Genomic DNA, 71,558 nt, shown 5'->3' on the forward strand with positions numbered 1-71,558 from the left:
TGAAATATACATATTGGTTGATTTTGGTTTTCATCTTATAGACGTTCACTATCTATATGCAAATTACCAGGAACACTGGGGATTTTTCTTATTTACCATAACTCCAAAATGCATCATAACAAAGGAATTACTACTGTTGCTAATAGAAACATGTCTTCAAATACACAAAAATGAAAAGTTGCAAATGAAGGTTTAAGTCACTCTCTGGTAAGCTATATTAATGGGTATAATCATTCACTGTAAAATAACATTTTTATCCCTGTGCTTAGCTGCACAGTGGCTCTACGGACTTAGTAATTTTCGTTATATCTTAGTCAATCCTCAGAGAGAACAGTATATGTTTTCTTTTAGTTAATTAAAGCTGGTAATGTAACATCCATGACTTCATCTACACATTTGTGCCAGCACGCTTTGAAAATAATTGTATCAAATCCAATATAGGGCTTAACTTCTCGAGTGCCTGATGCCCAAAATGAAATGCCAACGTCTATGTTAGGTATATAAGTTTCTTCTGCAGTGTCTGAGGAGGGACAGCCTCAGGGTGGGACCTGAGAGCAATGAAGCTTCCTTCAACTAGCCAGTATAATACTCTGTGTTATACTTGAAACTACTTTCTGGAACTGGGATATGCCTACTATTTTTGGGGTTCATTCCTAGAGATGGGCACTTCTTTTCTTTCAAAGATCTCAGTGGAGCTCTGTTTTTGTTGAAAGGGCAATTATATCATGGGCATTTTATAGAAAAATGCTAGCATTTTTAATACTTGCTACGGACAGTGATCCTTACCCTTAGAGAGCTGATCTTCAGCTGCCTCTTGATAAAGCACCAAATTACAAAAGTCTTCTGACTTGGTGGTGGAATGGTTTCCCTTTCTGCTCTTGAAGTAATGCTCTTTTATGGGAGAAAAACATTTGAGATCTGTGGGCTAAACAGAATCTTTAGAGGCTCGCTTCTGTAGGATGGGGTGATGAAGCTTATCTGGGAAACAGTAAACTTGAGTCCCAGTTTCTGCTCCCAGAATTTTATCCACAACTTTGACTGTACTTTTACAATACACCCACTCGATAAAAACTCCTTAAATGTAAATTAACATTTTAAGTACTAGGTTATGGAGTCATATACCCCTTCAGTTCCATTTTGGCCCAATTAACATTGGATTGCTTTCTGCAACGGGCCCTCACCAGAAGGAGCAGACAATGCTTCTGCCGCTCTGAGTAGCCTGCTGCCTGGAGCGCCTTGGGAGTAAGGAGGGTGTAGATTTGATGTGAGCCTTGATGCCAAATTTTCCACATGCTGAGTAAGTGCTCTGACCATTCGATCAGAGACATAGACACTACTGCTGTCACAGCCACCTCTAAAAGGAGGTGACCAGATCCGTGATACGCAGAGCTCTGGTTCTAGGGGCTGCGCAAGTCCACGTTCTCGGTCTGTGCTCGCTGGATTGGCAACTCGGGCAGAGGGTCTCCTGTTCATATGGGCTGGCTCTGGCTCCCCAGCCCTCTGGCTCAGGAGCAGACCTCCGTGCCTTGCAGGACCGCACAGTCAAACAAAGTGGCTGTTTAGAGACGTCCATGCTGCGGTGGCAGCAAGGTGGGTTTTTTTCTGAATCACAATTCTAGACATATTCCATCCAGTCCCACAAAACTTTTCCTTTAGGGTAAGTTTTTTATTAGATATACTGTATTCCTGTTCAAAAAATTACTATTTGTTGGTCATATGTGTGGCTCGGTTTCGCTTTGCTGTCATGCTCAAATTCAAAAGTAAGCTTTTCCAGTGTGGGGGGTCTTAGTGATTTGAAACAGGCAGCAGCTTTTCTACTGTTTTTCTCTTTGATTTCTTCTTGTCCTTGCTGCTTTTTTCAAGAAAGTGATCACTCGCCATGTCTTAATCTTCATAATATTTTAGATGAGAGATAAGATTGCAGTTGTGCATTTTTCTCCAACGATTCATCTATAAATCATGGTAGAGGAAAATATTTTTATTTAGCTAATTGCTATTGAGATGTAAGTTGCTATTAAAATTTCATTTCCTACCAGTAATTACCCCTCAGAAATCATATTTTATTCAATCCGTAAATCTACTGCACTATTCATAGTGTTATTATACCTGCGATATTATAATAGCAAGAGTGAAAATCAAATCAACATTCTGCTGACAGAATAAGAGCAGTAAATGTCAAACTAATGAATATAGAGTGGGCATATGTAAATGGCCTAGGAGAGCAGAGAGGTTCTAGGCATTTCTTATTTTAAGAATATATCAACCTAAGTTTTACCATGTGAAATAAGATTACACAGTTCATCTGCCCTGGCAGTAATTTCATCAGAAATTGTTTAAGAAGAGCTTCATATTCACAGAATCCCAGAATCCCAAGTTGGGAGGGACCTCGGGGATCATCTAGGCCAACCTTTCTGGGAAGAGCCCAGCCTAGACAAGATGGCCCAGCACCCTGTCCAGACGACTCTTGAAAGTGCCCAACGTGGCCGAGTCAGCCCCTTCCCTGGGGAGATTATTCCAGTGGTGACTGTCCTCACTGTGAAAAATTTCCCTCTCGTGTCCAGTCGGAATCTCCCCAAGAGCAACTTGTGTCCATTCTTGCTAAAAATTAAGTAATGGTTAATAGATGTCCAGCTTGTCAAGAATAAATTAAGACCTGGGTTAGCACAAAGATTCCTTTCCATTCCAAGAAACAACAGCTAGACTCAGAAAGATCGGAACTGGAAAGGTGAGGCTTTTTGGCTCTGCTCCGTTCCCGCTACCTACCTTCTCAGGCTGTGACCTTCCACAGGGGACACGTCTCCAAGAAGAGAGGGTTAGTTGTGACCTGGTGTGCCCTGGGAAGAAGTCTGGCGACCTGACTGTGGGCGTGGGTCTGTAGGGCTCACCAAGCTCTCCTTCCTCGGCAGTTTGCGCTCTGTGGGGCAGGTGTGCCCTGTGGCGCGCCCCAGAGCCGACCGGAGCAGGAGGCGCGCTGGCGTGTGCCCCCCCCCCTCAGCCCCACGCGCCCCGTCCCCTCCCCATGGGCACAGCAGGGGGAATGTTGCTGGAGAGGAAGCGCGCTCCCAAGTCTTGTGGTGCAGACCCTGGAGGTACACCTGCCTTCAGGCACTGGAAGTAACCCCAGACCAAGAACGCGGGTATATCCTGCTTGTTTAGTTTCCGTTTGTTCTGGAGATCTCCGTATACATGTTTACTGTCTCGAATACTTTGTTCACTGGCCTTTCTCTGATGTGATTTGCCATCAATGTTTGTGTTGCTGTTTGTGTCTTTCACTTTTTCTGAATCGGATAATTGAAACCATAAGGGATGCGGTTTGCTCAGAACAACTCAAATGGCTACACGTCAAACCGATTTTTTGAGAGTAGTTTCAAAATGACCTGTCTTCTAAAAATCTCTTTTATGATAGGCTGAAAAAAGTAATCAAATGCTTATATGTGGCTGCCGCATTTATTGGTTTATTTTGATTCAGCTGGAAATCATCTCTGCGCATTTGAGTAAATACCCAACTTATATATATGGTATTTTCAACAAAGGAATCCAGGTAGGTAGTCAACTGTAGGAGATGATGTTGGCTAAAGAAATAAGCATTGATACAACAGAGGAGAAAGGAAGAAAACACTTGCATAAACAAAACCCTTTATAAAATGTCTGGATATTGTTTTCTGTGGATGTCCCAAGATGGATCCCCTCTGTGCATTGAATAGGCCATCAAAGGCATAATATAGATGTCAAGTATAGACTCTAAAGGTCTGGTTTATCTAAAGCGTGTTTGGGTTGACAGGTTGTAGATCAGTGTGTCCTAGCCTGTGGCCTTTGAATTAATACTATCAATAAAATCTCTGAAAGTGCTCTGCAAATTATGGGAAAAAATGTTTGAAGGAAAAGAACGACACTATAAAGTATTCGTATATGCAGCCCTGCAAGGAAACAAATAAAATGGATGTGAATGAAAGTAAGGTACAGGCATTTAATGTTATTTGTTTATAAATAAAAATGGTTTTGGCCAAGGTCTTTGGGGTTTCTTTAGAAGAAGTGTTAGGTCATCCATTTTTAATGAACAAGGATGTTTACTGTCAGAGGATTTCCTAGCCAATATGCTAAAGTTCAGAGAGAACTAGAAGAATATCCAAATCCATATTTAGATTACTTTATTCAAGAAATTTGACAAAATACCCTTTCTAGTCTGAGCAATCTCATCTGGACTGAAATGCAGCTAAACTTTTTGAGCATTTGCCCTTCCCTTAAAAGGCTCAAATAGATGAAATCAGCTTTTGCCTAGAAGCGATCGGTCTCGACCTGCTCAGAGGGCCTGAGCCGGTGTTCCTTGTAGCAGTGCTTGTGCTGAAAGGAGCAAACCACCCTTTCGTCAGGAGAGGCATTAGAATTTCCCATCTCTTGTTCTTTCAGTTCAGTGCTACCCAACAAGTGTAGGTACCTTTCTTTAAGGTTAATTTTGATACGGTAAGGATTTTAAATGAGTTAAGCTGAAAGAAATCAGACGTTTTTTGTAGATGAGAATGTCTTCCGTGAATCTAAATTAAAATCACTTAAACAAATGGATTCTCTATTTTCTGTAGCAGTAGTTCAAAGAAAGCACATGACACAGGGATTAACATTCAGTAGGCCTCTTATTTTATTGTATAAAAGTAATTACCTTTTAAATACTATTCACATTAACATTTTAATATCCCTCTGGGTTTATACATTTTTAAAGCATAATATAACTCCGTACCTAATACAGAAACCCCCTATTTTCTTTTCTACTAAATTAGTCTGCTGTATAAATTTGAATCATTTGCAATGCAAGTGGCAGCGATTCTTTTTATAAAAAAATAAGACTCATATTTCAACCAAAGACACTCAACATTTTCACCACAGGCCACTTACAACGTGAAGAGCTTAATTTCCTTGTATTTGTATTTCTTGGTAAGATACTTGAAGGAAATAGTCTCTTATGTTAACTCTCTGTATATTTTACTAGATCTCATCAAGGAAAAGTATATTACTTAAAATATATAGAGTTCCAGCTCAGTCCTCCGGTGACTTTTACATATTAAAAGTCCTGCCTGACTTATAAATATATAAAATTCACTTTTATCTGTTAAAATGATCAAGAACTTCTGACTGTTTTCATATTATAGATAGATGTGGTTTTTCGTGCTTTCACGTAACTTTTTCAACAGTGCATCTTGTGATAATAAGAAAAACTTTCCTTTATAATTGTATTTAATATTTATTATATTATATAATAATATATGATTATATGTTATTATATAATATTAATATTATTCTTTGCTCAGGTCTGAAGAAAATTAATCACTTTGTCATATGAATAAAACTAGCTGATTTAGCAAGAACTTTTCACTTGAATCAAGGAGGCAGCTAGGAAAAGACTTTAAGTTTGTGAAGAACAGGTCAACCTGGATAAGTAAAAGATGAGGGAAGGACAGGAGGGATAGAATAAGGGTGTAGTAGGCTGGTCCAACAGGTCTCTCAGCTGTCTGTTGACCCCAAGAATGTATATGGAGTTTGCTGACGTGCACAGCGAAAGGCCAAGGGTTTTGCCAGACTTTTGGGAATTGCATTTCATTTATTAAAATTGACAAATGCGGTGAGAACTGCCATAAGGCAGCCCTGTGAAAACGCAAACTGCTCGCTGTCACATCCCTGAACAGGTTTTGGTGGCAGTGCTAGAAAGGCACCTTCTATAGATCCGGAACTGTGAGTCTGAGCCTTGTTGCTGGCATTATTCACACTGCTGGACTTACAGCTACAGCCCGGGGACTTGGATTATCTCAGCGTAAGGCAGGTCCACGGGCTGGTTTTGTACTACTGCCTACAGAAACTGCCCAAAGCTCAACTCGTTATCCCAGTAGGCCATCAAATCTCTTGCCTTCTTTTGATCAGCCCTACTTTTTCTCTAATCCTCTAAAATACAGTATGCATTATTTCCTAGTCTTGAATACGTACTTAGCCTTGAGTGACCCTTCTAGGTACTGCCTGGGTTTGTGCGTTGGTTTGAGAGAGGTGATAGACCTGACTGGTGCAGCCGGAAAAAACTGAGCTGCCTTTTGTATGACAAAGCATCAGGAATGTGTAGTTCCCACTGTTCTTTGTGTTATTTACGTGTCTGAAAACTCCTGGGTGAAAAAATCAGGCAGAACTGCAACTTTACAGGTCTACGATGCCACAACTTATTCTAAAATATTCTCATAATATCTGCAAGATTCTGGGAATTTAGTAGGTATTAAAAAAAACAAAAGTTTATTAGGTAATAATATATTTGTTGCCTTCTCTTCATGAGGCAGTACCGTTCTAAAATACGATGGATGGATGTGTGTGTTATATACATGTATACATATATCTGTCTAGAATTGTAGATCCCTAAGAACAAAACACTTTTTCTGACTCTCTTGTCCTCTGTTACGTTTCTCCTAAAATATAAATTTTCACTTAAGTGTAAAATAACAGCATTCAAAAAAAACCTCATTAATTTTCACAGAAAGGTGTCACTGGTAGGGTTTGGTTTTTTGGATTTTTTAAATCATTTATATTATTCTTATGACGTATACTTTTTCCATTTCACTTGAAGTTCAGGTTTTGACACGACATCATGAACAAGGAAAGTGACAGTCTAATTCGTCTAAGCAAAATTGTTTCATTGCCTTTGTGAAACGGACATGCAAGTGAGACCATAAAGCTTTACAAAAGAGTTCCGGAGTATCACCGCTGCCCTTTATTTTAAGGTTTGGTTTTTTTAAAAGAAGAAACAGCCTTTTTTCTTTTTAACTTTTATATTTATGGATCTATCAGCTCCCTTTCTCACTAGGTCCGGTTATAACATTATTTGTCAGTGGGATTTTGACTTCAGCTGAGTTTCTCTAAATGTATTCTCTCACGTAATTTATTCAGAACTGGTCCATTGGCCGTTGACAATAACTGTCCCATTTCCTGTTAAATACTTAAGGCTAACCAAGTAAAAAGCATTGCTGTGTCATTCCCTTTGGGGAATAAAGCAGATTATAAGACTCATTTTGTTTCAAACGCAGAGTTCACAGTGATTAGTTTTATCTGCGAAGTACCGAGAAGAGGCTTGCTGACCTAGTACAATGAAAGTGAGCTCCTCCGGTGCTCTCTTGTGTAACTGCAGGAGCTAGCTTAGAGCGTCGGGAGAGCGAGCAGAAGATGGGTTAGGCTGTCTGTCCTAGGTTTTACCCAGGTTTAACATGGATTGATTTGCATCCCATATTTATCTCTTGCTGATAAGTAACGAATTGGCCTGTGCTGATATGCCTGGCTTCTGTAGATAACAGTTGTGAACTTGTATATTAATTTAAACAAAGGAAATCAAAGCTGTACTGGCATGTGTAGTCACGGGATGATTTACCAGCAGCGGTTTGTTTAAACTGCAAGCAGGACACTAAGTTATCACGAATTATACAGCTGTGGAAATAAGGCAAGTGCTCATCGAGATGTACCTTTAAAGAAGATATCCTTTGGAAATGGTGTATCCCACTGTACAGTGGGTTGTATAATCATGCAGAATTTAGAAACTCTGAGGGGAAATTAATATGAGAAGCTTAAAAAAAAATATGTTGAAAGGCATATATAAAGAGTGATCCCTTGAATCAGTTTTCCCTGGGACAAATTATCGTGAACATTTGCCTATTTAATTTTTGTCAAGTCAAAGGGGTTTATTTTAATTATAACCAATCATTGGCAGAAATAACACTTCTTAAAGACATTTAAAAAAAAATAATGTTCTAATTCTCAATCCAGTCTGGCAGGCCAGTAAGACAAAAAGTAAAGCGCTATGGAAATTCCCTAGCTTTTCAGAGTTGAGTGAAAATGAGAGAAAATTGTTTTTTACAAACTGGCAGATCATGAACGTTACATTAAAGCAAAGCAATCATATCTGTAAATTAACGGTGGCATAATATGTGTGCATTCTAATTCTGCCCCTTAACTTTTCTCAGAGCGTAACCGAAGGCGGCTTTTTTAAAAGCTTAGGGAGAGCAAAGCATGTGTATGTTAACAGGGAAACAGACATTTACTTAGTACGACAGAACGCTCTTACAGAACTCGGTCTTTTATGGTAGCCTTTCTCGGTCCCATTCCAGGTGCACAGCATCTCTTTAACACAAGTCCTGAAAGCGCCCGCAGAGCTGCTTCTGCTTGGAAAGCTCTTTTTGTAGCACAACAAAACACATTCAGCATCACTGACGGTCCCTGAATATACATACCGATGTCACGATCCACAAGCACGGTAAACATAAATGAATGCTCTTCTACATTGCTTAATGTGGTGGAAATCTATATGGTGGAAATCTCTGAGTTTTAGTTGCATTTTTTTCCCCACCCCGTGTGCCGAACTCTTATTGCTGAAATGATTTGGCTTTCTCAGGCAGAAAACTATTTTCATTTGTATACAGCAGTACTTTCCTCCATAACAAACAAGATGTGACTGCTTCCAATAGAAAAGTATTTAACGTAATGTATTGAGCTCATTGAGTCTTTTTAGTACATTCCTACCAAAAGAAGATGAAGTACGTGTCATAAATTTATCCAGTTCTTCAGAAGCCAACTCTTCATTTTTCTCCTTCCAGTTCTGGCTCGGCTTTTTCTGGCTGCTTTGATGCACATTTGGTCATGACTCTTTTTCTCTGGAGAAATCAGAACTTCTCCTGTTTTTAAAAAAGTGGATGAATTAGAAGAGAAATGTCCCGGAGCAACTAAAAGTCCTGATCCAGATACCACTGAAATAAATGGAAACATTTCTTAAGAGGCAATTAGATCCTATCTAATGAGATAATTCTCAGAGGTCCCATATGAAGGAGGAAGCCTGGGGAGAGTGGAAGATTCTGGTGGGTTTTGAGTCCTTTGTACTCATAGCATTTTGAGTTGCTGTGAGAACTGAGGAAGTTCCCAGTTCATTTTACACAATTCAGTGGCAGAAACCCAAAATGACTTTAGAAAATGTAGCTGGTTTTACTGAGAGCCCCACATCTGGCCCAGCCTCCCAGCCTCCGGTGGCAGCACACGCCTACACGTGTCACTGCTCGTGGAGACCTTCTGCGCGCAGGAGAGAGGGAAAGGAGCCAGAGCAATAACGAAGACTTCTCCCTCAATTTCATTTCATAAAATCATCTATAGAAAAATAGTTACTGCAGAAGCTTTGCATGGAATATACATCCTAGCTGCAATTATGTTGCATTTTATCCTACCTATAACACCATCACCCATCATGAGGGCAAATTCCTGCCCCTCTTCTCAAGTCTGGTGAAGGGAAGGAACAATCCTCTACAGTGACCAGGCTGAAATGTTGTACAGAGACATCTGTGAGATTACAAGACAGGTTTTCAGGACATCCCAACCCCAGTTCTGCCTGGCTGTAGCATGCAGGGAGGTACCCCTTGTTATAGCCTCCCTATTGAAATCATCGAATTATTCCCATCAGAAAATGTATCAGGAGCAGGCATTTTTACAGATAAACCTGCATCTCACTCAGTTCAACTATTTAATTAAACAAAAAATACCTCTTGGCAAAAATGGATCCAAATTAAAGGAAGGCAGGTAGGTAGAAACTTCTGAGAACTGACTAGGTAATTATATCCAAGTTCAAAACTAGATATAAAGGAAAGCAAAGATTGTTTTAAATGTTAAATTTTAGCTATTAGTAGGTGTTTTTTAAAGCCAGAATAAAATTCTGGATTTTATATAATTTGCCTTAGGAAATGTTATTTTCTCTTCACGTATTGCATTCATCGGAGGAACAACTTTGTAATTACAAACCATTTTGCTGCTGATGATCTTTGTTGTTTTCTGGGATTATTTTGGAAAGAGAAGACTAATTTTTTTAAAAAATGGTTATTTTACAGCATTAACTCTGTCTGATTTTTATTTTTTTAAATAATTGTAAGTTAAAGGTCCTTAGCACGAGTTTCACAGCACTTGCTGTATTTACTGCCTTGTTTGAAGAGAGAAATATAATTTATGGGTTTGTCAAAAATACTTGCTGTCCACAAGCTATGAAAAATTATAAGTATTTTGTAAGGAACAGATAAGGTTCTCTGCATATCCGCTATTAAATATCCAAAAGGTTTCAAGTTCTCTGTGCTTGCTTGGCCCCCATATTACTTTTTATTAGACTGTAAAACCACAGCAACTTGTTCCAACATTCCTTAGTGAAAATCTCCATTAATTAAATATGCAAGGAAAACAGTTTCTAAAATTTTGGGTAAGTAGCTCTTACTCAGTTTGGAGTCACATACCACGAAGACATTGATTTTTGTGTTTCTATGAAGCAGCTGTAATATTTTGTCATTGTGTTGTTTAAAGGGCCGAGATCACTAAAATGTCATGATTGTTTTTTCTTATTGGGTGGGGTTGTTTTTCTTTTGCAACTATTGTTGTGGAGTAAATTTTCATCTCATTTGTCTAATTTTATCTTTTCCTTGCAACCATTTTCAGGATAGTAGATTTGACTGATGAATCTCTGCTGTTTTATCAGAGACCTGCAGAAATCCTGGCAGAATCCAAAGATGTAAAGTTTTCTGAGACATTAAGAGTTTATCCAGATGCATTCTGCTATATTCTCCCATGCTTTAAAACACAGATTCTCCAGAAGGGCTGAACAAGTATATTCAGTGGCTTGCTTTCTCTTCTCTCACAGAAAGTAAAAGTAAGCAAACCCTAAACACAGTTTTCTGGAACTAGCAAAGACCACACAACTGCTGAATTAATTAAATATTGTTGTTTTTGACCGAGTAGATAGAAAACTAAAAGTAAAATATTTATTCAGTCTGGAATGTTGTTTATAAAATTGCATTGGTCTCTTCTGGAAATATTGATACATCTCTGCATTCTTTTGCTCAAGTGACTTGACTAGTTCAGTGTGAAACATCACAAAAGTCAGAAATAATTTCCATCAGTAAAGTCACAAAGTTACAAATCATCAAAATATTATCCCCTACAGTAATTGTATATGAATATCTTTAAGAAAACACAGTATCTCAATCATCAATAGATTTTTGCTTGCAGCAGAGAAAACTTATTCTGGGAATGAGAAGCATCTTTCAGTTTTCGGTGAGTAAAAGCCATTGTGCCCTATTGGAAATATTGCTGTATGAGACGGGGTTTGGCAAAGCAGCCGGGCAGCTCAAAGGGGTGCCAGAATAGAGTGTGGGCAATGACAGGCCTGTTTGGCAAAGGGTTTAACAAGCAGCCTTGGAAAACAGTATTCATTGACTTCAAATTCATGCTGAACCCACTCTTCAGTGGCAGTAACTACTACAGAGCTTAAAATCGGCGTGGATGGATATAAGTTTGTATCTCTTGCACATTGCAAAGATTGATCTTCTAATGCAGTTTCTTAGACTTCTTTTTTTCTTTAATTTGCTTGAGCCTTCCTCTTAAAAAAATCCAGTCCTCACCATTCCTGCCTCCTCACACTTCGAAATAAGGAGTATCTTCTATTTTTGGATAGGAATACATTAACTTATTAAAACATCAAGACTATTGCCCATGTCTCAGAATTTTCTCCCTTCTCTCACCCCACATCTTCCTGAGAGAGATTGTTTTAAAAGATGAGAACCGATTCTTAAGCAAACTGTGAACAGGATTTGATGATACCTTGATCTTGCACATTTTCTGAGAATATTCTACTTTGAATAGTTTTTCCTGAAAGATAAGAAAAATAACGTGGAAAGCTAAGTTGATAGCTAGAGGAGAGCACCAGAGCAAATGGCGTTGCTTCCAAACACCTCCCAGTCCTGTACCTACAGCATCTTGGTCAGTGATCCCAAAACTTACCTCAATAATGCTCTTCTAATGATGTTGCGCCGACCCCAGCGTTTGGAGCAGGGGCTGCCTGGAAATTCATCTTCCTGCCACAAAGCGGGGTGGGGGAAGGGAGTGAATGGACCCTGCCTGCATTATTTATAGCACTAATTTGATAAATAATTCCCTTCGCTATGTCAGTTTAGTAGATTTATTTCCCACTGTTTGACTATCTTTCTGCAGGTGGTGCTAGCTAGTAAATCATCTGAATAGAGCATGAAAAACATTGCTTTTCTGTTCCTGAAACTGAAGTGCAAAGCAATAGACATATAATAATGATATATTATCATAAATTCACGTTTTACTACTCTGCGGTTTCTATTATTACACAGTAAGACTCTTTGTTTAACAGAGACGTTTGGTAAATGCCGATACCATGCTACAGTGTTAAACCTACAGACTGGGAGGCTGCGGGAGCTGGGAGAAAAGGTTAGAAATGAGGTTTCTGCCACAGTCAGTCTCCCTCATAAAAGCAGTACCAAGTGAGCAAGGGGACTACAGTTTTCACAATGTATTGATACTGCAACAAAACCTTGAGTTTTATTTGAACGAGGAGGAAAAATACCATGGGGAATTCTGTGTGTGTTACTGCCTGGCTCTACTGCAGTTTAACCACGACCGAGAAATGGGAGAGTGGGTTACAGTAGGCTAGAAGTGCATTGACAAAGGCAGCTGTCAGCAGGAATGGCAATGAAGAAATATCGTCATACGTGACACTTGAGAACCTCTAGCAACAGTTACTGATTTGACACCAGGTAATGAACTCAACAGAAAGAAACAGATGGGAGGGTGTGGGATGGGCAGGGTGGGCTACAAAACCAGCCAAACAAAATTCTTCACAAACCCGTTACCTCAAATTCTGTTCCAAGGGCATTGCTTACACTGAGAAGTTTTCAGTCTACATCTATTCACCCAAAGCCCTTACTGGAAGCTGCTCCGTGCCCTGTTTATTGAGGAAAAATGACAAAAGAACGGGGCATCTGAGCAGGACGAGACTAGAAGGATGCAAGGGAGTTCCCGGTAAAGTAACACCTGAACATTGGCTGCTGTATTACTGGCATGAGGCATGCTACGGAGAGGCTGTTTCAAATAAAGGAGTCTCATCCAGGACCCCCTCACCTGGGATCCACTGACAGCAACTGTTACCTTTATGGATAAATTATAGTGTATTGGAAATACCATATAATAAGCTGTGTAAAGGTTTGGGGTTTTTATGCCCCTTTCAGAGCTTTGCTCTTTGGCTTTTATTTTGGCCACAGGTGATGTTCGTCTTGGGTAAAATGTGTCCGTGATCCTGAAAGGTGGGGTCAGGGAGGGATCTCTGCCACAGCTGCGACTAAAACTCCTTTTAGGAAACTGACTCACTCAATGGCTGCTCTCAAGGATCTTTACAAACACTTCAGAGGTGAAAAGAGACATATTAAGTAAAGAAGGTCTGACTGGCATCTCCCTCTGTTGATGTCTAGATAATTCTGGCAGCAATTGAAGATCTCAGGCTGCAGCTGCAGGCTGAGTGGCTGCTTGTGCTGGGTGATGAGGCCGTCTAGATGCTGTTGGCAGCTGCACAGCTGCTTTCTGATTTCCTCAGCATCTAGCACAGGCTGTGGTAATCACTCTGAAATCACTGCCTGAGCATTCCCCAGTGTCTCCCTGTTTGTCCCAGTATCACCAGCGTTTAGGCATGGTACAGCTGGAGTGATCATCCCCTGAGCCAGTATAGCTGGCTCCATTTCCCCAGAAACACCAACCAGAAAAGCAAAAAAAGCCCTAGCCTAAAAATGCATTGGTGACTCCTTCCATCCCTGAATAAGAAGAGGTAAATTCCCACTTGAGAGATACAGAGGAAGTAAAAGGGCTGAGCAGCCTTGTGAGATCCTGGAAAGCAAACACAACGAGTACAACGTGTGAACTAAGCGCAACTGTTTTTAAAAAAAAACCTGTCAGTCTAGGAAACAGAAGGAAAACTTAGTCCCATTTTCCTGCCGTCATCACCATCCAGAAATCACATAGTGGCTAGAAACCAATCTGAGAAATACCGGCTGGTGGAAAGACGGTCTAGGACGTGTAGTGATAAGGTTAAGCTTTCCAATGGGAAATGCCACACGTGCGTCCTGTCACGAACAACAAATGCTGTGTTGAGTTTCCTCAGACAAAAAAAGCCCAGCTGGGGTAAGGCCAGTTCTGCGCTATAGTTAATGGGCAAACCTGCTTTTTCCAGGCTTTCTTGCTTTCCAGACTCTGCTGCCCTGTGCACCTTAGGACTCACTCCAACCTTTCCAGCCAAACACTTGAACGTTACACAAAGTGACAGCTACCTTAACAGAAAACCTGAGATTGTCCAATATTTCAGGTACTTCACACTCTAGTTAATGTGGGACTTCTCACACCTTAAGGATGAAATAGCTGAAACTTTCCAAACTTCCCAGGAGTTGGGATTACAGAGTTCGCCGTCACATCATCCACATCCTTCTGTGCCTTCAGTTCGTGGATTTAGACAATGTGCACTATTTCTTAAAAAGAAAGATTGGCCTAGATTTCGTTGCTTTTACATCTCAACAGGTCTTACCTAAAGTCAAGATTAATTTCATGCTGCTATGAAAAAAGTTTTTTTTTCTAAAAATAGTTTTGCTAAATCCAGAGCAGCGCTGACCTGCAGAGCCCAGCTCCCTTCAAGCAATGAGGTTGCAGCAGTCTTTTCACCGGGATTGTACAAGCATATTTTAGAAAGGTTTCTGTCTTTACCCTCAAAATCTTGGATAGGCACCCTTGCTTCCTCTACCATTTTCCATGTTTTCCCAAAAGTAACTATCCGGTCACAAGTCTGAAACGTAGAACTGCTTGTGTCTTGCTTCCCGTATCTTGCCTTTCTCTTTATCCGAGTTCATTCAGTTGGCGTTATGCTGGCCTCCGTATGCTCCGGCTTGTTCTGGGTGTTTCATATTACCATCTTCTTCACAAACCCATCTACCTGATTCACCTCCCTCACCTTCTCCCAGAATCTCTTTTAGGGTTTGGTACCAGCACATAGAGGGCTGCACACATGGCGATGTAGAGGTCTCATTTACCCATTGATATGTTTCCTCTTTGTCAGATAAGTAGTGATTATTTATTTTAAAAAATAAAAAAAAAAAAAGCAAACAAGCAAAACTCTGCTGCAGGTAGGTATTTTGATGCAGTTCTATTTATTTATCTTTTGAAAGTAAGCAGTAAAAAGTCCTGTTCTTAAACGCAAGCAATTATTTCCTTATGCTTCTTATTGAAGCCTCTTTCAGTCAGAATTCTGTCTGAAAGCTTTCTCCTCTTCTCAACACCATTGTTACCCACGTATCTGGATAACGGGACATTCTTCTAATCTCAGCTTCTTTACTTTTTCCCCTCAAATACAGCTCCATCCAACAACAGCTTCCATTCGCCACATAGCTGTGTTTTGGTTTGGCTGTATGAAGAAAGTCGGGGTTTTTTCTTTGCTTTTGCTTTTCTTTTCTTTCCAAACATACCCAGAAATGAAAGGTGGCTGTTTAAAATCTTCAAGGATCGAGACACACAGCCTGTAACAACTCTTGCTCTTTCCTGGGCTTTCATTACCTGAAACAGATGGCAGAGGAGAGGTAGAGTCCTGCAGGATGCTTTCCCTGAGGAAAGCAATTGCCTTTAGTGACAGTTGGGCAAATGTCAATTTCTGACTCACAAGACACTTCTATATTTAATTTTTAAAATATACTAATTCTTTTTTGGAGGAAACACAATTCCTCGCACTTTCTTGCAGAATAAAAATGGCTGAAACTTCAGCCAGAATTCTGAAATCAACTTCAGGGTTTTATAATCCCACTTGGAATCTTCACAGATACATGGATTTGTATATTCTCATACATATCCTCACATAGGGAAAAAAATTATAGAAGGCCTGTGGAAACTCCTTACTTTTGCTAGGAACTCAAAAAATCCTACTCTGATAGGTAATGGTCAAAAACATCATTAATTTCACATCAAATATGGAAAATATGCTTGAATTAACATTAACTACTCCATACTATAGAGCTTGTGGATATTCTGGGCCAAAATCTCGCCTTGTCCTTCTGCACATAACGCTTTTGGAATACTTAAAAGAAATGGGACTGTTCCAAATCAATTCGAAACGTCTTTAGAAAGCTCTTTTGAGGATGGGATACAGCCTATCTCTTACTATTACAAGACTACGATCCTTCTCTAAAAATGAGGCTAAAACGTTCTCCCTACTGTATGTATCGCCGTGTATAAATCCATCTAAAACGGCTTAAGCTTGTTGCAGTACACATAGCTGAGCACATCGAACCAGAACTCATGGATCTGCCACTTAGAAGCTCAAGTGTTTGCAGTGATGTTTGTATGCTTTGAACAAGGGATCTGGCACAAGCTTCTCACCACTTAGTCCAAATTAACATCACTGAATTAATTTAAGTAATTTTGGCTTCATCCTTGAGAAAGTGGGGAGAGAAGCTAGCCTAAAGCGTGATTTGCCACTGAGGCAATTTAGTAGTAAACACATGGTCTCCTCAGCAGTGCCCCGTTGTCTGAAAAGCAGATTGAGCTCTGAAACACTCTTAGTTCACCCAGTACCCCGTGTTTCATCTGAAACATGGCGTGCAGTGCAAACTCCGTCCAGAGAAAGCATCTTGTTCTTATGGGTTGTTATAAGTTTATTGGGTTTTGTCATTATAGTAATGTATTTTATATTAATGGATTACTACTAATTTATTAATATCATTAATGTATGCATTAAGTGATAAAGAAATATATTATTATAATACTTGACCCTGCTCCACTGAGGGAAGAGCTTTGCTACCAAAGCCAGGAAAAGTAGAATCTTGTACTTGGGTGAGCCACAGTGGTGGAGGGAAACAACTAGAACCAGAAACAGTAAATGATCTTGATTCTTACACAAGGCAAGGCTTTATATCATTTTAAGCAGAAGCGATGACCAAAATCAGTTTGTAAGCATAAAGTCCAGATGTCTCTGAAAGTCATCGAGTCCTCAGTTTATTTTTTCCTTACTGACTTCAGAAAGGAAAGAAATCCCAAGAAGCTAGAAAAGCTTTCAGATAGACAATGAATTAACTACTGAAGTGGAAGAAGCACTAGCCGTACATCAACAGCAACTAAAACTTGAGCATAGGCAGAGTCTTCATCTAGATTAGAGAAGGGCTCAACTGATAAAGCCAAGAGAATTAAAGAAAGAAAAGGTGGGTAAAGACCAGATAGCTCCTGAAATAAACTGTAAGCAGACGTATTTGTTGTGTTAGCAGTACAGGATAAGACCTTCACCTGGTGTAACCGGCAGAGCAGCACTGTAGCTAACTGTGCTGCATGACCGTATGCAGCAGTAGATGTTGGTCCATGTGACTTTACTCAAACTCTTATATTCATATTGGAATTGTAACATATTCTTTCAGTGCCATAGTTGCTGTGCAAAGGCAAAGTTCAATTTCACAAAGAAGTTTATTTCCAGGTATCTAGGAAAATAACATGTAATGGACATATATTTTCTTTATAATAAAGAGTATTTCTAAGCAATATAAGTTCTTTGATCCAGCTTCATCTTAAATGGTTTAATTTTTATAATAAAAAAGTGGAAATAAATGAATTATACTGAACTTTTCACCATTCTCAGGCCTTTATTACAGAAAAAAACTCTAGGATACAAGACGCATCCAACATTCAGACCTACTAAAAGTCGTCTGGGGCCAAGGGCCAAACAACTGGGTTAGGCCAACTTTGCTCTTTCCTCACTAGCAACTCAAACATCCTGCACCGCCTTTTACCCTCCCCCTTCCTAAGTTCTTTAGATGGTCATCTTGTTTCTCCAGGCTCGCTAGCACGCGTGGGCTGTGCAGGAATTAGCCCCGCTACCTTCCAGTTTCTTGGTGACTTCAATAACAGTGCTCAAGAAGCCTGGATCTTCCCATAACTCTTCTTTCAAAGCTGTGGGGAAGAAGCTAATGTGATAAATCAATAAATTATTGTAGTAAAGGATGAATGACCTTACAGAACAAATTCTGGCTTTTCTGCAAGCTTCAGAGCCTCATGCATCCCTGCAGCTGATAGTTTCCGATTGATATTCCTATATTTGCACTGCAGTAGGTTGCGGTAAGTTGTCCTCAGGTCCCGATTGAAGAAGGCATATATAAAAGGGTTAATGAGAGAGTTTGCGTACCCCAACCACAGAAATGTTCTCTCAACCCACAGCGGGATACAGCTGCATGCTGTACCGCAGATGAAGGGCCTGGCGGTCGAGAGGAGGAAGAAGGGCAGCCAGCAGACAGTGAAAGCCCCAACAATAATCCCAAGCGTAGTGGCAGCTTTCTGTTCCCTTTTAAAGATGGAAATGTTTTTCTTGTCATGCTTTAGGAGTCGTGAAAAATTAGTACATTCTTCAGATTCCTTGTGCAGTTTTACAATTCCATTCATAGAAATCCCTTCTGTTTCTTCTGGCTGGGGAAAACCAGCAAACTTGTGTTTAGCAGCACTCCTCTTCGCAGCTTTGTAAATCTGGTAGTACATGAAAAGCATCACTGACATTGGAATATAAAATGCGACTGCCGTGGAGTAAATGGTGTAGCCGAAGTCTTGACTGATCAAACAAACCTTTTCATCATTTACGTTTTGGGCCCAACCAAAAAGCGGGGGTATAGTGATAGAGGCAGATAAGAGCCACACGCAGAGGATCATTTTGGCCATGCACTTCCCGTTCTGCCTCACAGGGTACGTAAGAGGTCTCGTTATTCCCAGGTACCTAGAATGATAACGTACAATTACTATACAGTGCAGCGGTTCACCAATAAAAGTCATTTCACGTAGTCTGCCCCGGACAAAAACATCTTTGGCAAAATTTCTATTTTACATCTTTCAGTCCTCTCTTTGCACGTATTTCAAACCTGTAAATTCATAAGTCTTTCACGTGAAAATTTATAGTGCTGATGTTCTGTATAAAAGGTGGTTTATTCTAGAAGTAAGCCTCCCATTGGCCATAATGGACTGTGATTTTAATGACTGAATTTGTACAATCTTCATGCAGATCACACTCTTTTTTTTGGCTTTTAAGGAAATTCTGAGGCTACATTTTATTTGGCTAACTTCTGAAATCTTGGAGTATGGATGAACGCTCGCTCTGCAAAGCCTTCCACTTTTGGTATTGAGTGCATGGTTACGTTAAAACCAGCACGCATTCGTGCTCGCCGTTAAACTTAGATGATGAGTTGTCTTTCATCTTCATGTTTCAGACGGGAACAACAAACTGCAAACTTATGCCAACAGTACGTTATTTCAATACTACAATAAGTCTTTTTATCATCATTTAGTTAGAAATTATATTTATTCAATGCTCAAACTTTTACTGAACAAAATAACGATTTATCATAATGTCAGTGCAAGAAGATCTGCAGAAAAAACATAGTTTTACCAGAAGCTAAGTTTAGGGTGGTAAATTGTAAACAAACAAGAAAAATGTTTACGGTGTGTCAAGTTTTCATAGAAAAGAAAAAAGAAGTCTGTTGATATTTCCTAAGCTGTGATAGCTTAAACTATGGGGTTTTTTTCTGATTAAAAATATCACTACGGCCCTATATAGCTGGGAAGCAATGTCGTAAGTTTGCGTTTACTCTCAACTACAGAAAATTTCATTTCCTCTCTAGCTACGGCAAGTTCCTCTTAGATGGAATTGGATGCTTTTTATTTTTTTACACCTAACATTTTAACTTTGACATTTGGTTTCTGCTCAGCTGGAACTTACCTATGAACTACCATTAACTTCTCAAATTGTACTTTTTTTCCTCTATCCAAAAGAAAGAATTTAGAGAAAAATCAGTGTCATTCACCTTGTTACTTGCAAAAGTTTCAAATCAGGTTTCAGAACAACGTTTTGGTTTCAGAAGATACCATTGTTTAGATACACAGTGAAGGTTTTGGAGGGTCACAAACAAGAAATACAGCAACGTGATTAAGAATATTTTTTCTAAGCATTTTTTCTCTTTCTATTCACCTAGCCAATCAAACATGAGCATTTGCCTGGCTCTGTGGAATGCTGCATTGTTGATTTTACTGCAATGCAGTAATTTATGGCCAGTGCTGCTGCTTTATACAAGCATTCAGGTATGCTCCAGTTTTGGAAGGATAAAGAAGCATCGTTTCATGATCTGTTCTGATGAGTAACAAGGATCCCTCTCAACAACATCATTGATTTTATATTACTCAATACGGCAAGTGTTATCCAAAGGACAGAATTGGTTTATTTTGCCCTGTTCTTGACAGCATGCACAAGTAAATTAGAGCAGGCCAGTATTGTGCCAGTGAAGCTGTGCCTGGTGGGGCTGTGAGCTAAGAGCAGTTATTAAAATTGGCTGGGATTAGAGCAGTGTGATACACGGAGTGCGCTATTAAAAAATGTTGTTTCTCGTGGACCTCAACATCAGCATTAGAATACAGCCACCACACCAGCTCCCGAGGCCGTGGGCATACTGTAGAGTCCATGGAGGTTTCTGTTTCGCAGCATCATGGCCAAAACTGCGCTCCCAAAGAGCTGAGGTCCCTGAGGCACTCCAAGATGTAGAAGAGCCAGGCTAATGCGGTGAGGTTCCAGAGTTTAAGGGATACATCATTCTGCTCTAAGTACTGTACCTGCAGCAAGAGTAAGTTACTAGCTGCAGCCCTTCTGGGATGAGAGTGGCACCCCCTTAAAATTTGTCCAAGAATCGCAGGATTTAGATACAAAAGAGTTAAACACATCTTTTGTGCAGAAAGATTACTTATCACTTAAATGTGCTCTTTTTAAAAAATTCTTTTAAAAGTTGGTCCACCTTCCTGAAGTTTGCGTTCTTCTAGCTGTTACGCAACTGGTCATTAAAAAGAGCATGCTTATGAGGTGACCTTTATTATGTAGCTTAAAAAGTTAAACTGGATTTCTGTAAAAATCAGAGCTGTGGTCTGCACGCTCTGAATGCCTACTGATGCATTCTCATGGACCAGAATATAACAAAAAGAATTTATGAAAGCATAAGTATCCTGAAAATAATTAAAATTCATTAGTTTTGCCCTGGCACTGCTTTTTTGGAAGCTATCTGAGCTTCAAAAATGCGATTTGAAATTAAAATGTATTAATTAACATAAAAATACACCAGCATCCTTTCTTCCTTATCCATTTTGCTAAATGTAATATGATAGGGAAAAAGGCATAAATGAAGAAACTTTATCTTTTTATCTCTACGTATGAAATCCATCACCCTTGAGAACTTACTTGCAACTTCAAAATAGTGTAAATCACTACTGTCGTCTAATACGCTAGAGAGTGTCCAAGACTTAACAGATTCATGAACTTCAAAAGTATTGTGTCAAATTCATTGCAATAATATGCTTTGTAATGCTTAACCTTTAATTACTACCTTCCAAAAAAATGACTAAAGGTAAATCAGCTGAACTTAACGTATCATTCCAAAAACACGTAACATCTTGAGGCCTTACTGCTGGGAAAGAATGAAGTCAAATTCCCTAAAAAGCCCATTTCGGCCCATATCTCGGCTACCCCCCACAAGAAAGAAGTGTCTCAGGCTTGTTATCCTGAGATTTGTTCTTTTACACACCACAGATGTTCATTTTGATTTTGGTGGGGAAGAAACTGTGTCTCAGCTCTCACTTGTTAAATAAGGGCAATGCTATTTCCTATTCTTCCTCCTCTGAGTTTCTCGAATACAAGGGTCTGCCAGACAGGGTATCTATCCACATTACACCCAGGACAATGAGGGCTATATCTCGGTTGCTCCCCAAAAGCACAGTATTGCAGACGCACGGCCTCTGGTCACGGCATTCCTCATCCAGCGTTGCCCGACGCTGTATTGCAGAACACCGAAGTGCAGGGTGCTACAGCAAACAACCATTGGGCAACTCTACCAGAAGCAGGAGACAGACTGCAGTCATGGTCCTGCTGCCATTCCAAGAAGAAAGGCTGCTGGGTGAGTGGAGAAAAATGAGAGGGGAGAAGCTGGCACTAGTATCTAGGGGATAAAATAATAAAAACTGGATGATGGGAACTTTGTTTGTACCATGTTGCTGAAAACTGGAAAACAGCCCCTTGCTTGAAGAGCTCGGAATAAGAGCAGACAACACACACCGAACAGGAGACACGTGCTGAGGGACAGTGAATTTTGTCTTAAATGAATGTGTGTGAACATATCAGCACATTCCTATCCTGGGTTGGTTTCTTATTATTCAGCGTCTCCTCTCCCCCGTTGGAGGATCGGAAACGGACCCCTGTGCCGCGGCCCCATTCAGGTGTGAGGCACATGCAGGATGCCCAGCTCTAGGGAGGAGAAATTATCCCCTGCCATCCTCTTTCTCGAGCTCTGTTCAAACGTAGGTGGGGGATAAAGAGCTTCTTCCTTTGTGGGGTGCTATCGTCAGCTATTGTGAAAGATCGCCTTTTGCCACATTCACCCACAAAACACCAACAATGGAAAAGATTTGTGAGAACAAATCTTTTCTTTCCTTTTGCTTAATAATAATCTGGCTCCCTGTGATCCAGTATTCTTTCCCAGTACCTCTAAATTGTTGCAGTTTAATGGCAGGCAATTGTTATAGACAATTTAATGTAAAACCATTGTAACTGTATAGGACTGCTCCTCAGAGCAGTCGGTTTGCACGTTTTTTTATTCGGGCTTTTTTGATACTGATGCACTACAGTGACCACACAGATTAGTTTTTATCCTACAGGGCTTAAAGTCTCCATTGTCGTTTGAACTGCAGATCACACAGGCATTTCTTATTACAGTGTGCTCAATACATTAAATGTTATAGTGTTAGGATGCAATGTATATGGAAAGCAGACGGTACACGGTGAGGAACAGGCATCCGCTGACCCTGGAGCCCGTTTCTGGCACATTATCTTATCTTTCTGTCACTCTCTGCATTCCCTCTTCCCATTTATGTTTGTCTTAGCTATTTGCTTGATGGGATGTCTGTCATACATTACTGTCTGCACAGTGATTGTCAAACTGGACTGCCACTGTGTCCCACTAGATGTTATTATGTTAAAAAATATAAAAGGTTTGACACAATTTCTTATCCTCTAAATATATTTATTTATTTCATTCTCTAATCTAGGAAATTGTGAAAAGTAGTTGGCTTTATCTGCGCTGCCATGAAGTGAGTTCATGTAGGCATCTGCTTGTCATCCTCCAGAAGAACTTTTCAGGAAGATCCTCCTCATCACCTTCATGCGAATAATTCTCCATTTGTGGCTGAATTGATTAGTGATTCTATAGATGTAGAAAAAGACGCCAATGCTTCCTCCAAGAAGAAAAAAAAGCAGGAGTGCCAGGCACGGTGGCATTTCAGGTCAACCAGGCATGACTTTGGGGTTTTTTTGGTGGTGCGAACCTGATTTTTTTTTCAGTTAAAAGTTAATTTCCTTTTCTTTGTGTTTGTTCCCGAGAACGCTAAATAAAGCTGTAATATTTAAGCTGTAAAAAAATATGAATTGTTCATAGCTACATCGGAAACTTTAAGATAAACTCTAGTCCTCGCACCTTTTGAAATATCCAGCAGCAAACTGAGACTCAACAGCTACATCAACTTCAACAATAGAAAGAAAATAGTAATAAGATGGTCCAATTTGGGATCCTGTGTCCAAAATCTTTCTTTATTATCTCTGTTATATGGCTAAAAGATAAAGAAAAAAAAGTAAAAAGACTTGCTTCCTACTGTGGGCAAAGGCACAGAGTAATAGAAAACCTAACAGCTAAAAGCATTCAAACTGTTTTGAAGCCTCCTGCCCAACCCAATAACAAACTGAATGCACCGTGACATCAGGATCACTTATGCCACCTTTGAAGCACACACATAATCCCTTTGCCTCTGCCCCGTGTAGTTTATGGGTAGATAGAATTCCACTTTAATTAGTTCACATTCGTTTTTCAGAATTCACTGACCTGATCTAAAAGGCACTTATTCCAGGATCAGCTTTGCATCTTCCACTGTCTGACTTTGCTTTTATGAAGCAGATGAGATTACAATGGGATAGAACTAGAAACATTATACTGGAAATTATATAGATGTGTATTAGCTATTTCTACCAGGAATCTCGACATATTGTTCCGTATCACCTACCATTTCACTAGGAGTTGTCCTTAAGCTGAGTTTTTTACAGTTCTTTCTATTTCTGTATTTTAAGACAGTCAGAAAACTGTTTTATTTGAAAGGCACAAAAATGCTTACTGCTTTGCTTTTGCGCTCTTTTTCTAGTACAGCAGCTTTCAGCTTCAATACGTGTCTCCTTGTATCAGTTTCTTTGCCAAACCACAGCCAGAGAATCCTGTCTAATAATTCACCTGCAATAATAACTTATTCTGAAGGACGATGCTGATCTACTGACCTTCTTTTGGTGGCTGTGATTCTCCTATGATCTTTCATGGTCTCTCTGTTCAATTCAGTGCGACGTTAAGAGACAGTTCACGAGAACGGGCGCACGATGCCATTCCTAAAAGCTATTCAGTGTCCAGAAATATTCTCCCTAGTACAGTGATCAATCTAGATTTTGTCGTATACTTTGATACATTAAACAGCAAATTAAACATAAATATAACAAGTTGAAACAATGATCAAATCTATTATTTCTTTTACAGCTACGACAAACCACCTAACAGGAATTGTTCTCTTCTTCACAAAGATACTGCGTTTACACTAAGCAAGAGATCCTCTGACCCACAGACCTGCTTTTACACAGAATAAGGTATAAAAACCGATCAGGGAAATACTATTCCCATCACATATTTAAGTAATTGAGATGGAAGTAAAGGGATAGAAACATAAAAAGACTGAAGTGCTGAGACATGAGCACTACAGCGCACAACTACGGTGTTATAACGTGAAAAGTAACCGTGTTAATTATTGTGTGACAGTATTGCTACCTGCCTTTCTGCTATATGGATTTATCACATCATGATAACGGCAGCTGATCGTCTGGGAAGAGGAGGATGTTTCAGAGGCAGTAAAACACTGTTCTCCTTCCCAGAAGTGAACAAAGTTACTGATCTCATTGCATACATGACAGCTTTCAGAATAATAATTTTAAATCATTTTTAAATTTAATTTTAAATTTAATATGATTACTTTAATATCTAAGCATTAAATATTGTGCAATGTTAGACAGCAGAACTAACAAAATCAAACCATTACTCACTGGAGAAAAAAAGGCTTTGTTCAACTAGTCCTGTGGTCTACCTAATTAAATGTTGCGTCTGTTCTTTGCAGCGAATTAATACGTAGTTTATAAAAAATTTTAGCACAGTGGCCAGCTTCCACTTCTTAATTGCATTTGCTAACTCTATCACTAGAAATGGTTAAAGCTCTGCTTCATCCTTCTCAGTCAGTTGTTCAATGCGGTAATGGGAAAGATCTTAAAAGTATGTTTTGGTATGTATTGTTTTAGATGCTTATGCTTCACATTTCACACAATTTCAACGTTATTCTTCTTATTGAAACACTGTCACTTTGATTTTGAAACTTGGAAGAATGAGAATGAAATATTTGTTTTCCTTTCAGAAAGATTAACACTTCCCATTATTCCCCTTCTTGCTCTCAATTAAATGTATTTCCTTAAATTTTTACAAAAGGAAGACATTCATTCCCACTGTTAGAGTGGGTTCATATTGAATACAGTACTATACTCTTATTGTACATAGTAAATGTTCTGACTTGCTTTTTCTTTTTCTCAAAAATCTTTGTAGGGGGTTATTTTTGATGGAAGTCAAGAAGTGTAGGCTCTCCTGGCAGTGGGGGAGGATCAAGTCAATCAAAATTAGGTATCTGTTCATTCTAAAGGAATGCAATTTGCATAGTAGAAGATTATGTTCTCCCCTCTTAAATTTATTTCAGTTTCTCTGTACTTTGATGGACTTTCTTCCTCTCATGTTGCATAACTTTAAAGCTCCGTAGTTTTCTCAGTTATTTTAGCTCATTTTTCATTCTTTTATTTCAATCGTTCTATTTTTTCTTCACTTTCTTGCCCTGCCCGTATTTTTCCCTCTTCATTTTTGCCTACTGATCTAAGACATCTATCCCATAGATGGGGGATGTATTCTGTTCTCCTTCTAAGAAATACATAACAACTGTATTGCCAGACAGAGATGTGCAATGTCCTTCCGTTCAACTTCCATTGTCTTAGTCGTAATTTCTGAAACCATATTCCTCTTTCCTTTCAGACCTTGACAAATCTCTTTCACTTGTCCTCACCCTTTGCCTTTCATTTTCCCCCTGCATGAATGTCAAAGTACGTGTCATCAGGCAGCGCCTTGTTCTTAGCTTTTCACAAAACAGCTTGGTAGCCTTTGGTTTTCCACTGCAAATGATACACTGTTTGGAAGAAAAGGTCCCAACACATAGTTACTGATGTTCATCTTGTAACACTGCCTAACTGTTAGCTAATATGTATTTCCTAGCCAATATTTTGCAACTACCCAAATAAATATTGTATATCATAGACCAAACACTCCATTAACTCTCTTTCAAGAAAACAGTACACGTGTATTTTCCTTTCTTCTGTCTTCACCAATAACATAAAGGTAGGAGATGTAAGAAGGGGAATGGATTTCACAGAATCATAGAATCATTGAGGTTGGAAAAGTCCTCCAGGATCATCAAGTCCAACCGTCAACCCAACACCCCCAGGGCTTCTAAACCATGCCCTGAAGTGCCATGTCTACACATCCTTTAAATACCTTTAAATACTGAATCTAACCCTCCCCTGATGCAGCTTGAGGCCATTTCCTCTTGTTCTATCGCTAGTGACCTGGGAGCAGAGACCAGCCCCCCCTCACTCCAGCCCCTCTCAGGCAGCTGCAGAGAGCGAGAAGGGCTCCCCTCAGACCCCTCTTCTCCAGGCTAAGCCCCCCCAGCTCCCTCAGCCGCTCCCCATCAGACCTGCTCTCCAGACCCTTCCCCAGCTCCGTTGCCCTTCTCTGGACATGCTCCAGCCCCTCAAGGCCCTGCTTGTCCCGAGGGGCCCAACCCTGAGCCCAGCATTCAAGGTGGGGCCTCCCCAGGGCCGAGCACAGGGGCCCCATCCCTGCCCGGCTCCTGCTGGCCACACCAGTGCTGACACAAGCCCGGGGGCTGGTGGCCTCCTTGGCCACCTGGGCACTGCTGGCTCATGCCCAGCCGGCTGTCAGCCAGCACCCCCAGGGCCTTCTCCGCCGGGCACTTCCCAGCCCCTCTGCCCCAGGCCTGGGGCGCTGCCTGGGGTTGGTGTGACCCAGGGGCAGGACCCGGCCCATTTCAGCCCATTACATCCTTCACCAGCCTCCTAGAATCTAGATGCATTTGAAAACTGAAAAGGTTTTGGCAACAAAATATTTAGAATTAGGTCACACGCTGTAATGGAAGACTTCCTATTTTCAAATGTTTTCAAAATGTCTGAGCTCCAACTTTGTGGGTTTCACCATCTCCAATTTCCTGTTTATAAGCGTGATTTGCTTACAGAGTGCAATAGGATTAATTACATACAGAGCTCAAAAGTGCTTCTCACCCCACTTCTTGACAGACAATCTGTAACACTCCAAAAGCCCTCTAAATCTGGGCAAGTCACACATAGGAAGAATCCTTTTTTTTTTTTTTTTTTTACAGTGTTCAACAATGTGCAAGGTTGAGGGAAATAAAAAAGTCATTATTTTTTAGAAGAAAATGTATAACTGTGTCGGGGACACTACCCATGTTTGTTGTTTCACACACACACATCCCCCTCCATAGATCTGCAACTTCCCTTTATTTATCATTGCTCTAATTTTTTTGTGGAAGAAGTGAGAAGAGAGTCAAAAGGCTCTTCCTAAATTTTTCTTTCTTTTTAGAAGTAAAAAGTAGTATTAATCAAAATATAGGATAAAGCACATTTACAATAGGTATTACTAACGTTTCAGGAATGTTCCCTAGAGAAGTGCTTCTCAGGCTTGTTAAGCAATGCCTCACTTCACTAAAAAATTCTTCATGGACTTCATCGTGGTATACACAGTAACTGCTTGACAAGCCCAGAAGGCCAGGGCCTCATACACTCTTACAGCTTCATACCCTATGGTATAATTTACTCTAGTTGTTATGTCATTTTATCAATCAAGCAGAAAAAAGAAAAGCAAACATCTTCAAAAATGGCTGTTTGTTGCTATATTCAGTAAGGCAATTTATATCAGAAAACACTATTTTGTTTAAGATTCATATTTCAGTTTATTCCACATTAAGTCCCTTTTTATTATTCCAAAATATTTTAGACTTGTAGAAACAAATGCAGTGATTTGCATCTCATGTCAATTGTTGTACCTGTTTGAGCATCTAATTGCATGTAGACTGATGTCTTTTATGTGACTATTTTATTCATATTTACGTGTATGATACAGTATCTCATTTTATTAAGTTATTACAAGATGCCTGGCCCCTTTTTGAGGTGGCAAAAAGATATTTTAGCTTTCTGGTACCATCTAAGAAGAGTAAGATAAGAAAAGCTTTGTTCTAGACAAGAACTAAAGAGAAATCACATTCTCATTTACTTCTGTCTGGTTGTGTTGCAAAGTTCACTTCAGATAGGTGTGCAGTAAAAAAGAAGCTCAGGTTGGAAGAAAGGGAGGGAAGAGGTTTTATCTCAAATGCCCTTTTGTATGGTAGAGGAGAACTGGTTAAATCTGAAAAGGGAAAATTAATCTGAGGATGACAAGTAAATGATTTGCCGTGACTGGAGGGAGGTGGCACTGGCAGCGAGCTTCAGGAGCAGCAGAGGAGACCTTGAGCATGACTGTATATAGTTCAAAAGCCACTGAGAAGGGATGAGGCTTGGCTAGAAATATAGCTTAATGGTGTTACACGAGACTCAAGAGAAAATGAGACAGAGGTGTACTGGGAGTTACTTATGTTTGTTTTCCTTTTATCAGTCTAGAGAATCTGAAACAGCAAGTGAATGAATTGAATGAAGGACTGGGCCACTGGATGCTGGTAAGGAACTCGAGAAGAAATAACATAGCTCTACTCTTCCTTCTTTATAATAAAGAAATCAGGCAGGAATGTTTTAGCAGTGGAAGTCATCTTTATGACGGCTTTAGTTTCTGAGGAGTTAATCTCACATTCTGGTCCTTACTCCCAAGTATTTCTGTCTCCTGCACAATAAACCTCTCTGTCCTTCTGGCAATTACAGCCTGCCAGAAGACAGGCATTAACCATAATCTTTTGCTGAATGCCTACATGTTTAGAGGATCTAAAGCCTTAGGTGATTCACTTGCTGATTGGCCTGAATCACCCATACAACTGAAGATAAGGTTCAAGTCCCTGAACTTAATTTGATCTTATGGGCTAACCAGTATGAGTTAGATGTTATCAGGATAACCCAAGTTGCCCAGCTGATAGGCAGAAGCACTCCACACAGTTGATATTTGCTGATAGGAAAAGGTTTATTTGCTGCTTTGCCTCTCCTGTGGGGGACAGTAACTTTAAGACAAGATGTGTTGTCTTGAAGTACCAGCTTAGATGAAATCCTTACTCTGTTAAACAGAGGCAGTTCCTGAGCAATGGAATGGAGAAGAATACATTTTGCAGATTAGGAACTGGAAAATCTTCGTCTTCCTCTTTTGGGTCCCCCCCACGTTACCTCTTTCGTCCCTCACACCGAGGGATATTGTCAAAGCCAAAAAAGATTTCAGGGTTTTGCTAGTGTCTGTGGTACTTCTAACATATTACTTTTTTTCCTCTTTATTGCCTTCAGAAAGGGTTTTAGTTCTCAAACTCACAACTTACTAATACAGCTCAGATCTCTTGCCCTGCCATATCCTGTCTGGTGGTGTCCTGTGGCAGAGATGAGCACTCGTGATTCCAGGCCAGCCTGCTGGCTTCAGCCAGGCCAGAGGAGATGTGCCAGGAGACAACCACCAGACATGCCTCAGTCTTGGGACCATCCTGTTCTGCGCAAGCATTCAAGTAGGCTGTAATAAAAATTGCAATGTTTTCTCTCAGTTCTGTACTCTGCCAGACACCAGCACAAACATCCCTTAGGCGAGCAATGAGACAGGCTGATAGCCCGCAGGATCTGTGTCTATGTTTTGGCCAATGTGTCAGCCTACCATCTTCTCCTCCTATGTGTGTGCAGGCGCATACACGCACACACCAGATGACCCCTTGTATCTGGCAGCAAGGTACCTATGTACGGCACACAAGCTGAAACCAGAGCAAACTCCAGGAGGGCCATCAGAGCGGGTCCTGAAGTGCCTGCAGACACGCAGGAGGGTGCCTGTGTGGATACAGCCTGGAGAGTTTCTCGGGATGAGCGGCAGAGACTCAGATTGGGGATGGGACACCAGGCCTTTAGATAGTTCTCAGGAGGAGGAGGTTGCCGAAGCAGTGTAGGGATGTCCAGATGAACAACACAACAACGGAGAACTCCCCACTGAGCGCCCAGCTGAGCACTCTGGCTGTTCCCTAGCCCCATACCAGCATAAGACCCAGGCCTCCTGTGCCCCTTACTTTCCACAGGAGAAAGTCTAAACACACAGGGAGCTGCAGAGAGCTCTGCTCTGGGTGATCAGAAAACTGAGTATCAGGGTTAGCCCTGAGCATACCAGGCTGTTAGTTTAGATGGAGCTCAAGTGGCCTGCCCAGAACCACACAAGAAGCCTATGGACCCTGATCACTGGGTCATCACAAGCAAAGGCTGGTGCTTTAGTTGCATAACCAGGTTTTTCTGTGTTGCTTGAGGTAAGCTAACAGATACCTTCAACTAAAATGTGCGGGGGCTTGATTTCAGAGCTATGAAAAACTGTCTTTTTTAAAAAGAAAACCCTTGTCAGACTCCCATAAAGTAGAAATGGCTAAGGTGATTTTCTCCAACTTCACTACATGAGTCACGCTTGGATTGACACTAAACATCAGCTTAAAAGGAATTATTTTGAAAGTTATAATGGTGTTTCAAAATGAAAGCCTCCTACAACTTTAACTAGAAAATCATGACTGATGTCTTTAGTACAATTAAATGAAGCATTTCAGAAATTTCCACAGCATAAGTGATGAATGAAATGAAAAATCACAGCCCATTGAACTGGTAATACCACTACATTAAAATAAAGTATCTTCAGGGAATAGCTATTTAAATGTGCTGATATTTATGTCCCCTCTCTTCCTTCCTTGAATACAAACAATTTAAACATCTCCAGACAAAGCACTTAAGGAACAACCCCCTCTAGAATACTTCTTCCCTCCTCCCCCTTCTTTCTCTTCCTCTTTCTGAAGAGAAAGGAAAAATACTGGGAGGACCTGGTCCAAATTCTCCTCTTTGCTTCTCCATGACAGTAATTTTGCAAAAGCCCTAACAAACACCTATACAAAGATTACGGGTGAGTCTCAATACATAACTAATCTACTTGAACGTTTTTGGCTTTGTCCGCAGCTGCACTGGCCTGAAGGCAGATCTGAATTTGTCAAAAATCACACCAAGATTCTGCTCTGTTCTGTGGGGTCAGGCATGTAAAATTGTAAATGTTTGCCTCAAGTTTAACTTTTTTACCCAAGCTCAGCAGGAAAAAAATTAAACTTTGTTAGATACAGGAAAAGCTGCTTCTAAAGCAGGCATAATTAGAAGTCTTATTTCTAAAACTCTGGGATGTGCAGAGCGTCTTATATAGAGTCTGGGTCTATAATATTACCTGTGATATGTCAGCCAGAGGTACCTACTGTTCCTAGAAAGTGGGCACTCTGGGTTTTAATTTCACTGCTTTCCTGAAAAATATTTTTCAAATATTGTCATTGTAGTTCAGCATAAAATACACTTCTCATTAATGTAATCCTCTCACAAAGGAACTCTCAATGCAAATAGGTCTGAAAGCAAGACGAAAACCCACTAGCAGAATAAAAGTGAGAAATGTCAACTTTGGGATTGTAACCAAGGTACTGAAGGAGACAGAGCACCTAAGTAATTCTGTCCCATAACGAAGGCTGAGATGAAAAAGGACGCTGCATCTCAAACACCAATATATTCTGGCTGACTAACTTACGTCAGTGATGCTTTACTGGAGAATAGCAGGAAACAAAGCAAAGAATTTTTTTAAAGCTCAGTCTCTTTTAAAAAAAAAACAAAACCAAACAACCAACCTACCCAAAACATGAGATAGGGAGTTTGTGATAAATTTCTGGAGTACGAGCAACTAAGGACAACTCTAGTCAAAGCACTAGAAGAATAAACTGTCTCTGCTCAAAGTCACATACTTAAAGGTATCTAGAAGTGCTGTGTGAAGAATGAAAAAAGCCATGCTGTGTTTCAGGAAAGCTTTAAAATTGGCCTTCGCTCTGAAATTTATGAAGGAAAAATCCAAAGTTTTTTACCTTGAATTGACTGGTTAGAAACACAATGGTGCACACTGAACCCCGCTTTTCACATACAAGCAAACGAACTGAACCAGCTTGTTCTGAAATATCAAGAGGATATCACCAGAAAATAACTCTAATTGTGTTAATTTTAAAAAATAAATTCTAGCAAAATCATCTTAATTTCATAAAACATTTTGATAACAAAACATTCCTTTCTGATCCCCTATAATACCAGTAGTTTTTTAAAGATGCAGATTCTGGAGTTGCTCGTCCTTTACAGTAGTAAAAGCATGTCTCGCTTCCTAATACGAATAGGTCCTATCACAGGAAGAAGTTATAACCTGTTTGGGAAGGGGAGGCAGTAGGTTGGAGGGAGCACAGCATGAGGGGAAGGTGTCAAGGAAGGAAGGCAGGAGGTTAGTTCGAATTGTGTGTCTGCAGTTCTAGAACCTTTTAGAAAATTGCTATTCACAGTCCTTTCCAACAGAAACTTCTGGACTGGGGACTTATGAAAAGATAAGGCGATTCCTTCCCTGTAACTTACACAAACAACTGTTTATTTGCCACTTCTTTATATTTTAGCAGTGTATTGTCTGCTCAGCGTGTGGTACAGAACGAGGTTATCGTGTCTCATCATCTTTCATGTCAGTGAATATGAGGTCGACTGTAGCTACCACGTCTCTCAACCACACGTCATTTATTTCCTTAGCACTCATTTTAACTAACATATTTATTTACAGTATGCTTATATGCCACATCCCAAGTTCTCCCTTCGCATGTAATCCTCCTGCCTGCTGTCATTTTCCCTCAGAAAATGTTTCATTTGGTGATATTTTGGAATGTAATTTCAATAAATAAATTGGTCAGATCAAGCTCTCCTCTATAAACTGGAAATAGAAAATTTGTAGGAATTTAATATTACTTTACAAATATTTCTTCCCCTTGCAGTCACTAAGAAGCCTTAAATACACAGCCACGTGTGCCCTGTAACAGAAGGAGAGGGTTGAAGGGGAGAAACATCTAGTGATGGAAAAGAATGGCAGCAAAACCCAAATTGCAGTGGGTAAAACTGTATGTTCAACCCTTGACAACCACACTATTTAACAGTTCATTCATTGTACGATGTAATCACTTTTACCAGCAGGTTTCACATCAAAGAAAGTAATGGCACATGGACGCTACTTCTCTCTAGCTGACCAGTCCTCCACTCCGATGAACTTTGAACCTCCTGGGTCTTGCTCAGACCTGTCAGGCTGTAGTTCCTTGTGTCTAGCTTTCTCCAGCTTGCTGCGTCAGTAAAAATTAATCCAAATCCAAAAGTTCATACTCCCCATTTCAGACATCACCAGGTCTACTTTTGCAAAGGTGGCTCCAATTATGCTTAGAAATCTCTGGACAGGAAACCTGAAAAAAGGAGCTTAGCTAGGATATGTTCTCTTTGTCTTATTGAACACGGGTCTGCCCACAACAGGCTTTCACTACAGTATATCCTTTTCCTTCAGCAACATCTCTCATAATTTTTCTCTTTTTTTAAAATCATGCGACATCTGCAACAGTAAATATATTTAAAATATAGAACAAATTTCAACACAACACAAACTGCTACCATCAACTTCACAGGCATGAAATTACAGTACATTCAATCTACAGAATAAACCTTCTGCTTTTCTTCTGTCAAGAAAGGAGTTTCTGGCCCTCCTCCCCTGGGCTTTCTGTACAGAATGACAAAATTTGAGGCCAAATTCAACTCCTGGTTAGCCACAAATGACCATTTGCCCAGGTCAGTGTGTGTGGGGGGCACAATTCTTTCACAATGCCTTTTCGTGTTCCCCAGAATTGAGAGTTATACCTTTATGCTAAAACAGAAGTAGACACAGCTGGTGACAGACTATCTCCTCCTCCGAAGCCTTTGAAGATAGCAGGATTTGGAGATTATCAAGGATCTTAGACCTCCCTTCTCTGTTCATTTTACAGATGCTACACCACACATGAAAGCAGTAAAATAAGTGGGATGAGCAGAAGGAAGTCCTCCTCACCTCTCAGTGAGTATGTCTTTCCTTTGCTTTCCTCAGCAGCAAGTCAGCAACTAAGGTTCTTCTGAGATGTGGCGGCATCAACTTTGTGTGGATAAAGACTAAAATACCTAAGGTTTACTGTTGTGCCTATCACTTCCAATAACACCAGTTCTCATTGCCAGGCTAATAGCTTCAAACATGCATTTGAGTTTAGGAGCCGGCCTTCGGCATCAGTGTGGGATGAATCACTCCAGCTAGCCTACGGACATCTCAGGGAGCTCACTGCAACCTGCACGTGTTTGGGATGGTTGATAAGATGCTCCCTTCATTTTAACACTTAGGCAGTAATGTAGAAGCTTCGTGTTGAGTAAGAGGCTTTGGAAATGCTAAGCTCCTTCTTGGGTTGTTTAATTCACAGGCAAACAGTTGCCTATGCTATTTTAATTTCAGTTATTTTTTAAAAACTGAAGCTTGTGTTCTGCTAATGACCAAACTCATTTAGCAAAAATAGCTTTTTAATATGGGATAATAGACTCTTGAGAGACTACAATTGGTATTGTTGCTAAAACTGCTTGTGCTAAGAAGTGGGTCTCTGAATGTAGACTCTTAAGGTAAAAGGGAAACTGCAGTGCATAATAATGCAAAAATTAAGTCTTTAGAGCCAAAACTGTATTATTTTTAGCATCGAAACATCTTATTAGACTATTACAGAAAAGCTTTGCATCTTGTCAGCAGCTGCTTTGGGTCATGGGTGTAAATATTTCCAAGTAATTTGTGGCCAGACAACACACACTGACTTTGTTCAGGGATTTTGTATTTCGACTGTTTGTTAAATGTCAACTTCTACAGCAAATAAACAAAATTTAACAACCCACATGGAGAATCATTTACAGAAAATTACTCTGGCAAACGGTACTGTGTATCTGAAATACTTCATGACTATCACAACATGTTTCCATGGTTTGTATTCATGATGACAGTTATGCTGTAAATTCTACAAGTTTAGATAATAGCATATACTTCTGTTACGTGTGCTCATGCCTTCCATTCCTACCTTCCAGATTTTATGCCTATTGCCGATTTCTAAATACCTGTTACCAGAGTAAATCTTCTAGGTCACTATTCTTGACTTTGATTCAAAAATCCCTACATTACCTAGTATGGAAACAGTCCTCTCACTAGTAAACACACACTACTGACAACAGACCTGGGATTTTTGCACTTACCTTTTGCGTCCCTCTCTGGGGATCTGCAAACCATATGCTGAAATACATTGTCCCTAGTCTCTAACACATCTCTCATGAAAAGCAAACAGTTTATAAATAATGTACTTAACGAAAGCTCTGTATGATTTAACCTGCAGCAGCGATAGGCCATCTCTCTGATTGCAGGTACTTGTATAGCTGATGAGAAGTGATGTTTCTAATGCCAGCAAGGTTACTGATCAGTATTCTTCAGCACGAGTGAAGGTGGCACAGCTGAATGCCAGGTTACTGGGAGAAGACCTCATGATGTGTCTGCCTAGATCTCCAATAACAAGCTCTCCCCAAAAGACTGGAGAGTTTTCAACTCAAAATAGTCCAGGTTTATTTAAATGAAAACTAGAAATTTGCTCTGTTTAAATACAGAAAACTCATTCCATGGTGAGTTAGAAATAAAAAGGTTTGTGCACCATTTTCTGACAAAAATGGTGCCCTTGCAGGCAAGCCTTTGCTTCCAGTTCTGGTTTTACCCAACTCAGTGAGTGTCTGAGATACTCTGCCCTGGCTCCCTTGGTCCCTGAGCAGTTTTTCCACCACTGTTAGTACGTGGCAAGCTGCTGCTTGCTCCTCAGCCTGCTACACCCTGCAGGACAAACGGCTCCCGATGTGAGAAAAGCGTTACCTTTCACATGGCTCTACCTCCACATCCCACAGTCTCCTTAAAGGAACATAAAAAACTGTAAACAAAGGCAGATAATGAACTTTCCTTGTGGTTATATTTTTAACTTACACTTCCACAGCTAAAACACTTGGTTTCGAGTTTTTGACAGTACCATAAAACCACCCATTTCCTTGATACATCTCAGGAAAAAGCTTTGCTGCCAGCTTTTTCATCAAGACACAATGTACCTCTAAGAATAGACTTCACCCTGGTTTCTCCTTACTTTAAAAAAAGGCATTTTTGTATTGTTCCTCATTGGTTTTGTGTTTGTTTTTTTAAAAAAAAAAACAAATGTGACCATTTTTCAGTGAAATAGCTGTCCATGATGATATTAACCCCGCTCAGAGATCTCTTGTGCTAGCTCACAATTTGACAGTAGAGGCCAAGATAAAGACAGAAGGAATATACTCAGTACTGACTTGATTTCCCTGCACATCTCAGTTCTGCATGTTATTAGAGCAGCTGGCACTATTAGAAATTTCATTCTTGTCTGTACATTACCCAGAAAACTTGTTTACTGTTAGAAGTGAATCACTATCCGATTTGCATACGTGCTAATATGTCCAGAACCACCCATATGTGTCAGGTAGTCTAGATGTTCTATATAAAGCCTCCTGAGTAAACAGCAAGGTACAAGAAGAAAATCAAAGCTGCTACACTCTTGAATTTTGTTACGTTAGTTCAAACAGAATAGAAACAAATTTTCCCTATGATATATTTAATTACTGGAGCCTTTTGGAAAGGAAAACTTAACCTTTGTAGTAAGAGTTTGCTCAAAAAGATTAAACTGTTCTCTCTATCTTCAGTATACACAGGAATAGAGATACTGTGAATCAGTCCTTTAGAAATAACTGGCTATCTGGTACAACATGAAAAACTAAAACGTGCAAGCTTTCCAGCCGAAAGAAATCATCCTCACCTTACAAATAGTAGTGACCCTTAGGACGAACCTGCAGCAAGCATTGCTTAATGACATCATGCTTTGTATACTCAGATACCAGAATTTGTAATTTTGCTCCCCAGGCTTTCTTGTATGACAGCTGCACCTTGGCAGACTCACCTGTTGCTCAAGCTCTTTTATTTTCATGCAAGACCTACAGTGGCCAGCTCTTTCTTCAGATTTCCTAGTCCACAGAGGAAGGACGAGACATTTGTGTGATGGACTGAGAGAGAAAAGGAGGTGCTTGTAGCTGAAAGACAGTGCCATATGTGCGTTATCAACTGCAGATGAAATGGGATGGTCTGTTCCAAAAGTTGCCACAAATGTTTCTGATAAAATGTTTCAAACTCAACAACAATATTTAAAATAATACTGGATTTCTTTTAAAGGTTACACTACACCATTATGGCAGTATGATATGTATTTGCATTTTTGTGATCTACATTACAAGGTATTTCTGAAAGCTCCCTTCAAAAAACTAAGGACTGTTTCTAGAATTGTATTTTTCCTGTGAATCTTGAAGCAAATACAACCTCACTATGGAAACTATTTTTGTGACCTTGACAGGAAAAAAAAAATCACTTTTTAATCATCTCCATAACGCCCTGCTTGGCAAAAATGTGAATTAATGTTCCCTTACCTCTGACTATCAGGCTCCTTTGAAATGTCTAGGTGAACCCCCAAGAATTAGAGAGCCCAAAATCACTTCTGAAAACTCATTCAGTGTTAAACCCTGGTAGGAGCAAACAGAAGATAGTTTCGAATGTGGGGGAAAAATGCAACATCCAGTTTCAAGAAAAGGAATTCATCTATATGTGGTGTAATTGCAAATTTCCTGGTACTGACTGAACTAAAATCCCCCATTCCTGCATTGGAACATTCCCAATTGCAGCCACCTTTGCACCGCCACGTCTAGATCATCTTGCACCTCCACGCTTCCTGACTCCCTTCCAGCAAAGCTACTTAAACGCGACCTGTATATAACAGCAACAGAATAATCAATCCACGGGGTTTTTTTTTTTTCTATAACAGCTTTTAGCTTCCCAGACTTTGTCAGCCTCTACTGTGCAGCCACAAAACACACCTACCAAACTTCAGATCTTATGCCTGTTCCCACTGCAGAAGGACAAAACTTCCACACATTTTGGGGGCAAAAGAACCTCCTTTACTCCTGAGTTGTTCTGTCTTCACAAATACTCCATCTGTTTGACAAAAATAGCTTTTATTTGCTACCTCCCTCTTACTTATTGTGCATCTGGCAGTGTAGTCATGAAGCATAAAGTCTCTGCAAAGACATAACAAAACAATTGCTACGGCCAAGAACAGGTTATGGTGTAAGTAACTGCATCTCTTGCAGGCTGCCTACATGTCGTGGGAAAAGATACCCGAGGATGCCACAGAAAGGGATCTAAAGAAGTGCCATCACATTAGTGCAGCAAAACACCCCAGTTTCATTTACTCTCCTAGAGATGGCTCTCGGTGAGAGACACACGTTGCGCTGCCTTACGCTACTTGATGCATCCAACCTCCAGTTCAACTTCTTCGCCTCAGAATTTGGGAGCAAAAATTTATGTTGTACCTCTTTCCAATGTAAAAAATAAAACGGAGATTGCAGAAGTTTTCAGCAAGAAATTCTCTGCAAAAAGAAAGTACAACTTGAGGAACGTTCTTTAAGTGGACCAAATTAGAAAAACTACATGGAAAGGAATAAAAACAAATCTGGTTTTTTCCACTTTAGTGTATTGATGCTGCCTGCCTCTTTTGTAGGCTAGACAAGTTATTTACAGACTCAGGAAGAGTACAGTTGTGTATCAGGCTGAACAATGGAAAAAATTACTCCGGTGGTGATGGTGATGGTTAGGAATTAGCTGCCATGTTGATCCCAAAACTTTCTTCTGCAATATAGACCTTAATTGCAGTAACTCCATCAAACAATTTTCTGGTAGTTCCTTTAAGGTTTTTCCCTGATTCCTCGGTTACTTCTGTGTAAACTTATATACTGAACAAGATCTCATGGAGGGCAGTGCTGGTGGGTGCCTGTATCTTTTTCTAGATCCAAAATATATTGCATACAGGATTTTTTTTCATATCTATCTCTACATATGTATTCTACATGCATTTTCTGGAGGAACGAGCTGGCTGGCAGAACAGACCACAGCCTTTTCCACCCATGGCCTGAAGGCAAAAGAGGAGTTTCACACCAAACGGGAAGCCACGCAGGGCTTTTGGGTGCCGTTAGGCTTAGGAAATGGCTGACAGGGTTTTCAGGTCACAGTATCAGTTTTGGATGCTGTCAGATTTTAGACACCTGGATTCTATTTAAAGCATTTAAGTCTTTATTTAAATTTAGTCTCAAGTTCTTCCTTTGATGCACTGGGCTCCTCAGTTCCCAGGCATGCACCAAGGATGCTGGAAATGGGTGAGCTTTCAGGGATTGACATATTCTAAGGTGAAGCATAAGTACTTACACTTACTTGAAGTATGGCAAACGATATCAAAGAAGGAGGGATAGAAAACTGATCCTTGTGTATAAAAATCTCAGGATCAACAAAAGGGACCACTTTGGTTTCATTTGCATACAAATTCTAAATCTTCATCAATTTAATGGAAGTCTGGAATACGTATGAATTGTTGGCTAAGATACAGACTGGAAAAGTTCTCCAAAAAGTGTTTCATTACTTGTGTGGGTGTGGGGAAAGTGTTATAATTCGTCAACTGTATCTGAGTAGTTACGTTACTTTATCACTTTCTAAGCCAAAGAGCTATTTTTAAATTGAATTAAAAATTGCTACTTATGCAGTTATCCAGGGGATACTCTCCAAAACAGGATTTCTGTAGCTATCTTGGGTCAGAAGAACATGATGAATCAGCAGGCAAACACCGTCAGTTTAAATTTTATTAATTCCCTTTTATGTTCATTTACCCACTAAGATGGGGTTTGCATCCTTCCCTTGTAATTCACTTCTGATGTTCGTTCACTCTTAAATGCAAAGGAATCCAAATGTGGTATAATTATTTAATTCAGAGCCAGAAAAGCGGAGCCTTGAGAGGGGGAAAAAAAAAGCAAAACACAAAACAACAAACAACCGAACAAACAAAAACACTGGTAAGAAATGTTTAAAGGAGGATACTATTCACTGAGGCACAATTATCCTGCCAAAGTCTCTGTAACTCTTTCTCCAGAGCTACCCCTCATATCACGGATGGAGAATACAGCAAAGGTAGTACTGGTTGTCCGGGTATCAAGTCGCTTTGCCTGTTTAATCCTTACGAAATTTGAAAAGGGAGAAATATTTGTGTCTCTCCATCACACATGCTTTAGTTCTGACAGACCTGCCTGTAAGCAGATAGCCTTCTTCCAAAGCGGGGTCTTAAATAAGATAGAGAGATACCTCAAAAATAACGTGCTTATCTCAGGTCACCCTGATAAAGATCTGTGGACATTTTTATGTTGTGCAATAAAAGGAAAGATAAGATCTGCAGAAATGCATAATAGTCCACATCTCAGTATCATTAGGGACCTTATCTCATGAGCTCCATGAATTTAGTTCCCTGTGGATAATAAAAGGACCTTTTCAGACTAGCTTCTTTCTTGTGCACCCTGTACAAAGTTAGAGATCCCCGTAATAGCACACCAACATACACTGTGCAGTCGTAGCATTTATACAACTTCAAGTAGAAGCAACTTTAAAAGTACAAACAGTACTTGATGTGTCTGACTAGGTAAAAAGGATGGGGTTTTTTTTTCAACAGAATGAAGCCAGTCCATTTGTAGCCTCCATGCTAATCTGCATCTTTCAGAGCTTTCCAACTGATAAATTCAGCTCAGAAATGCATCTGCCACTGAGAGCTGTGCAGCAAAATATCTGTGTGCAACAGGCCTGCCAGCTGCTGGCATTTCAGGACTCTCAGTGGCATGAGCTGAGTAGCACATATTTGTGCAAGGGAAAGAAATCAAAAAGCCTCTTCAATTTACTCATTTTATCCTGTTTCAAAGGGCCTCAGGGCCTCTTTTTTACCAGCTATATTTGTTTGTCTAATAAAATATATTACCTCTCCCTACTAACTTTGCCTAACAGTTTGTAACAAACTCGTCGTTTTTTTTTTTAAAGATTAATTCAGTAGGAACAGTCTTTCAGCTATTTACCTTCAACTGATTCTCACATCTGCTTCGGGAAGAACCTAGAGGTTTAATAATGAAAATTTTAAAATATCCATCTTATTTGTTGTCCCTGCACTGCCTGCAACAGCTTCATCTCTCCCTTCAAGAGGGACTTTACTGGACCACAACAAAGGCTTCCTAAACTGTCCTAAAGAGCCAGGTGGCAATGCAATTCATAATTATGCTTCAAAAATGTTCCTTTTGCCCTATCTTAACCCTTCTGCCTAAACAAATGTCTCCCACACGACCCCAGGACCACTTAGTTGTGCTACAAGGTTTAACTGGATCTAAGTGGTACTGAGGATAGGGGACAAGTTGAAAGACAGGGAATTTCATGCACTCCTCCCCTGCTTCTGGGTTTCCTCGTTCATCTCGTATTTATACTCTTTGCACTGAGACAATAAGGGCTGTATCACCAGAGATCCTCTCCTCCTAAATAACATAAAACATGCAAGTGTTTCCATCAAACCCATGGGAAAATGGTCCTTGTGAAAATGGCCTGACCCTCTAATGCACTAGGTACGGTGCGATTTGCAAGCTCCTGTACCACATACAATACTTTATTTGGAGGTACTCATATCTTCAGAGCTACATCTCCCTCACTGATCATTCAAGGCTTTCCTAACTACGTATGTGTAAGAACAACTGCACGTAAGACAGCACCATTAAAATCAAGGCTACACTGGCAACATTTCATCATTCGCATTTAATTTTCATCATTTCTCCCTGGTTTGCATATTTTGTACATGTTCACTATTCAAAGATTAGTTAACACCCCGAGCTAATCTTTGGCCTGACTGAGAAGTTTATGACAGTAAAGGATTATTTATTTTGAAAGAGGATTACAAATCATGGAGGTTTAATTCTTTATTGCCAAGTGGTAGAGACATTTTGCTTATGAATTGCTGGCTTTTCTCCTTTTATTGATGATATCACTTATCTTAACCATAAAATGGATTTCAGTGACAAAGGTTAAAGCATCATGATTCACAGAATTTTGATTTCAAGTAGGGAGTACACAACAGTATAATGAATTATTGAGATCATGTTCAATAAACATTCAGTGATAGAAACTGGAATGCAAAGACAAGAGAGGAGACTAACTCTGGTTTAAACCTGCACTTAATGAAAAGCAGTCATAATAGGTTATATTCTGCTCTAAATACATAGCTATATTTCTTGTTGGTATTTTGGAGAGAGCAGGGAGTGGAGGGAGGATGGAAAGAAGACAGCGAGAGACTTGATCACCACCGTGACCAGTTCAATCAAAGCCCCTGCTCAACATACAGAAGTGACCTCAGATGTTAAGGTAAGAAATGAAAAAGTAAAACTAATTTTCTCCAGTGCTAATCAGTCACACATCCTCACTTGGGTAAGGAAGTTTAATTATGTTAAGCTGTCTTTAAAAGGTTATTAGAAATGGAGGTGGAGAGCTGAGATGGACATCAAGAACAATCAAAGAATGGAAGCACTTTATGTGGAGAGAATGGAGAAATGAAATCACCTATCTTAAAAACAGGTACGATAGAAAAACAGAAAATCAGGTTGAGAAGGTAGATAAGTCGATTCATATACTTTTACACTACTGGAATTAAGTTAAAAGACAGCAAATTTCAAGGCAACAACAGCAAAACAACCCCACCCTTTGATACTCAGTCAAAGCCTGTATGTGGATTTCATTGCTACAGGATGCTTTACAGCATTCAGGTAACTGCTAGCCATTACAGAAGTCACAAAATAGAGAGTGCTGGAGCAGGGGATGCTTATACTGGAATTAAAGTTTTGAAATTAATATAAACTGTGATGCTCCTTGGCATGCAACAACCTTTGGTTTTTGTGGGAAACACTCTTGAAAGACTGTTTCTTTGCAGAAACCTAGTGTAGAGTTCTTTCCCAAAACTTTTCTGAAGTAGACAGTCCTGGCTGCTGTTGGATATCTGACTTGATAAACTAATTCTACAGTCTAATTAGGAAGTTCTTCAATTTCTGCTAACTGTGTTGCGTTGTAATGAAAAGAGTCTCCCTCCAGATGCTAAAATTCTCAGCAAAGGATTTAGGCTGTGGAAGAGGGAAGTTACAGGCTGCAACTTATTTTAGAATGGGACCTGCATGGAATAAAGGCATCTGTTAGCCTCCCTCTGCAGAGGAGTTTAGACATGGCCAAATGTGAGATCTTAACATCAGAAATGAATGTCTAAGATCCAGTTCTGCAGTTATAGAATCACAGAATCATTAAGGTTGGAAAAGACCTCTAAGATCATCAAGTCCAACTGCCTGTACACATCTCCTTATCACCCCAGTGTCTGTACCTTTTGAAAGAAGCTATGTGTCAGTGAGCATAGCTTAGTTTTTAAGAAGGAAGAAGAAATCTAAAAAAAAAATATTTGAAAGCATTTTTTCCTTCAAACAAAAGGTTATTTGTCAAAAATGGTTCCGTCAGTTGAAATGGAGCTATTCGGGGATTGTACTAGAATAATGATCCAGCCCTAATCACCTATAATGCCTGAGCCTTCTCCGACCTGGCAAAACTCGACTGAACTCGGTGAGGCTCCCCTGTCACCAGCTTCGAAGAATCAGCTCAAATCTAGCCGTGGTATAAAGCAGTTTAAAGACCTAGATGGCAAATTTTAAAGCAGCTGCAAATGCCCCGTCATTTGTAAAGAGCCACTGTACAGGTATATAGGGTTTAGCTCCAGTTTTGCCGCGGCGCTTTGGCTCCGCAAGGGTAGCAGGGAAGGCAGCCCGAGGGCTGCCCGGGCACCCGGGCTGGGGTAGCGGGAGGCAGCACGCACCGCTCCGGCGGGCTCCTTCGAACAGCAGAGGCTGGAAGAGGCTGCAAGGCTGGCTCTCGCCGCCCTCCGCGCTTTCAGCTCGCCTCCAGCCCACTGCCAAGCGGCCCGGGGGCGGCGGAAGAGCCCCGCGGAGGGGGCCGGGGCGGGCAGGGGGCCGCCGGGTGCCTCACCTGTCGATACTGATCACGCAGAGAGTCATGATGGAGGCCGTGCAGCACATGACGTCCATGGCGATGAAGACGTTGCAGAAAAGGCGCCCGAAGATCCACTCGCCGCCGATGAGGTCGGTCACGCTGACGAAGGGCATGACGGCCAGGGCCACCGAGAGGTCGGCCAGGGCCAGCGAGACGATGAGATAGTTGGAGGGCTGCCGCAGCTTCTTCACGAAGCAGACGGAGATGACCACCAGGCAGTTGCCGGCGATGGTCAGCAGGGTGATGAGGGAGAGGACGGCCCCGATGACAACTTTCTCCACGTTGCCGTAGCTGAGGATCTGCTCCCCGCACTGCGAGTCGTTGGCGGGGAGGGGGCTCGCCGTGGGCAGCGCCGACGGGGCGGGGGGCGACGGGCCGAGCCTGGCCAGGCTGCGCGGGGGCCAGGAGCCGGCGATCATCCTGCCGCCGCCCAGCGCCCGCGGGTCCGCCAGGGCCGAGGGCCGGAGGTTACCGTAGAGGTGACTGCCGTTGAGGGCGAGGACCATGTTGGCCGGAGCCGCCCATGAAGCCCCTCCGCTCTCCGGCTCTCCCCGCCGCCCGGGATGCTGGGGCTCCTCCTCGGGCACCCGGCGACGCCCGCCCCCTCGCAGCCGGCGGAGCGGAGCGGAGCCCTCCCGGGGGCGGGGGGGGGGGGGGGGGGTGGGGAGCCAGCCTTCAACTTCCCCCGGTGCCCCCGGGCTCGCCCACGGCGCTCCCCGGGCACCCGGGGGGGTGGGCACGACGCGTGGCCCCGGGGGAGGGGGAGCTCCCCGCCCACCCGCGGCTGCTGTCCTCCGAGGGCGGCGGGGAACGGGGGGTGGGGGGGGGAACCGCTCCGCCCCCACGCTCCCTCCGCCTGCTCCGAGTGGCGGGAGCGCCCCTCCGCCGCAGCCTGTCTGCGCCGCGGCCGCCCGCTTCCCCGCCGGGACCCCCCCCCCACGTATAGATGTCTACACACATGCATCCATACGGGTCGCACCCGCGGGGCTGCGGGCGGGTGGGCGCGCCTCGGCAGCTTGCTCCGGCGCAGCCCTGCACCCACAGCGGCCCCTGTCCCCCCGTCGAAACGCGCCTGCTGACAGACTCGGGCCCGGCGGGACCCCGGCTGCTGCTCGGAGGGAGAGTGAACCGTGGCCGCCCTTGTAAGATCTACCCCCGACAACACGGTCATCTCCGAAGTATTTCGTTGCATCGTCAAGCTCACAAATTCTCAGTATTAAGATTTCTTCCTTCCTACTAAATTCGTGTGAATCCCACTACTATCTTTTCTTTTATTAACATTTATATAGCATTACTCTCAATTTATTCACCGTTCCATGTGTAACCCTTTCAGTAAAGTTAAAAATGCCACTGCCAACAACAACAGAACACCACTGGTTTCAAGCACCTGCTTTTCCTGCAGAGATTCCTTGAACTCTTGGCTACTAGCCCATTTCTGGGACTCACTGGCTTTCTCCATTCTTTAAGTCATCTTCTTGCCCTGAAGTGGGGTGAAAACAAACTGTTTGGCTTGTCGGTAACCTGTGGGATGCCAGCAGAAGATGACACCTCTTCAGACATCAAGGATTAAAAACAGGAAACACCTGCTCCTGGGTGTCCCCGTACGTTTCCAACAAGAGATAGAAGCCAGATGAACTAGAGAAAAGGAGGAAACGAAAGCAGGACTCTTGACCCCGGATGGGTCAGTAACCACTGACCGACATCAGTGATACCTGAATGAGGGGAGGTCTTGCAGGTAGCAACAATGGAGTGAGTTTTATTTCAGTATACGCCAGGCAGAGGGAAGAACTGTGTGTGTGACCCAGCAGTAAGACTGCAGTGGGAGCTCACATTATAAAAACATCAAAATCTGCTTTGAAGAAAGACCTAACAAGTACCTGGCTACCAGAAAAAAACCTTATCTGACACTCACAGGCACTACTGAAACACAAGACCACAGCAATTGAGGCTTCCATATTTTGTTCACAGAATTTCTTGGTTTTTAATGAAATCTTCCATTCTGTTAGCATCACCAGATCTTGAAACCAGGCTTTCCATCATACCAGACTCTGCATCGGCCCAGCACCCCCATGAGCATGCGTGGGTCTAAGGGGCTGGGGTCAGATGTGCCCAGCACGATCTGAGTCAGGCAGAGTCTCCCGTGGTCAGAAATGCAGCAGGCAGTGAGCAGGGTTTGGGAGTCCAGTTGCTTGCTTCCCCTTCCACCCCACATCTGGATTCGACTGAGATAATAAAATAACCAAGTTTCACAGGGTAAGGCCGAGATCTAGTTGGGCAGCTCATTGACCATGATCAAACTGAAAGCATTTTCCTATTAAGTCACGTATTTTCCTAGGCTTTCTTAGTTGCTTCACTGTGTCCGCTCACAATGAAAGCTTTCCCTGTTTAACTACCTGGAATGTGTTCATGAGCCTTGAGCATGAGGTGACATACTCCTCCGGGGTGATAAAGCAAGTCCTGTGTCCCCCCTCCCCAGCTACAGCAAATATTAGGCTGGAAAAGATTTTCAGAAATGGCAAGGGTACATCAAAATAGGTTAAAACATTAAGGCAAAACATGGAGAAAGGAGAATATTTCCGTGTTGTGTGAATGCATTTTTTAAAAATAGTGTCTGAAATAGCACTAAACAGAGAGGAACTGGGTAAATTCTGTTCAAAATAGATTCATATCATAAAAGCTGATAACATTGTACAGTTTAATACTCACTGTAAAAGCAATTTTTCAGTTGCTTAAAATGTCACTAAGGCAGAGCAAATGATAATCTGGTGCTTCCTGCAAATGTGTTGACACAGTTCATTAAATCATTCTTCCTGACAGCTTTTCAATACTGAAAAATTTCTGGAACGTGACTCTCTAAGTGTACTCAGCGGATTATACGCAGGATCATTTGTGTGTTACTCTCACCCGTTCCAAACTGAAAGGAGGATTTTTAGCCTCGTCATTTGTTCTGTGACTTAAATTCCAATACGGTTCATTAGAAGTTAATCACCTGATTTCTTTCCTTCTCAAAAGCTGTTAGTTGTCTTTGTATTTACTCTCATAATTTTATCTTTGAAGAGATGAACCAATTTAAGTCAATTTCCATACCATTCTAGAAAGGGGGTTACAGTACTATTGCAGAGAAAACGTCAAACCTTGGCAAGATGAAGCAGCTGTACCTCTCTCAAAGCTTTTGCTTGAAAGCTTTTCACTGGGACACACCTAGAGTAACAGTCCAGTGTCCGGGGCTGGGCTGAATCTGATGAGGGCTTTAGAGGCTTTCACATCCCCAGTGTCTGGGAGAGCAGAGAGCATCCATCACTCCACGGGACTGCATCTATTCTATGTGTTTAAAATAACAACACACGAAGGTAGGAGTTGATCCTCCCAAGTGTACGTCCTGCTTTTGTCCTCAGCGACCCTATTTGCAAATTCTAACATGCTGTTCCAGACAGCGTACAGCAATTAAACAAATGGCTGGTTGGCTGTCAAGAACAACAAGTTGACATTTGTTCTCCCCCCAAGACATTACCTTTTCACCTGCCATTAAGCATCAATAAATATCACCAAATCAGGTTTATGGCCGAGCTTAGTAACATCCTGTTCTTTGAGTAATTTAGGCGCTCTCTGTACAATAGCCTCCTCACATTTCAGTATACCTCCAACTCTGTGCTAAGGCCCCTGTCCCTCATTCTTCATGCACTTATTGAAGTTAAATTGTTTTGTTCACACCTGATAATGTGCTTTATTTGCAAATCCCATCTTTGATATTTCATTTTTTGTTACATAGAAATGTTCCAGATTTAAACAAGCAAACAAACAAAAAAAAAAAGGCAAGGGAACCTTGTTCTTTGATTTTTTTTTCCTCTCCAAAAATAAACTACTTTTTGATTTTTTTCCCCTCCTCCAGAAATACTGTTAATCACATAACATCTTCTGCATTTGTGATTCATACTAAGTGTATAATATAACAGTGGGTATTGGTATCAGTTCTTTGCCCCCGTGTTAGTGCAGTAAAAGACACCAGAGGGCTAGCTAAGGAAATACAATTTCCCCGGCACATGTTGATTTAGTGAGTCCAGACTGTATCTATCAAAGTGTTCGTGCTGAAGGAACTCGCACTAAATCCTGGATCCTTCATCCCTCTCTGGAGGACTTAATGCTTGCAGAGTCTCTTGACACAGCGGGGCTTTGCTAACTCGGAGCACCCTGACTGAAACGGGTCAAGGAGTGCAGCACAAGAACTTCACCGGGCGAGGAGAAAGCGCTGACAGCCCGGTGTGGTAACCCTTTCCCCCACACAGCCACCTCTAGAAAACAACAGCCGTGCTCATCTTAGCATAAAAGCGTAAAGGCGCTGCTACATTCCCCTTCTTAAACATTTCTGTTTTGGATGCAGGGCAGGAAGGTAACACAACGTGAGTATGCGACGTTATAAATAAACAAAGAAGAAATTTTTCTTGCTCTTTTTCCTTTATCATCCCCCTTTTTGTCCCTCTGTGCCTGAGCCAGTCTATCTTCATAAACTGTTGTTTTAATTTGTCTGTTCTAATTTTTTTTTCCTTTGGTTTGATATTCTTTTCTTGGAAACCAATACAAGTCTGGTGAGGACTTGCTGTTGGTTGGGAACAATAAATAAAGTACAGGTATATGTTTCTTCTGCCTTGGGGGAGCAATATGTTGTCAAGACGTTTAGAGTATTTTTGTCAGAGACTGGTTAGAATTCCATGGACGAATATTACTGAAACCTTGATTTTTATTCCCAGCATGTACTTTTTAGCAAATAACACTCTCATCCAACTTCTGGTAAAGATGTCGCAGCTGCAGTTTTCTTTTCTGCCTTTTCTCGTCCTTGTGAAAATAAATCATCACCACTCCGTGGCAATAAAACAGAGAGGTAGCCGTTCTCATGTTTGGCATTTCTTATCATTGTCAAAAGAAATACTCACATCTGTGCAACTTAAATGTGAAATGATGTCTTCCCTTTTTGGAATGTGCAAATACTAACAACAGCAAGCTGTCACCTCAAAAGAAAATAAACAATTAAAGAGAAATTTATGCTAAAAATTCTGTGACACTCAGGAAAACAGAGCTCCCATTCATGAAAATTCAGTCTGCACCTTTACAAGGGAGATTACTGACGTTATGAGGTTATGATAAAAGTGATCATGATATTCATGTTGCTGAGATAGATAGTACCAAATAATATATTAGCTCCCTAAAAGTGCTAAATGCAGAACTAAAGCAAAAAAATCTAACACGTGGTACCATGGGCTGGCCATTGAAAAAATACTAGAAGAATTGTTAGGGTTTCTGCATAAAAATTTACTGAAAGGACTGCCCTGAGGTCTAAGTGTATTGAGAAAGAACACACGGGGAGGGAGATCTGGCTCCTCTAGGAGGACTTCAGGACACTGGTGAAACAAAGCATGTTAGAAGCTTGTGGCTTTGCAGTGAGGACCACAAAGATGTTTTAAGTAGATCACTGGAGCTGGCCTAAAGAAAAGTAGTAAGATCTGAGTAATTGATGTAGGAAATAAGGTTATACACTGGTCTGAGTACATGGAGCGTGTCCAGAGAAGGGCAGCGGAGCTGGGGAAGGGTCTGGAGAGCAGGTCTGATGAGGAGCAGCTGAGGGAGCTGGGGTTGTTTAGTCTGGAGGAGGCTGAGAGGAGACCTTATCACTCCCTACAACTACCTGAAAGGAAGTGTTGGTCTCTTCTCCCAAGTAATAAGTGACAGGACGAGAGGAAATGGCCTCAAGCTGCATCAGGGGAGGTTTAGATTGGATCTTAGGAAAAATGTCTTTACTGAAAGAGTGGTCAGGCATTGGAACAGGCTGCCCAGGGAGGTGGGGGAGTCACCATCCCTGGAAGTGTTCAAAAAACATATAGACGTGGCACTTGGGGACATGGTTTAGGAGGCCTGAGGGTGTTGGGCTGATGGTTGGGCTTGATGATCCTGGAGGTCTTTTCAAACCTTAATGATTCTATGATTCATGAGTCCTCATGCTGAAAGTGCTTCATACTCAGATTCTTACAGCATTACACCAAATAGGGTTCTGCAGATGTTCTGCACAAAGATCTGTTTAAATGTTCTCCATTGTAAATGCCTTGAGGAAAGGTTTGTTTTGCTGTATATTGCCAGACACAAAAGCTGCTTAATCCTGTTTGATGTCTCTTAACGCTGCTGCAGTAGGGCCATTCAAAAATAATTGATACATGTTTATGGATTGCTTCTTACTTTCATTAAGACAAATTAAATCAAGTTCCATCATACACTCAGTCAAATAAAACCTCGAGCTCTTCCATTTTCACATACATCAAAGAGAAGCCTGAGAACACCATTCAGGCTATGCTGCTTGTTCAAACAGCTGGCAGAGAAGCGGGACTGCCTGATCTAACAGGCAAACACCTTATGGACACAGATAGGTCAAAACAGAGCTCCTTTACTGAAATATCTTGACCCAATATTGTCAAGAACAAAATGCTGCCATAGATGTGGCAGGAACAGAAATGGTTTACCGGCTTTTTTTTTTCCCCTTTCAGGGACATGTGTCTTTTCCCCATCACAGAGATGTGACAGGCTGTTTTCTACCGACCCCCAAAGCTGCCCTGAGCTCCTAGTCCAGTCTCTGCAGCCCACCAGTAGCTTCTCTGCAACCACCAATCCTGGTCTTTGTAGTTCATCAGACAGCAAGGCCAGAAACGTGCCAAGCAGGCACTGTTGGTTTTTGGTTATCCATTGTAAACTGTGTGATTTCTTCAGTAGAAATGAGCCACAAGTCCCAGGCACAGCCAGCACAAGCTGCACCAAGGACAGACCCTGTAAGCAGGGACACAGCAGGTGTTGTCAGCATCAATGCCTTGGCCTCGGTTAGAAGCATTTTTGCCTTGTTAAGAGTTCACAGCTCCGGATACCCCACAGCCTTCCCTTTGTGAACATTTAACCCAGTTTGAAGAGAGAGAAAGCCAAGAACTCTTGGCCCGGGCGAGGGCCTGGAGTGCCACCTGAAGTTGGGCAGGAATTGGAGATGTGCTGGCCTCAGCAGCTGCACTAAGTCCCCAGACAAAAAAAAAACAAACCAAACAACCTAGTGGTAATTACTACTTGTATTTTACACATCCTGTGCTATTTATCAATGGTAGAACGATATTCGTGCTTTTTGTCACAGTGCGACATAGTGAATGTGTGTTTGATTACTGGCCTATTACAATTCCTCAGTCCTTTTGCATGTCAGGGGATAGCTCTTGACATGGCAGCTTGGGGCTGTATGTCATTTGGGTTTTTTAGCTAGCATAGGAGGACACCTTTCCGTAACTAGAAAAGATTCCATTTTTTTTAATTGATAGTATTCAAATGGAGCTCGACTAGTTTAACTGGTCATACTTCAGTCGAGCGCGGTTACTGCTCCACCTGCTGGGAGCAAGGGAGGGCCCTGAAGAGAGTGGTGTGCCTCGGCCTGCTCCGCTTCGCCCGGCCTGAGCGGCGAAGAGCCGGGCTTGGTCGCCTTTCAGAGCCGGGCTTGGTCGCCTTTCAGAGCCCCGCCTGAGAAATGCAGGGCCCAGGCTTTCCCTAGGTCACCGCAGCCCTCCTCTGGAGCTCCTCCGGACGAGGAGACACCCTCTCCCTCTGCAGCCGCGCTTTTGCAAAGGCAGCGGCGGGCCCAGCCGGGCGGCCAGCCGCCCCGCCCGGGACCCGCGGTGACTACCAGCCCCAGGCTGCCGCGGGCCCGGGGGGCGGCGCCGGTGGCGGGCTGTCCTGCCCGCCCGCCTTTGGCCCGCCCCGCCGCCGCCGCCGCGCACAGCATGGCCGGCTTCGCCGACCTGAACCTCCCGCAGGGGCCGGACAAGAAGTCCCTGCAGAGCTTGGTGGAGGCCGCGGCGCACCGTGAGTTGGTGCCCCGGGCACGGCGGGAGCGGGGAGGGCAGCGGGGCCGGGGCCGCGGTGCGGAGCCGGCCGGGCCCGGGCTGGGGAGCGCTGGGCCCGGGCGGGCGGCGGCTCCGCCAGGCCGATGTGAGCACGGCGTCAGGCTCTAGGCTGAGCTTTCCCTCCTTGTAGGCTGAGCCTGGCCACCTGCTTGCCCGGCGGGCCGCCTTCCCCCTCGCTCCTGTCCGCGCTCCCTCTTCCGCTGGGGTTTTTCTGCGAGCGAAGGGTCCAGGACTGAGGTGCTCGCCGCGCTGGGTAGCGGGGAGAGCTCGCCTTGTGCCTCGCAGGCTCCCGCTCCGCCTGTTTACCCCAGCGTAACGCTTCTTTCTTCCCAGACACGTTTCTCCAGTTTCTTATGGCCTAGATCCTTTTCCTGCAGGCCCGTTGTGCAGCCAGGAGCTGCCTGCCCAGCCTTGGGGGTGATTTGCTTTGGCCAGCGCGCCGCCCTCCTCTGATCCCCGCCGGACCAGAGGGCTTCGCCGGTTTGGTCAGCATCACTTTGAACGCTCGCCGTGCCTTCTCCTGCAGCTACATCTGCCCCAGCTCTGCGTCGTCTGCAGTTTTACAACTGTCCTGAATGTCCTTAACCATTTTCCCTGAAGAAAGTCAACAACAGGCCCAAACTAGGGTAGCATCTTTGGGGAGCCCAACCCCACGTATTCATATTCACAAAGCTCTGCCATCGAGTATGTGTTGTCAGGGCTGGGGTGTATTAAAAGGCAAATAGAAATTTTTTTTTATTTTAAAACAAATTTTGGGTGAATTAATCTTAAGGAAAAGTTAATATGGAAGGTAAATATGGATATGATTGTTAATTTTGAGACATTTAAGTGCTGAGTGTTTGGCAGGTTTCTGTTTGGATTTGTTTCCTTTAGTTAACTGGGCAAAATATTCATACTATGCGTTTACTTTTCAGTGGGATATTCTGCAGTTGCTCTTAATCATGTCATCGATTTTAAAGAAAAGAAACAGGTAATTTTTGCTGGAGTTATTTGTTCTTAGTGTGTCTTCTCTTGTAAACCTGCATGCCTTATTGCATGTCCCCGAATAGCTTCATCCACAGAACGCACATCTAGACACGAGTACAAATGTCCACATTTGTGACAGAACTCCCATTTTATAATTCAGTATAACTGCCCTGGAGTTAACTTTTAGTATGGTCTGTGTATTGTCCCTGGGAAGTAGTTTTGTTAGCACGGCAAATGTCTTTTTAGGATAGGAACACAGCTTTTGCTGACATTGTAAACTTAACCCATGACATCTTGAATAATTTTGTTGTGTTCTCTTCTAAGGAAATCATCAAGCCAGTATCTCCTTCAGAGTTGTTTCCATCTCTGCCTATTGTACAAGTATGTCTAGTTACATTCTACCTATGTATTATTACTCTGAGTTACATTTTTTTTTACTTGGCTGTGTTTGTATATGTGATTTTGTGTTAATCAAAAAAGAGACATTTGTCCATTGCTTGATTGTTAAAACTCCCAGCACTGGAAGAACGATATATTTGCCTTAGAGTAGGCTTTATTAATAATTTTAGCATTTATTCTAGGTTATAATTTATTATATTATAATTTATAATATAATAATTATTAACATAATTAGAGTTATTAACTTTTATAATGATTATTACTAAAATAATAATTATTATTTTAGAAATTAATGAAGAAATTGCATCATGTGAATTTTGAATCTTCTTGTAGTTGAATTCTTGAAATTCAGCAGTATAATTCTTGATATTTGAGTTTTGGAAATAACTTCCTGGTTTTGATGGAGCAAGATTTGGATATAGTGAACCAAGTCTGTATTTCATATGTTAATTCAGGAACTGCTTTCGCTTGCAGTTGTGAACTGCCTGGGGAACCATAGTAGTACTAAAACATACTCAGTTTTTCTGCATGATTTTACTCCTTGCCTCCTTGCCTCCTTGCCTCCTTGCCTCCTTGCCTCCTTGCCTCCTTGCCTCCTTGCCTCCTTGCCTCCTTGCCTCCTTGCCTCCTTGCCTCCTTGCCTCCTTGCCTCCTTGCCTCCTTGCCTCCTTGCCTCCTTGCCTCCTTGCCTCCTTGCCTCCTTGCCTCCTTGCCTCCTTGCCTCCTTGCCATTGACCCTTCCTCAGAGAAACACAGTAAGTCATTCTTTGTAAAGGGCAGGTATAACATGAAACAGATCAATGTAAAGTAGGTAAGTGTAACTACAGACTTTAGAAAGTTAGTGTTGGCAAGAATATGAGCAAAGCACCATTTTCTTTTTATAGTGGACAGGGTGAAAGTCACCACAAATTTTTGCTTTGGAGCTTTTAAAGTCTTTTTTATTATTTCTTTTCTGTAGGGGACATCTAAAAGAATTAAAGTCTTAACCCGGCTAACACTTGTTGTTTCTGATCCTTCCCACTGTAATCTCTTGGTAAGTATATTTAGTATATTCATTTTCCAATTTTTATTTCCTTTTCTCCATGAATGAGTGAAACTTTGGAAATTGCGTGGAGAAACCTCCATGGATCTTATAGGACACTCAGTGATTTCTCAGATCACATCTTTAGCAAATAACGTGATCATGAAGGGATGCAGACTTACAAGACTGGCTGCGGCTTCTGTTGATCATTTGTCAATATGGGACAACAGTTCTGTTCCTTGGTTCTTTTCTTTGTTCATAAAGTAGAAGATCATGAGCACGCCCTGTGCCTGTTGATGTTTTAGTGCTACGCGATCGAAGCAGAAGTGCCTTACGAGGTGGGTTGGACAAGCCTCAAAATGAGAACGAATGACTTCACAGTATGGCTCACAGCAGAGACCTACTATGTAATGGGATGATTATTGGCTTTGTTTTAGTACTTGAAAGTGAAAAAGGGATTTTTTTCTCATTATTTTAGTCATGATCATTGTGGATAGCTTTGGCATCTGCCAGAGTTCAAGGTAGTAATTGTTTCCTCCTTTTGTAGAGATCAACATCTGCAAATATAAGGTTATATGACATCATAGCTGTATTTCCAAAGACTGAGAAACTGTTTCATGTAAGTACAATCATCTGATCAGTAATGCTCATTCAGTAACTTCTCGTACCCTGGGCTAGTTTGAGTGCGTGCTTTGTTTTGAATGTATTTCCCATTTTATACAGGCCTGCATGTCATGGAGCTAATTAAGCAACATAGGTCAATTGGTAGACTGAGAAGGTTGGGAGGGATTGCAGGAAGCTGCAAGGCCTTGAGGTGACTAGTTAAAGTCTGAAACATCTACCTGATAAATGGAGTTGTATGCCCCCGCGCTGTGGCTTCCTTTGTGTGTCTTGTACCCTACCGAGTACTCCTCTCTAGTAAGGAGAGAAAACACCCTCCTTTTTTTCATATATATATATACACTATCATCACGTAGAAAACTTTTGTCTTGAACTTGAACGACAGCTTCCCTAAAACACGTTTGTTACCTTCTGTTAGCACTGATTGTTCCTAGTCTGAAATGCCAGGGAAAGTGGGAGGATTTTAAAGCTGAACTAACGTGGTTCTGAGAGTTACCTTCCTTTTAGTCTTAGGCCTTGTCTTGGAAGTTTGTCCAAATGAATAGCTGATCTCTTTTTCTTTATTTTTTACTTTTATTTCTTTATTTTAAGTCAAAAGAGGAGCAAGAAGTTATGAGACAGAGCTAGTTCTAGTTGTCATAGCAGCTTATGAGCAGATAAAATATCCGAAAGTAAGCATGCCTGATTAAACGTAACGACCCTTGCTTCATTGGCGGACTGAGATTTCTGGTTTGGTTTGGTTTTGTTTTGGATGCTGAAGGTGAGTGAGAGAAGCTTCACTTCTGTGACTCCATGATATGTTTGTTACTTTGCCTGCCGAGAAGATCATTGAGCCTGTACGGAAGTAGAGCAGCCTCAGGGGAAATACTTGAGGGCCAGACGGTCATTATCTCACTTAAACTTGCAGCTGAAAGCTGCCTCCACAAAATCTGTGAGTCTTTGAAGGTGTTGCGATATCAGTGTTACTGAGCAGATGCTGGTGTTTGTAGCAGTGGTAGCGCTCCAAGTGTGCTAGTGAGAGAAAATAGTGGGTGTGAATCATTTTCAAAACCTTAGGTGGGGCTAATTTGTGACCTTAGCCCAATGCTAGTGTTTCTTGCATTGGTTTATGTTAATAGAAATGTAAGTATGTTGAACAAAAACACCAATATTCTGTCACTTCTATGCTTTTAATAAAACAAGATGTTGCAAGTCTGTTTGACCATGAACTGGTTTGGTCCATTTCTGGTGTTTGAATGAAGACGACATTTACTATTTAGAGGTGATACCTAAATACAGTGATGTGCAGTAATTCTTCAGCTCTTACTAACGGCACCAAGCATCATACAGTGTTCCAGCTTTTATCCATAGCTGCTTTATCTTGAAGAGACCCTGCCTCCCTGAAAAATTCCGAGTTTTAAAACACAGTCCAAAACAGAATGATCTCAGCTTGGCTTGTTGCGTGACAGGTGTTTATATCATCTCCATCTCTCTCATTTTTAATTAAATGGTTCTCAAGTACTTGATCAGACCACTCACATCAGCTGTTACCAAGTGGAGCATCTGGAAGCAAGTAATCTTGTCAGAACGTTATTCTTACCGACCCAAAATTGTGACATCTGACCTGTTGCATGCTCATAAATAATAACATTAACTCTGAACTGGAAGAGTAGGTGGAAGTGTCCGGTCTCTGTTAGCCTTGGCAGGCAGCAGGCATGCAGTTTAAAGCAGTGCGAAGGCACAGGGACACCAAATGCAAATGTGAATCTCTCTGAAGGAGTGCCAGGATTAACTTTCAGAGACTATAAAACTGAGTCTGGGTTTTTTTCTGTTGTTTTTTTTTTCTGTTTTGTTTTATTTATGTATTTATTTTAACAAGTTAAAGCTGCTTTCGAGTACTCCTGAGTACCTGTTTTGACACATTAAAATTGTATTCTGCTGTTTTTTGTTTTTCTAAATTATTTCCCTTCCTTTTTGAAAACTTACCCAATTAAAGTACAAAGCAAGAGGCTGTAGAAGATGGTGAAGAATCTTTCAGCAGAAGAATTCAAGCATTTATTATAACAGTTACAGCTTAATGAAACCGATTTATGACTGCTTTCATTTCCCTTGCAAGATTTTAGGAGTCTTGGGGGGTGTGAGATAGGCAAATAGGCGTAAAATACTTTCGAGGGCCACTCTCCACCTCTTTGTTTTGGTCTCTGCCAACAATGTAAAAATCTCACTTCTTGAGCTCAATCAATTTATCATGTGTTTAAACAAGCAGCTGAAGCCAGGTCATCAGCAGGGGTGTGCTGTGTTGTTTTGGGTGGAAAGGGCGCTCTCATTTAAGAGTGGGTATTTTTTCAGTTATATCGTGAGTTGTGCTGCAGTTGGACGTTCAGTGTGGCAGTGTGTGAGCTGGCATAAACAGCCACTCCCTTCTGCAGGTCGCCGTCTGCTCTGCTGGTGAAGCTGCTGGCTTAGCTGCTTGGCAGTTTGAGGAACACGTTTTTGGCTGAAAAGTAACCAGAGTCTGTGCCAAGTTGTTTTGCGGGCAGATCCACCTTCCTGCTCTGGTTCAGTATTCAGTCACGCGGGTAGTTGTGCCGGCACGCAGAGGATGGCTGTGCTCTGGGCAGGCCAATGCAGACAGCAACTGTTAAAGCTGACGCTCTCGCAGGTGATGGACAGTGTGTTGGGGGGGAAGCAGGATTGTCGATGAGACCATTTTCACTGCTTCCATGCTGGCAGCACTTTGAGCTGGGGAGGGAACCCAATGTTTCTTGCGAACTGCATGAAGTGAGACTTCATCCTTACGTGTTCATAATCAGGGTGGATTTGCATGTTTGTCTCTTTGTTTAAAGATGTTAGGTTTTCTAACTCTGTGGAGAGCTGCGTCAGTTTTGTAGGGGTATCAGCAGGGAGTGTGGTGCAAGTGACGGTTACGCATGGAGTTTCAGCATATACCTCTAGGTCTTGCAACTCATGGATCTTTCACTGTTACGGATAAAGCCTTCTAGGGAGGGTGTTGCACCACAAATTAACTTTATATTTTAAAATTGGCTGTTGGTAACTTGATGTTTCTTTGAGAGCATCATCCTTCTCACCAACAATTTGGCACTTGGATTATTTCCCATAGAACAGGATTTTTCATATTTTTGTAAAATAAATACATGACCATTGGAGATGTCCTCTAATTTTAGCATGGCCCAAATCCAGTCTGCGCCTCCTTGTCATGAGCCAGGGAAGCTTTTCTGTGACTGAATGTGGCAGTGGTATGGACTGAAAGATGTGCACAAATTCTCCAAATAATTTATATCCTCAGGGATATGAGAAAGCTGTGTTTGCCAAGAGAATTGTAGAACATGCTCCCTCTTTAAGCCTCCCAAGAGGATTGTTTTGGGCTGCAACAGGAATGCCCACTCCCTGCCATAAATAAGGTCTGTACCTGTTGCTTTTCAAAAATTCTGCTTTTTAAGAATTCTGACTGTTATAAACAGCAGGCAGAACTAATAAGATTAAAAGCAATTAGCAGATCACCAGTATCTAAAAAAAAAATTGCTTATATAAGTCTGAGGATGTACTGCAAAGCCAAATTTCAATGTTTATTCCTAAAATGTTTGCCAAAGCTTTCTTCAGGCCATCCAAGCAGTGGTGAATTTATTTATTTATGGCTGTCTGGAGTTTCCCAGCAGATGGGGCTCTTGCCTGCAGTGCGGCCAGGCAAGCACCCGGCTGTGCAACTGCTGCATATCATTTTCTGTATGAAGTTTTTGCATTTCAGATCCTTCGGGCAGGGTAACCTTAACTCGCCTGCGTGTGTGACTTGTCCAGGAGCCAAAGCTAGGCTGAACATTGGAGTGTTTGGAGAAATCTCCCTTCCAACTTTCCGTACAGTGCAGGAATTCCTCCTTATGGGGAAGTATGGCTCTTAAATTTGTTTTTCCTTGGTGGTGCTTTCTGAAATGTTCTCGTCACTGGAATCTTGTAGATATCCTGGCATTTGGGTCATTCCCTTTCCCACTGTGCTTCATTTGCAAAATGGGAAAGAGTTTTCCAGTGTTTCTGGAGCTGATTAGGAAGGCTTGTTTTCTCAACACATAGCGCAGCTTCCATGCTTCTGATGTGTATTCTTACTTTTCTTCAGTTTCAGCTTTCTCTCTTCCTGAATTTCTTATGGCCTGACTGACATCTTTCCCAGGACATGATTCAAAGCTGTTTGTGCTGTGCATGTTCCCATAAGTCACCTCGATCTAGATGGTAGTTTGTACTCCAAACAAGAAAAGGATCAAAACTGGCTGTAGTAGGGGTAAACTTACATGTACAAGTCTAATTTGATGCAGTAGATTCCAACAGTGCCTTGCCTAGCAGAGCTGATCCAGGTAGGGCACGAAGATAAAGTTTGGTCTGGATGGCCTGGTAGAGACGTTTTAACACCAAAAACCGTGTGGTTTGCTGGATCTTTGCAATGCTTGCATGTGTGCTGTGATTGTCTTGTCTAGGAGGGAGTGCTAACAGCTAAGAAACATTCCTAAAGCTGGGCCTCTGCTCTCGCCTCCATCCAGATTTCACGTGAGCAAACTGGTGGAAGAGTAGTTTGCAAAGGGGAGCCTACCCTGCGTTAGAGCAGAATGTGACTGCCCCGCGGAGTGCCACTGCCCCGGGGCCCTGCCCCGGGACTCCCCGCAGCCCCCACCGCGTTCGTGCCGGTGCAAGGAGGGATGAATGGTTGGTGCCTGGCTCAGGTGTATTTGGAGCAGCTGCCGGCAGGTTTCTGAAAGCAGACAGTTCCCCTATGCATAGAAAATTCCTTTTCAACGTCTTCAGCCCATTTTATCTTCTTTGTTACAATGCTGCTTACAGACATTAATCTGGCTCTGTGTAATCATCTTTATGGGCTAGGCATATGTAATTCCTACATGTCTTGTGTGCGTGAGATTATATGTAAATCAAGGGCTCCCTTTTATGTGCACTTGATTTTCTCTATATATCAGTGTGGAGATTCTCTGCCCTTTATTCGTTCCTTCCATCTTTTAATACAGGCTGTAAATTGTGATGTGAGTTCAAAGCTAAGCTTTTAAACTATAACCTTCAGTGCCATCTTCAGACTCCTCCAGAGACATGGCTTTCAGGAAGGGCTGCACATTTCCTGCCCACCCAGGAAAGTGAGGCCCTGTGGATTGGCCTCCAGTACTGGGCACAAAGCACCACGAGTCACTGTCTAAATTTCTGCTTTTCCTTCAGTCTTTTCTCAGTTGCTTCTGGTAAAAATAATTAATGCTGAAAACAAACAGTTGCTACACTGGAATTAAAGAGTGATGGGGTAAGGGCCGGTTCCTGGGCTGTTCCCTTCGTAAACAGGTGTTGTCCTTCAGTAGCTGTGAGTTCTTTTGCCAAAAGCCAGCATTACTTCTCCATGTGATATGTCAGGTAAAAACAAAGCAGTAAGCCTTGCCTTTGGGTTGGTCATTATTTTATTGGAAAAGTAGCTTTGTAAGTGAGAGAAGGTTTTAAGCTCGAAATGCTCAAGCTGTACACCCGTAGCCCTGCTGTTTTATCGGCATACCCGCAAGGCATAGTACCTCTTCATTTTAAAACTGAACTAATCCTGGAGAGACATTTGTTGCATTAAGGTGCGAAGGAGGATATCAGTGCGCCTAAAGCTGGTCATGCATTTTTTGGCATATCTAATAACCTGTTCCTATTTCTTTGCTGTAGATCGCTTGCACAACTCTAGATGTGGATCTAGTATGCATAAATGTAACAGAAAAGCTGCCATTCTACTTCCGAAGGCCCCCTGTGAATATGGTAAATTTACATCTAAATGGTTTTCTTGCTATTAAGTTCCATATTTAATGTCAGTCTGAGTTGAATTGCATACCACTTCTCTCCTACCATTCCCTTCCACGTGGTTCTTTTACGTTCTTGCATAATCTATAGTGTTGTTTCAGATGTCCTTCTCTTCAAGGCCTCCACTGCAGCATTTAATAGGCAGTGATGTATTTTCTTTCTTTTTCTCTCTCCTGTCCCCCACTTAAGAAGGCAGAAGTGGTATTCCCAAGGAATGGAAGCACAGCCTTAAGGCCATTACTGTGCTAAGCAGTGAGATGTGGTGTGATTGCTGACTAAGCTGCTTCCCAAACCAGAAGTGGTACAGCTGTGTCAATAGATAAACACCCTGTGATTTAAAAGTCAGGAGAATGTGAATGACAGTGTTAATTTGGGAGAATGATGTCATTCCAGTTATTTGGAGGACAACTGTATTGAATCCATACAAAGGAATGTCTTGGCAAATGAACCAAATGTGGAATTGCTAAACATCTGCTGTGGGACATAAGATGACTATCAGCACGGATCAAATATTTTGTTAATACAATTCTGCCTACCGTTGGTGGTTTGCCAGAAAGCTTAATCTGAACATGCTCTAGGTGAACTAATTTTCTCCTCTGAGTATATATCAAGGTTCATTCCACATGGGCATTCTTGGCTGGTGTAGTCCTTAGTGCTCAAAAATTTAAATCGGGAATTGGCTAGAAATCCTACTTCCTCTTCTACAGCAAGTTTGACCTAGAATAAAAATAAAAAATTAACTAGAATTAATCCTGAAACAGAACAAAAGTGATACTTTGGAATTTACTGTAGACTGGGAGTGTCAGCATTCCACTTGGAATAACAGTTTTGCATGAAATGTTGTTTGAAAGTATCCTAGCTGCCTAAAACTCCAGCAGCTGACCCAGGTGAGGAGCTGGGTGGCTCTTTGAGCCCTGTGTTTGGAGACATTTTCCTTCCAAGCTACTTCTCAGCTTCCACGCTCCCAGCTTCAGACTGGTCTGTCAAACTGGTTTTGTGCATCCTCAGGCAGTCAGTTTTGGTTGTTGTGATGCCAGACAGACTGACTGGCAGGCAGCTGAAGTGGTGGGGATGAGGTTAAAAATCTGCGTGGCTGGGAAGTTGGTGGGTTGCCATCACCTGTTTTGGTTTTGATAAATTCAGGCTTCTCTTGTTTCCAGATGTCGGACGAGCTCAGTGTAAAACATTTGATGTGTACATAGCTTCTGTTGTGCTTGCATTCAGAGGTCATGCGTGGTTGGGAGCTGGATTAATTCCACCTGTATTCAGTTACTGCACTGTCTTACAGTATTAACATTGCAGCATTTTTTAAATAGTATGGGTATAGAGTGTAGAGTAACATTTCAGGCAAATGTAGTATAGGCCAGAGAAGTCCCAGGTTTGAATTGTGTCTTTATCGCTAGCTCACTGTGTACTCTAGCAAGCTGCTTAACTTTCCTCTGTGTGTTTGCGAAAACAAGAATACTAGGCTTTTGATGAAGTACTTTGAGAGATGGCAAAGGAATCTTAAAGCAGCTGAAAATATATTGAGTATTACTATTTGGAAACTCTCCTGTGACTCACTATTATTTAACATTGTCACAAATAACCAGAGTATGCTGTGAGACAGGAGTGAAGGGACCTCATTGCTGCTTTTATGCAAGGACAAATTCCTCATCTGCAAGACGTGGGTACTGTGGGAAGTGGTGGCCTTCCTTACAGCAGGCTGTGGGGCTAGAGGAGGAGGATCCTCAAAACTTAGACTTGTTTCTGACCAGCTGTGGTTACCTGTCTCCTCAACTCTGATAGAGGAAAGCCAATTGCAACTACGAAGTGACTGGTATTTCTTTGTTAAACCTCATTTATCTGTCATCCCAAGATTCAAGTGCACATATCTGGTGTACAGTGAAATGTTCCCCACCCCCCACCCACCCCATGCTATGCTGCGCTTTTGCTGGAACAATTTTTTCACATATAACACAGTTAAACTGAGAATAAGCTGCATCAATAATAGACAGCAGTTGTTAGATTGTTATGCTTCTCTCCTTTTGATTTTTGATCACTCTCTTTCATGTGAAGGCAATAGATCGAGGCATTTACTTTGAACTTCTTTACACGCCTGCCATCAAAGACTCCACAATGAGAAGATACACAATTTCAAATGCGATCAGCCTGATGCAGATCTGCAAAGGAAAGGTAAGCTCTCAAAGTGAAAGCAAGCTAATTAAATCAGTTCAAATTCCTCTGGAGTTGTATAGACTGAGCCATTCCAAATGAGTTTGATGCTGGGGTTTCTGAAGATGTGACTGAATCTTTGCCTATCAATGCAAGGATACAGTTATTCTAGGTCCAGATACTTCCAGCCATGCACCACTGCATGTTTTCCTCTTAAGTTGTCAAGCTCTTAGATTCTTTTGTCAGAACGTATCTGTTGTTATTGTATACAATATCCAAAGCAGAAGTGGTGGTGGGGGGGGGAAACGGTACCAGAGATCTAAGGCTTGCACAAGAACTGAAATCCATGCCTCTCTCTCAAATCCCCCATTTCATAGTTGTGATTGACCAAAAGCTCTTTTTTCGTAACATACCTTGGATATGGAGGTTAGAAAATAATAAGAAAAAAGTAGAAATCTTGTTTTGTTAAACGGTTAGTAAACTCCCAGTGTACAGAAGAGACCCAACAGCTAGCTGGCTATGAGCCAGAGCTTTGCTGCAGTCAGATCAACTGCATTCTTCCCTGCTACTGAAACCCAAGGAAGAAGTAACGCTTGCAGCTGAGATGCCTGTAATCCATTGCTTTCATACCTTACCTCCTCCCAGGCTACCAGGCGAAGCTGCCTGTCATGCTGGGTCCTCTCAGGCCGTGGCTTTTTTTTTCTTTTTTTTTTTTTTTAACAGGGAAGCATATCATAATACATATCCAAGTTAAAAGAGGTTGTAGCTCCCACCACCTTTATTGGAAATGGCCTTGCTGCACTTAGCTAGTCCAGAGAAGCCAAAGTTGGCATTACCCTGCAGCATTAGTCTGAAGTGGGATATACAGCTTGGAAGGCCAATTAAAAGCAGATCTCTTGTCACCTCAGTTCCCCTCAGGCACAGCAGCCTATTTTATAGGACAGCAGGTTGTGTCAAACAGACTAATTCCCTTAGCACTGCAGAAGAGAGTGATTATTTGCACAGCCTTTCCTGAGAAGCGCAGCTCTGGGAGTTAATTGCACAAAAACCAGACTTGGAGATGCGGTGCACACACACACAAACCCCCTCTCCTTTGGGATTCCTTTTGCCAGTGCTCCTCTTTCCTCTGTGCAGTTAAAGGTGTGCTTCTCATTCAGTTGTAGATTTGGAGAGCATCAGCTGAGTTGGCGTCACAAACATAGCCAGTGAGATGTTCAGGTGCTCGGTCTGTGAACAGTGCCCTTTCTTTCTGTGTCTGTCAGTCTAGTGCATCATCTGTGCCTGGAAGGTAAATCAGCTGGAGCTGGGCACGGCAAGTTGTTGTTAGGCACTGGAAGAACTGGGAGAGGACTGCTAGCTTGTCTTTATTATTTGCCTCCAGGCTCAGTACCTGGTGGGCCAGCAGAGTTTCTTATTAGCCCTCACTGGCAATTTGTCTCCATCAGATACGTAAAGGCCTTTTTCTAACAGGACATGGGATGGCTGGCCCGTAGGCTGCTTGCATTGGCACCTGCCGTGCTGCTTTTGCCTTCTGTAATCTATAGCTGCTGAACTTGTGGCAGCTTTTGGATTCTTTTGTTCCTCCTCTGTTGTAGCAGGGCAGAGAAACTTACAGAAATTTCCTGGTGTCCTTGGAGCTGGCATTGAGCAGAGTCTGTAAAACATGTTAAAATGTGCAGGGAATGAGGGAGGGACTCGCCTGCCTTGCCAGACACAAGGTGTGCATAGCCACAGTCCCTCGCCTCCTGTGTTTTGGTAACTGAGCGTGGGTAGTGTGCCTCGAGCAGCGTACCGAACAGCTGCTGTCTCTTTACCTGGGGAGATGATGTTTTGCCTTTGAGTTCTTCCCTTTAGCCCTTCCCTTGGATTTGCCTTTGCCCGCCTCTCCTTCGCTCGCTAGCATTGCTTTTCTTGCCTGCTCTTGCCTCCTCCTACCGTGTTACCTATCCCCTAACTGGAAGTCAGTTGCCTTTGAACCAGGCAGAGCACTGCTGCAATACACAGCAGCTACCCATGATCCCATGCTGGTTCAAGGTGGCTTGTGCAGCGGCTCTGGGAGCTTCTCTGAGCCTGCGAGACAGGCAATAGTTGCTACAGCTCAGAGCAGGAGACTGAATTTTCCCAGCAAACTCTTGCAGTCAGTGCCAAGCTGAAAAAGCACCCTTGGGATCCATAGTGCAGTCATTTTAAAGGTGAACTATGCAGAAAGGAATGTTATAGGCTTCATCATGATGTGTGCTGCTAAGTCACTTTGATGTATGTGTTGCTCCTGCTTCTTGCTTTCCTTATGCTAAGGCAGAGTTGTCTGTCCCATCCTTTCCTCCTCAGAGTGCGAGAAAACCTTGGGCACAGTGTGAACATGCAGTCATTTCCATGCAAATAGCTTTTTATGGGTTGAGTTCCAGCTGCGCACAGAGCATTTTCGTCCAGTGTCTGCCCTGCTCTTTGTGCTGGGGAGGTGGCAGGACAAGCAAAGCAGTGTGGGGAAGGGATCAAAAGCCCCACCTTGTAACCGGAGGTGGTGTGATGTGTTGGTGGTACTGCCGTCAGAGAGGGAAAGGCTTTCGCTGCCTCAGTACAATTCTCATTCCCACCCACTCAAGCAGGAATTCCCAAAGCCTTTTACTCAGTATAATAAAAGGTGCAAGGGATTTTTTTGCTGCTGCTGCAGTTTCCACCTGTGCAAAACAGTCTCCCCCTGGGTGCGCATCCTCGAAGGTTTAACGTCAGAAGAGAGCTGGCAGCCAAGCTGTGGTGTCTGCCAGCCCCTGAGCAGTCATGTATCTGTTCTCTAGAAACCCTCTGGGAGAGAAGGGAGAAAGAAGGATGTCTCTCTGCCTGGTCATTTTCATGGTGGTGCCGGTGCTGAGGGAAGTGAGGGTACGGCATGAATTGGCAGCCACTGCCAAGCTGCAGACAGCTTTCCTCAACCAGTGAGAGTTTAAGGCCAATGTGAATGCTGAGGTTAGGATTGAGTTGGACTGCAACACAGAGTAGGCTGAAAATTTGGGCGTACCAAACTGTCTAAAGGCACTATGTGTAAGCTACTTCTGGGGGATCCTGGACCCCTAAGTCCATTTCTGTTACAGCTCAGGCTGAGTTGTTGTTTTTTGTGGGGCCTCTTTCAGCTAGTGTAATTAAAGGAGGCGCTTCTTAACACAGTGTGTGCAACTCTGCATTTCTTCTTTACCTTTAAAGTCCCTTTAAAGACCACTATGAGAGATACAGGTTGATAGGTACTTAATGCCATCACTCTGACATTTATACTGCTTACCCTATCCCTCTGAAAGGTGCGGCACTTACTCAGCTCCCATCTGCCTGTGAGAGGTTTGTAACTGCGAGGGCTTGTCCTTGCACCCCTCTCTCTGGGGAGGACAGAGATAACCTGGGTTTATTCATGTCCCAGAATTAAGATCCACACCCTGCTCGAGTTCAGTTCATCTAAGGGCATCACATACTCTGATGGTTAATTGGACTTTGAGCCTGAACTTAGCTGATGCTTATAAAGTCTTTGTTGCTTGCTGATTGTTTTCATTTCTTGATGCTGTCTGACAGATGAATGTTTGCTCTCTTTTGTTTTCCAGAACATTGTTTTATCTAGTGCAGCCGAAAGGGTAAGTCCCAGGTTTTTGCTGAAGTCAGAACAATTTGAGGATTTATCTGTGGCTGAAAATATAGCTTTAATTATATATTTAACATATAAAAATTGTCATTTAAAATATTATTGCCATCTTGTGGGTTTTTTTAAATGTATCTGTTTTACCAAATAATTTTATTGTGGGATATGGGTTTTATTTTGGTTGGGTGGGGTGGTTTTTTTTTTTGCTGCTGTGGTATTTTCCATGACAGTTTTCTCCCAGATGGGGGCTCTGTTCTCCAAAATAATAGTATTTGCTCAATTTCCTAGTGCATCTTCAGCAGCTTGCTATTACGTAGCATTCGATTTTGCCTTCCTGATAGCCCTCTGCTAGAGAGCGCATACACATATCCAACCTTCTTTGTTTTGTTTTAGCCCCTAGAACTACGAGGTCCTTACGACGTGGCTAATCTGTATCCTTTTTCTAACTCGAAGACATCAGTTAATAGTAATGTGAAAGTTCAAAGTCGTTTTGAAATACTTCCATCCTTTACGCTCCTTGAACTTTACACAGTGATGCTTGTTGGTGACTAATGAATCAGGGCTCTGAGTGGGTGTGCAAGGAGCAACAGCTCTTGGTCATGGGGTGGCACGAGCAGTCACTGTAAACAGTAACGTCTGTTCAGCTACAGGTATGGTTTTTTTCTGATATGCATTGATAGTGTGTGGGTGTAAGTGGAGAAATGAATGAAAACCATAAAAATCTATGGACACTGTGAACCAAAGCAGAAATGATTACTTATGGTCTCCAAGGTGCCACATCTTTGGTAGAAGAAGTTATACAATCATATTTATATTAAGAAATAAAAAGTTCCTATCTGAGTGCTGGTTACTTCTGTTCTGAATTTTCCAGTACTTAGTTATGTATGTGCTGTTAAATAAGTGGTTGTGTTCTAGAAACCAAGGACAGTGTCTCTTCTCCCCATCTTTTAGGAATTCAGATGCATTTTTACTACCTTCACTCCCACCCCCCAGCACGTATCTGGACTCTCCCTTGAAGGGAGGAGCATGCTCTGAGTCGTGAGAACCATGTGGGAGGCCGTGTGGCCTGGAAGGATTTTATGTGCAACATTTCCTTCCCTCTTAAAAAGAGCAGTCAGGCTCAACCCAAATTAACATACCTAATCTGGTGTCATCCCTGCTCAAGGTGGCTGGGAACTTTTCAGCTTAATGCTTTTGTATCAGGCAGTGGCCTTTTCCCACTATTGAAATTTTCAATGGGGTCCTTTTTTTTTTTTTTTATTTGATTATGCATTTTAAAGTATTCCTGTATTGACAGACTTCTATTTTCAAAAGTACAGCTTCTTGTCTGGAAAAAAACAATGTTGCCAGGAGCTTTCCAGGAGGGCTGCTGGGGAACTGCAGCCAGGAGAGTTGGGTGCCTCAGTTCCCTGCCTCTGGGTAACCTTATGCACAGCTTTGTCATTCCCAGTTATTTGTAAAGTAAGCAAACCTATCATGTAGCCAGGCTTCCCTATTCCGTTTGTTCCTTGCTGTGCATTTTGATCCTGAACAAAGGCGACAGAGGTTTGCTGTTTGGCCTGTCAGAAAGCGAAGCCAAGGCAGCCGTGTCTACCAACTGCAGAGCCACCATGCTTCATGGAGGTAAGTGAAAAGCACGTGCAAACTCATTGAAGTAACATCTGCCTGTGTTAAACTAAGTTCATGTTGATGCATATTTTGCAAAAGGTCCAAGGCCTTTTAGAGTTAGTCAGCTTGAAGTTTTAGCTCCCTTGTCCAATGCGTTAAGAGGAGCTTGTGCAGCAAGGGTGTGTTATTTTCCCTTGTTGCCATGTTAACAAGCCAGTGGCTGAACTGATGGTGCCGTCTGTACTGGAGTACTCGCTTAACCACGTTAACGAGTCATAAACTGTTTAGCCGAAACACAGCTCTGTCTGTTGTGCTTTGTCGTGAAACTATCCCTTGTTTCAGAAAGCGTTGAATGCTGTTCTCGGTGACACCAGCAGAAGCTATGTCATTGACTTCAAGAAAATCAGCATGCATGTGTTCTGTGTTTTCCCCTTTTGCAGAATGAGTGCAGAAGAAAGCTTTGCCATGACCCTTTCATTATGTGGTCTCTGGCTTGCTTTTCAGTGTGGACCATTTAAAACTTGATGCAAAATCAGTACCCTGAGTGCTTGCTGTTTAGGAAAAAGTGTTTTGTATAGTGTACGATGCTTTGAAGTGTGTTGGTGAAACAAAACTTACTTCCTTCTGCTCTCAGCAGAGGCAGCTCACAGTAGCTCTCTTCTACTTGCCTGTTTTTAAATATTAAGAAAGTGGAAATTTAGCTTGTGGCCCTCTGCACTGGAAATCAAAAGGCTTCCAGCAATATTTCATGTCCTGGTGTCAGTGCAGCAAAGAGATGACACAGTTTGTCTCCAGCAATTTAGACCCTTGCTTTCCACTCTAGCACCAATTTCTCCATCTCTACTCTCCCTTTCACATGCTTATTTATTGGTGCTTAGTGTTTCTTGATTTTTCTGATGGCAGTTTAACTTTGTGACTGAGCAGTAGCATCTAGCTCTTATTTTCTGCCTCTGTCAAGGTTTGTTGGCTGGGTATGATTTCTAGTCACCTTCCCAAAAGCTTGAGTTGCTCTAAGTTTCAAATGCACAGTAGGATTTGGTTTACATCTCTTGTTCCAGTAGAGGTGGGGCTTGAACCTGCTGTAATTCACAGCAGGTAGCTTTGATCTCATGGAGAGGGCATTTCTGTGAACAGGGTTGTCCTTCAGACTGCTACTCATCTACATGAAGACAGTGTGTTGGAAGAATTTTTGTCAAGTTTATGTGGAATTTCTGAAGGCCATAATCTATCTTATCTGTAAAATTAAATAGTAGATGTCATTTCCCTGACCGCCAACGAATACTAGCCTAGAACAAATCAATACATCTTGGCAAGGTTCTTGCAGAGCCTCTTTGCTACAGTATTTGTAGGGAATCTCTTCTAATTCAAATTTTGCAGAGAAGCTTCCCACCAGTAGTTCTGAAATTGGACTGGGCTCACTACGTTGTTTGGCAAATATATGAGGAGTTTGATAACATCACACAGTAGCATTTTATGGTAATGCTGAGGGTTCTGTAAATAAAATATTTTTGCATACTGTAAAGCCACTTACTTGGTATGTACAGGGGAGCCTCTGTCAGTATAGCTGTGCAGCATAGTCTGTTTAAGAATCCTGGGGTATGTGAATACTTTGGTTTTTTAAGAATAGTATGTTTTGCTCAGAAATGCAGAAATGCTTTTGACAATGCTTCAAGAATGTGTCCTTCTGTGACTATTGAACTGATTAAGCCTGGTTTCCTATGGTTTTGTGTGTCTGCAGCGCCTCAATGCCTGCAGAGCTTGGTTTTCCCTTAGGTTTGCTGTAATTCTACACCCACCATCGGATTTCCCCCTTTAGTTTCCCCACTCCATAAGGCAGTGTATCTCCAGCTCCTGCCCATGAAGGTTGCTTATCTGCTGTGTGTGCCGACTTGCTGGCTGTTAAACATGTTGAACTGTGCTTTGGGGTGTGGGCACCTGTAATGAGTGTGCATTAAATGCATGTCATTTTATTTGAGGTACTACAGCTTCTGGTTGTGTATTCCAGAAACTCGGAAGAGTGCCTGTGGAGTAGTGTACACGGTGAAGAAGCCTCGCAAGGTTGAGGAAGAAGAAACAACACTGCCAGCCTGCAAAAAAGCTAAGACTCAAGCTTGAGGACTGAACCAATTGTCAACAGGAGCCTCCATCCCATCTTTACCCAGTGCTGAGTCTTCCCCCACCCCCCAGCCAGCCCAGTTCCTCCTTCTTACTACTTTATTTAGTCTGGAGAAGAATTATTCTGGTGTTCAAGTGAGGAAAGCTAGCTGTGGGAATGAGACTGCTGAATGGAGTTCACCACTTCTGAAAGGTCATGCTGGGCTTCTGGCCAAGGTCAGGAGACTGTTTTTCCACCCTGTCTTAGGTCTTCTGGAGTTAGTGCAAACTCAACACAATGTTTCTAACATATGGAAATTTTCAGTTGTACAAGTGCATTCCTTTTTTGTGAAAAATGTTTCTAAGGACACATGCTTTCAAAATCTAGCTCTTACGGTTTCTCAAGTTGTAAACACATCTCTGTACTAAACCCTTCAACCACAAGCCAGTAGATGAAGTTTACCTTCAGTGGCCTGTGAAGAATAATAGTGCAGTAAAAAAAAAACCTGCTTCCCATTCGGTGTCATGATCAATGGCTATAAAGGAGATCCCACCATCTGTCACTTGCTAGGAGATATCTCGGATTTGTGTTACAGTAGACTGACTGACCTCACCTGCCAGACACGCATCCCAAAGGCCACCCCTGGCCTGCAGCTCTTAAAACCAAACAGTAACATGAGGTGGCTTCCACAGATGGGAAGGAAGAGCCCAAGGTTACACTGAATGTGTGCTCAGTGTGCTTGTGTTGCAGTCGCAGTGTAACAGCTGTCTCAGCTTGGCCTGAGCGGTCTCCACATCACATCATTTTTACTGCATCATTTCCTTCTTTATGTCCTGGTCTGGCAGTGTCATCTGTGAGTGTGTTCATTTTGCTGCCTCCTGCCTTTCCATTTTCCTTCCTGTTAATGCCTCAGTAAACCTAATCTGGCTGCCAAAAAAGCCATCATAACAGATTTATAATCAGCAGAGCATTTTTTAGAGCTCTTCCAAGTGTTGACTGAAGTTTTTCTTTTGATTAAACAAATATAAAAATTATGTAAGCTACTGTACTCAAGATACTCTTGAGCCAGCTTTACTGTGGATATTCCAGTTCTCTATTTGCAACTAACAAGAAGTTGGGAAGTGGAAGTTATAGCACGTTAAAA

The 71,558-nt window shown here is 42.0% G+C and overlaps 2 protein-coding genes and 1 long non-coding RNA gene across 3 annotated transcripts in view; 2 read left to right on the top strand and 1 right to left on the bottom strand.

Moving 5' to 3' along the window:
• Positions 1-17,464: 17,464 nt before the first annotated feature.
• Positions 17,465-44,846, bottom strand: HTR7 (5-hydroxytryptamine receptor 7). Its single transcript, XM_075107662.1, has 2 exons — positions 44,187-44,846; positions 17,465-18,607 (listed from the first exon to the last, which is right to left on the bottom strand). Exons 1-2 carry the CDS (start codon positions 44,714-44,716, stop codon positions 17,857-17,859), a joined length of 1,281 nt encoding a protein of 426 aa, XP_074963763.1. The 5' UTR covers positions 44,717-44,846; the 3' UTR covers positions 17,465-17,856.
• Positions 24,486-34,307, top strand: LOC142063670 (uncharacterized). The gene is made up of 3 exons (XR_012662824.1): positions 24,486-24,589; positions 28,770-28,830; positions 34,159-34,307. It is a non-coding gene; the product is annotated as an uncharacterized LOC142063670 (long non-coding RNA).
• Positions 44,847-51,931: 7,085 nt separating the features above from the next.
• Positions 51,932-71,558, top strand: part of RPP30 (ribonuclease P/MRP subunit p30) — a 19,788-nt gene continuing 161 nt past the window's right edge. The window contains exons 1-11 of the mRNA XM_075107275.1: positions 51,932-52,079; positions 53,035-53,090; positions 53,411-53,467; positions 54,444-54,518; positions 55,054-55,125; positions 60,807-60,896; positions 62,997-63,113; positions 66,677-66,706; positions 67,105-67,142; positions 68,255-68,334; positions 70,325-71,558. The exon at positions 70,325-71,558 is cut by the window's right edge and continues 161 nt beyond it. Of these exons, the coding sequence (XP_074963376.1) occupies positions 51,998-52,079; positions 53,035-53,090; positions 53,411-53,467; positions 54,444-54,518; positions 55,054-55,125; positions 60,807-60,896; positions 62,997-63,113; positions 66,677-66,706; positions 67,105-67,142; positions 68,255-68,334; positions 70,325-70,434 (807 nt within the window). The 5' untranslated portion in view covers positions 51,932-51,997 and the 3' untranslated portion in view covers positions 70,435-71,558. The remainder of the gene's footprint in view (positions 52,080-53,034; positions 53,091-53,410; positions 53,468-54,443; positions 54,519-55,053; positions 55,126-60,806; positions 60,897-62,996; positions 63,114-66,676; positions 66,707-67,104; positions 67,143-68,254; positions 68,335-70,324) is intronic.

The sequence above is a fragment of the Phalacrocorax aristotelis genome, chromosome 12 (genome assembly GCF_949628215.1).
Source record: "Phalacrocorax aristotelis chromosome 12, bGulAri2.1, whole genome shotgun sequence".
Classification (NCBI taxonomy): Eukaryota; Metazoa; Chordata; class Aves; order Suliformes; family Phalacrocoracidae; genus Phalacrocorax; species Phalacrocorax aristotelis.

Coding starts and splice junctions, on each gene's coding strand:
- HTR7 (XM_075107662.1), bottom strand. CDS start 44,716: ATGGTCCTCGCCCTCAACGGCAGTCACCTCTACGGTAACCTCCGGCCC. Junction 18,608..44,186: donor TGCGTGATCAGTATCGACAG/GTGAGGCACCCG, acceptor TTATCATTCTAG/GTACCTGGGAATAACGAGAC.